This window comes from Abrus precatorius, unplaced genomic scaffold (assembly GCF_003935025.1).
Source record: "Abrus precatorius isolate BTA unplaced genomic scaffold, Abrus_2018 Scaffold0, whole genome shotgun sequence".
Lineage (NCBI taxonomy): Eukaryota > Viridiplantae > Streptophyta > Magnoliopsida > Fabales > Fabaceae > Abrus > Abrus precatorius.
In genome coordinates, this window is record NW_020874290.1 from 4,513,635 (window position 1) to 4,585,723 (window position 72,089).

General features: G+C 35.0%; 5 protein-coding genes across 9 annotated transcripts; 3 read left to right on the plus strand and 2 right to left on the minus strand.

Moving 5' to 3' along the window:
• Positions 1-19,220: 19,220 nt before the first annotated feature.
• LOC113846407 (phytochrome A) lies at positions 19,221-25,386 on the plus strand. Of its 4 annotated transcripts, none has more exons than XM_027475060.1 (5): positions 19,221-19,577; positions 20,096-22,168; positions 22,528-23,344; positions 24,072-24,362; positions 24,635-25,386. In XM_027475060.1, exons 2-5 carry the CDS (start codon positions 20,107-20,109, stop codon positions 24,843-24,845), a joined length of 3,381 nt encoding a protein of 1,126 aa, XP_027330861.1. In that variant the 5' UTR covers positions 19,221-19,577; positions 20,096-20,106; the 3' UTR covers positions 24,846-25,386. The 4 variants fall into 4 exon arrangements, with proteins under 4 accessions (XP_027330861.1, XP_027333314.1, XP_027331703.1 ...); XM_027477513.1 differs by having other exon boundaries at positions 19,248-19,425; XM_027475902.1 differs by having other exon boundaries at positions 19,330-19,577; positions 20,057-22,168.
• Positions 25,387-26,295: 909 nt separating this feature from the next.
• On the plus strand, positions 26,296-30,672 carry LOC113865607 (glutamate--tRNA ligase, cytoplasmic). 2 transcript variants are annotated; one of them, XR_003505006.1, is made up of 6 exons: positions 26,296-26,575; positions 27,077-27,173; positions 27,390-27,543; positions 27,994-29,117; positions 29,265-29,942; positions 30,211-30,621. XR_003505006.1 is itself a non-coding variant. In XM_027500329.1 (6 exons), exons 1-6 carry the CDS (start codon positions 26,436-26,438, stop codon positions 30,427-30,429), a joined length of 2,202 nt encoding a protein of 733 aa, XP_027356130.1. In that variant the 5' UTR covers positions 26,296-26,435; the 3' UTR covers positions 30,430-30,672. The 2 variants fall into 2 exon arrangements, 1 of the variants encoding a protein (XP_027356130.1); XM_027500329.1 differs by having other exon boundaries at positions 29,265-29,732; positions 30,211-30,672.
• Positions 30,673-32,054: 1,382 nt separating this feature from the next.
• On the minus strand, positions 32,055-33,676 carry LOC113870186 (rhicadhesin receptor-like). Its single transcript, XM_027506809.1, has 2 exons — positions 33,319-33,676; positions 32,055-32,776 (listed from the first exon to the last, which is right to left on the minus strand). The coding sequence occupies exons 1-2, from the start codon at positions 33,428-33,430 to the stop codon at positions 32,232-32,234; spliced, it is 657 nt and encodes a 218-aa protein (XP_027362610.1). The 5' UTR covers positions 33,431-33,676; the 3' UTR covers positions 32,055-32,231.
• A 10,036-nt stretch (positions 33,677-43,712) lies between these two features.
• Positions 43,713-44,027, plus strand: LOC113856036. Its single transcript, XM_027488062.1, has one exon. The coding sequence runs from the start codon at positions 43,713-43,715 to the stop codon at positions 44,025-44,027; it is 315 nt and encodes a 104-aa protein (XP_027343863.1).
• Positions 44,028-58,812: 14,785 nt separating this feature from the next.
• On the minus strand, positions 58,813-61,179 carry LOC113857653 (basic proline-rich protein-like). The gene is made up of 2 exons (XM_027490153.1): positions 61,043-61,179; positions 58,813-59,110 (listed from the first exon to the last, which is right to left on the minus strand). Exons 1-2 carry the CDS (start codon positions 61,177-61,179, stop codon positions 58,813-58,815), a joined length of 435 nt encoding a protein of 144 aa, XP_027345954.1.
• Between the last annotated feature and the right edge of the window lie 10,910 nt (positions 61,180-72,089).

Sequence of the window (72,089 nt, forward strand, 5' to 3'; positions counted from 1 at the left end):
AAATTAGCACAGCAGCATAGCATCGAATAAAATAGAACGATGCACAACACAAGCCAATGGCTTAGCAAACATGGATAGGTTCCATGAGCCTCATTAATCACATGGATAGATTCCATGGTATTTCAAACATTCTCGTGGATAGATTCCACAATCACAGTCATTCAAGTGCAGTAAAATACATTCCAATGTGGCAATCCATTCAATTCATTACTTATCATTCGAATCGAGTCTCACTTTTTACTTTGACATTCTCGCTATTCAAGGTTCACCCTAAATGATTCCCCAATCAAATTAACCTCTAGCTCCATCTAAGTTTCCAATAATTTTCACTAAGTTCCACACTCACTTGGTTTCTTCTCTCGGTTGTTCACTCTCCAATTAAGAAATTCCAACCACACTTAAGCTCCCTCTAATCCTTTAATTAATTAGACTAATCCACATAAATTCTAAGTATTTTACCTCTCGGTTTTTCACACTCAATCAAGGAGAATTGGTCAATCTTAGCTCCTTCTAATCCTTTAAACAATTCAAGCAAACTCACAACACTCTTAATCATCTCTCTTGATTCTTCTTTCTTTCCTCACAATTCATACACTCCACCAACCATTCCACATTCTCGGTTTCATTACATAATTCACCTCATCCATTCATCAAGCCACAATTCAATCCCATTTCCAAGCCCTAAGGGCACAAGTTCATTATCATCATAGCACTTTTAATGTCAAGGTTGCACTTTTTCCACATTCATCAAATTTATCAAGATTTCATTCCATTGAGATGCAATGATGCATGATTGAACTATTAGGTGAGTTCATGGCACATTCATGACTCTTAGCACGCAATTCATATAATTTTCAGCCATGTATTAAACCATACAACCACTATTTCACTAACACATTTCAGCACACATGTCACTATTTTTCACGTAAGAAATACCAAGCATAGCTAGTAATATTTTCATATCATGCACACTTTTTCCAGTACCTCACACATAGGTAGAAATCAAAGTTTTCACATATCCTTGCCATGATAACACTTCACATCATACAGCAAAATGCACACCAACAAAACACAATTTCTTACCATGATTTTTCCAAATGTCTCTTTACACACATCAAGTAAACTTTCCTAAATTTCAGCCAAGTAAAAGTCTCTTTCTCCTTTGATCAAAACCTTATTTTAACTAAGGCATATAAGGAAATTTTTTTATAAAAAGTTTTGGAATAATCTAGCCATTCCAAGGATAAAAACCGGGGCAAGCAAGGCCATGTTTTGGTAACACATTTTCGTAAGACACTTGTCTTATGTTCACACATCATTTCCAAAGGTAATCACACCAAATTACAAGAGATAATCCACCTTTTACTTAAAAAAATAGCGTTCTGTCCAGCCCCTAAATACCATTAAATTTCTCTAAAATTTCTACACTTACACACTTTAGAATGAACATGCATTCACTTCCTAACATCATCCAAGTACCAATTTCATTAGATATGGAATTCAAGGAGAAAAACACAAGGAACAAGGTTCAAATAGCCATGCAAGGTCACGACTTTACTATTCCAAAGAAAGGGTACATTTTAAACAAGAATGCGAGCACAAAGAGATCAAAACCGAGGCATCCACTATATGAAATCGACGTGCAAGGCCAACAAATGGAAACTTTTTGAAGATCTAACACATGCAAGAGGAAAAATCAAGACTTTCCAAATGGAAAACAACATGCAAGGGTTGCCATGGACGCACACACTTTCGGATCACCATTTCAAGTATTGGAAGCATTCTAAATAAAATTTCGGCAAGGTACAAGTCAAAGACCGAGACAAGGTTCAAAGAGAAATGGGCATGCAATCATAAAAATCGTAACTTTTAAGGGTAAATTTACATGCAAGGGTAAAGACTAGGACTTTGAGGCAAGAAAATTCCAAAACCATCATGCAAGGATTCATTCACATCACCAAAGATTTCCAAGAGGCAAAGTATAGAGCTTTCATGGTACAATCACGAAAAACACAAAGAAAATGGCAAATAAATAGAAGCAAGGTGAGAACTCCCCCTTGCCTTGTTTTGGACATGAAAAATGGATGAAGAAAAGGCTTGAACTCCAAGATCTTCAAGTTCAAAGCTGAATCCGAGAAAAGGTTGCACCAAAGACTCCAAAATTCTCCATCAAAAATGTCCTTTGAAACCACCAACTCAAGGGAATGAAAAGATGAACTCTTGGACAAAACTCCCAAGGCTTGAACGAAAAAGAAAGGGAAAGGAATCTCGGCTTACCTTGAGAGATTTGCACGAAAATGGAGGAACTTGGAAGGGTTGGTCCTCACGGTTTTTGCCTTGAGAAAAGGAAGGGAAAAGAGTGCTTGAGAGGATGGTGGCTCTCGGCTTAGTCTTTGAGAGAATGGGTGAGATTAAGAGAAAGTTGCGTGTGTTTGGTGGTGTGATGGATGCAAAGTGAGGAAGAAGTGCTCACGGTTGGAGAGTGTGTTGAGTGCAAAGTGTGAGTGTTTTGGGACAAAGTGAGGTAAGTGCAAGGGTTAGGGAATCTCAGTTTTGGGGCAGCCAATTAGGATAGTTAGCTTGCTGAATTTGGTATGTTGTATGGTTTCCATAAGGCAAGGAATAGTGTGAAAGGAGAATGGCACAAAATCTCAAGTGAATAGTTGTTTAGAAATTTGTAAAAATTGGAAGTGTGCACACGGTTTTGGGTGGCCAATTGGGGTATCTTTGCTTGCTGAAATTGGTTTAGTGTGCTTCTAAATTTGCATGTTTCCCATGGTGCAAAAGTGGACGTGAAGGGTGAGGGGTCCAAGGGAATATTGGGTGCAAACATTCAAGGAGAATAGTAATTTAGGGACTTGTGAATATTTGAAACCATCCTCACGGATTCTAGCTCCCAAAAGCAAGGAGAATGTGTTAATTTTGTGTGCAAAGTGACAAGAATCAAGCATGGAATTTTCGGTCAGCCAATGAAAACTAGGGATAGGATTTCATGAAGCTATGCACACGATTTTAACAAAATAAGGTTGAATGAACAAATTCGGCAAGAAACAAGTGTGGAATTTTCGGCTACCAAAAATGGAAATTGGCCTAGGTTAGTACAAGATCACACACGCGGTTCAAGGGTTCAAACTTTTAGGTTGCATGGATTTTCTAAAACTAAGATTGCATGCAATGTGATTGGTCGTCATAAATGCGACGAGACTTGGTACAAATTTCGAAAAAGGTAAAATTTATAATGGCGGCTCCTCGAAAAACATAAAAGGAAGTTTCAAATTTCAAGGCGTCCTCGAATCAGAAAACGAGACACTTGCATGAAATTCTATTAGCCAGAAATAGATTTTGGAAGATTCGGCACTGACTACGATGAAAAAGTGCAATCATTGCGACAGCTAAGTAATGATTACGGCGAAAAGTGCAATCATTACAGGATCCAAGTAATTATGGCAAAATCTAAGTAATCATTACTAACTTTACACGTCTTTTGAGGCAAAAGTAACTTTTTGGAAAAGTAAAGGTAAAAACACTTTTTGGCACAATTTTCAAAGCATTTTCTCGAAATTCACAACGAAACAAGATTAGGGATTATTGGACGATGTCAGGACCGAGTATCATGCATGCAGTCATTCTAAAATGCAGGGCTCTCTACGAATTGAGACGATCGATTCGAGTCTAATATCTAACTATCTATTCCGACAGTGGCAGGTCAGAACTGCGAGAAATTCACGACTCTATCAGAAAACAATTCGGCTACGAAAATCGGGGCGTTACAGTATTCCTTGCTCTTAGTTTATTATTAATTTTATAAATTCTTGTTTTAATTAATCTCATATCTTTGAAGCTTAAACAATTGAATTCGAAAATTCTTAGTAATTGGAAAACAATCCTTGTGGGACGCTATTTCGGGAACTTAATTTAAGAACCCTGTATTACTTCTCGATGGGTACACTTGCCCTCCGAACAGTTAGCTGCATCCATCAGAGAGAATGGGAAGGCCTTTAATTTGACATGCTCCTCAGGCACACCTTGTGGCCTCATGGTTGAACAAACAATGTGGAACTCCTAGAGGTGTTTGTACGAATCCTCACCTGCAAGGCCATGAAATCTTGGCAACAAGTGTATTAGTCTAGTCTTAAGAACAAAAGGGCCATCAATGTTGGGATACTGTATGCATAAAGTTTGATATGTTACATCAGGTGCAGCCAATTCCTTTAATGTTCTCTCATTATCAGCCATTTGGTCCAATTTAGAATTTAAAGAATGTGGTGATGAATAGATAGATGAAAGAGATAAAGGTTCCTCAAAATGTTCAGAATTATGTCTATGTCATCTAATGCTACTATGAAATGTCCTATCAATCTCTGGATCAAGTGGATACAACTCTCCAGGATTTGGTCTAGTCATGCACTAAAAACTAACTATGAACAATGAAGTGAAGTAAACTAAATGAAACAACAAAAATGCAGAAAAATTTAGATGACAAATATGTAGAAAAACCAATATTTAAGTGCAGTAAAATAAAGTATTAACACTAAACAGCAAAAATAGAAAGAAGTTACAATTAATTGCAAGAAAACGCAGCACAAAGCTAACAAATTCTGCAGAATTCTGCAGCAAAAGCAAAACAAATATGCAGAAAAATTAAAAACAGAACACTAAAACAGAGTAACTAACAAGTTCAATGCAAAATTAACACCAAAGTCCCCGGCAATGGCGCCAATTTGATGAACGAATTTTTTGTTTTGCATAAAGATTTGTCGCCAATCCTCATCAAAGTATGCAGAAAAATGTCTACTATCTAGGATGCAAGCCTAGGTTGTCTCTGATGACTTTGGTTGGTAATATGCATTAAACATGTTATAGACATTCAACATTTAAAGCAATAAAAATGGGGGGTTTTGTGTGATTTCAATTTTTAATATAAAAACAAGTGATGAAATTAATGAGTTCAATCAATGAAATATGCAATCCTTAGTTTGTTCATGTGATTCTATCCTTATTCCTCTCAAGATCCAATACTTTTCCTCTTCTCCTGAATTAGATTAACTCAACAAGCGAGAATTAACCTTAAAATCCCATACGAATTTAAGCAAACTCAATGGACTCTAACACTTTTCCCAAAGATTGCGGAACCTTAGAAATTAACTTAGAATTAAGCAAACCAAGTTAAGAATTTCATTAAAATGAATTAGGGTTAATTAAGCAATGTCCCCCTCATCCAACCATTGATTCAATTCAAAGAGTTGGGAAATAGAAATTCATGAAGGAACGAGAATTATATTAACATTCATACCCAGGAATTCAAGAATCCATGAACTCACTAAGGATTACAAGGAAGTTTAGCCCTCCATAAGGATGGGTCTTACAAATTCAAGATGAAAGCAAGGGAAATTCAATGTCATTAATGCAAAAATCAAAGGAAAATGAAGAGAAATTATAAATCAAATCCTAAGATTGGCCTTGGCTGTCACCCAAGGGTCCTAAGCTTTGCAAGTGCTCCCTCAAATGGCAAAGAATCTAAAAATGTGTAAAAAGATTCGTACCCTAATTTCTCAAATTCTATTTATAGTGCAGAAATTTTCGTCTATAGTAACTACTATGGTTTCATAGTGATAACGCGCAGTGCTACATAGTAGCCACACGCAAGTCTTGTGATTTTGGCCTTCTCTGGAGTGTTCGCTTTGGTATTAGAGTGATTACTTTGGTCGGCCTAAAGTGCCTACTATGGTTCCATAGTAAACACGCGTAACACTTCTTCAAACTGGGTCTCTGTAGTGTATAGTATGGTTTCATAGTGATCACTTTGGTCTGCCCTTCTGGATCTAGCTTGTTGTAGTGTATTAAGAGTATTCGTATGAATGATTGGTAATCACAAGGAAATCAAATTTAGAGTTAAACAGAAAAATAACATAAAAGATTGAATGAGAAAATTCATATGCTCTATCTTCCTCTCTGATAAGTTTAACCAAGACGTGTATTGTATTCCTTGCTCTTAGTTTCATAATTGATTTTATAAATTCTTGTTTTAATTAATCTCGTATCTTTGAAACTCAAACAATTGAATTAGAAAATTCTTAGTAATTGGAAAACAATCCTTGTTGGACAATATTTCAGGAACTTAATTTAAGAACCCTTTATTACTTCTCGATGGGTACACTTGCCCTCCGAACAATAGGCTGCTCATTAGGACTTGTTATATTTTGTATTTTGTAAATGTTGTAAAAGAATCCTAATGTATTTTGATGTATATTTTGCTAAGGTCAACCCATGATAACCTCTTTGGAACAATATATCTAATAATGTTATTTCACGTTTTCTTTTTAATTTGTTTGATTTCCATGGATTCGTTCTCTAAATTTTTATAAGTTTGTGTTAAATAAATGAAATGTTTTATAATTCCACATATTATACTCGGCTGACCATGGATTTAAATTAGTTATTCCCTTTTAATTACAAAATTATTTTCTTATCATTTTGAATAAAGTAAGGATGTTACAACGTCACACAATGAGAATGGAAATGTCTTCATTTTCACAAAGTCTTCAGGCACATCCACTAGTCGCATGGTAGAGCAGACTACATGGAACTTGATCAGGTGTTTATGTGGATCTTCTTCTGCCAGTCCATGAAATTTTGGCAGCAAATATATCAAAACAGACTTCAATTCATAGGTGGCTACGCCCTCTTGTAACTGGGGCACTTAGATGCAAAGTGGCTGATGGCCAACATCAGGGGCAGCTAGCTCCTTCAAAGTTCTCTCTTGGTTGTTTGCAGCCATCTGTCATGTCATGTTCTCTCGTTGTAATCTCCACAGCTCTATATGTGTCCTCTCAATTTCAGGATCTAATGGATATAGTGTACCTGACTTAGATTTGGTCATGCAAGGTTAGAATCACCAAGAACATCATGCACTTAATAAGGACTTACTAAGTGAACAGTGTCAGTTTACAAAGCATGTATCATGAAAATGTGAGATATGGATCAAGTGAAGCCTTGATAAATATCTTTTTGGTATAAGAAAACACCACAAAAATTTCAAATTTTTTTGAACTACACAACTATGTGTACTAGATGCCTAAAACCAAGAAAAATAGGTCAATAAATGGCAGAAAATAAAAACATTTCAGAAAACATGCAATTTATTAAAATTGGGGAAACCACAACTAGCATCACTAATTGCGGTGGAAATGAAATTTTTTTCTACCCCAAAAGCTTATGCAATAAAGCCAATTCTGAGTTTTCTAGCCAAAGTTATGCCTATTTTAAGTTCCCACAATTTTTACTTTGCTACTCACTTGTATATTTTTTTCTACAACTATTTTTGAAAATCTGCTGACCCTACTATCTAAAAGACACTAAAAGAAATGTGGACACAAAAATTCAACCTAAAATTCAATCTTTAACTATTTTATTTGATTTTTCTAAAACTGGATGAACAGTAACCTACCGTGACAACCACAATTGAGAATAAATGCTCTGTTTTTCATACCTACTACTCCTCTATTTTGAGTATGCAAATGTTCTATTATGAGTTACAAGACACAAATTATTCTCTAATTTGATCAATAATGCAGGAACCACACGCACAAACAAATTACACAGAATTCAACACAAACTAAACGAAAGCAACACACAAGAATTACACAAAGGAATTAAACAAATTGTTTGTTATGCAGAAGAGATTTAAACAAATTCAGTTTTCATTCAATCTTAGTTTTGGATTTTTGTGCTCTGGATTTTGATTTTAACTTTCGGTTCCAATTCTGTGCAATTTCGTTTGTTGCATTTCAATTCTCTGCAATTTCCTTTGCTGCATTTCAATTCTCTGCGATTTTATTCTCTGTAATTTCGTTTTCTGCATTTCAATTCTCTGCAATTTCATTCTCTGTAATTTTTTTTTCTGCATTTTAATTTTGCATTTCAGTTTCTGCATTTAAACCCCCAAACATACAACCTTTTATGCATAATTGAGATTAGAGCAATGTGCATTTGCATCCTTGTGAGATATGACCTAGGTTGCTCCCTGAACTGCATGTTTTTGTGAGGAATTTAGTAGTTTTTGATACCACTGCGACATGGCTATCAGTTCTCCAAACACAAACATCAATCATGAGCCATACCCCAAGGAAGGCAACGTCACAATCACAATTCAATCCAACAATCAACATTCAGCATCATCAAATATTCAGTAATATAATAAGGTGATAAATAATATTCATAATCATTGCCAATTCCAAAAGTATTCAATCATCCCTAATAGTAATGCGCATGATGCATGAACGCAGATTTCGACCTCACCCACATAGTCACTCATGTGTCAATAACATGCAAATGATGCATGGGGATCCCATTCCTCTATGACTGGCGACTTGCCCAGCTTTTAGCATAGATATAGATAGATAGATTCAAGTCGTATAGCGATCGGAGGACTCCATTCCCTACTCTGCACAGTGATATCATAGATAGAAATAGAATAATAGCACATCAGCCGATGTGTAGTGCCATCCGGCACGTTCAGGAATGGACCTCGATGACCCTAGTGTTATGGAGTTCACGTCAGGTTTGGCTAAGGTCTTGCAAGCGGGTCACGACTTGGCTACAGGGAGCTTAGCTGCCATGTGCCACTTAGGTCAGATGTTCCCCCTTTCGCCACCTCCAAAAGGTCTACTTTGGACCAAACTTCCAATACCCACAACTATGCCTCTGTTATGCCATCAAGTTGTTTCACAAGATAATATAATGCATGAAGTAGCATTTTCAGTTTTCTTATGATAATTTTCTCAACTCATTTCATTTAGCCACTTGGGGCTATTGCACAGTAATAATAGAAGTCATAATGGACTTAGATTCATAGCATATAGCATATAGAAGTCATCACAGACTTAGCAACATGGATAAATAATCTCCATGAGTCACATGCCTTAGCATGGATAGATAGTTACCATGAGTTTCACAATACTTCTTAATGAGTTCATAATAATTTCAGGATAATATATTTCAGGAACTCGGAGCATAATATAGATCTCTCATCATAATTTCATAATCTCATGGTTTTATAAATTCACACTTATGGATAATTTTAGTGCAGCATATGATATATTGGACCATAGCTTAGGCAATTCATTCAAGCCTTCTTGATTCATTTCCTCTTTCTCAATTTACTCTTTTTCTTTCATATTTCAAGTCTAATCTCTCTTTCAATTTAGTACAATCCCATTCCTCAATCCTTGTAATCTCACCATTCAAGTTCATCCTAACCATTACGTTTATTTCCATCAATCTCTAACACTTTCTAAACCATAAATCATTCAACTCAAATTCTTGCTCTCTTGATTTCTTCCTCTCAATTTTTCTCTCCATAAAAGAACAAATCATCCAACTTAGTTCATCTCTAAACCATCAATTAATCAAGTTAATTCACAATAATCTAAAGGTGTTACCTCTCAATTTCTCACTTTTATTAAGGAAGATAAATCAAACTTAGGTTCTTTCTATACCACCAACTTAATCAACTTAATTCACAAATGTTCAAAGTCCTATCCTCTCGGTTTATCACACTTTTTCTCATAGTCACATGCTGATTTTTCATTCCTTATACTCAATAACTCACAACACAACTAGATCATAGCATTTCCAATAAGTTCAATCATATTCATGGTCCATTTCCATCAAACAACCCTCAAAGGCACTAGATTACCAACATCATAGTATCGTGAAGATCAATTTCGCTGCACATTATTATAATTCATTAATTCTTTCATAAAGGTATGCAAATGATGCATGTGATGCTCTCAAATAGTGATTCCATAGCATAATTCATAATGAATAGTAAGCAACTCAAGTTTTCAGCCAAGCATCACTTCAAACATACCTCAAGGTTTTCCAAACACAAATATCAAGGATGAATAGTACTTAATCTCACATCTTTCACATTTTTCCAGCAATTCACCCAAGTAATTTTCATAATTTTCAGACACCATAACATGGTAAAATCAAGACATGCACTCACTTTCATCCAAGGTCAATCATACAAGTTTGCAAGCAACAATCAAGCTTTCACACAAGCAAGGTCTATCACGATTCAATCAAATCCAGCCAAGGTAATGCACTTTTCAATTTCATTTTTGCTTCCTTACACAAAACAAGGCATACAAGATGTATTTCAAACTTTTAGAGTGTTTTATATATTCAAAATGAGGCTGTCCACTAGAATTAGCCTTTCCTTTTGTGTAATTTGTCATTAAAGCTCACACTAACCTTTTCCAAATAGTTTCAAGACCTCAAAATACAAAATTTTAAGCCTTTCTCTTAAAACTCAAAACTATCCAGCATCATAGTTTATTGATTCACCAAGGTTAAAAACATGCAAGATATATTCCAATTTTTTACAACATTTTAAATACCAAAACTGAGACCATCCAAGCAATTTGTCCTTTTCTTTTTATAAGATTAATTCCAATGATTCATACCAATCCTTTCCAAATGTTCCAAGGTTTCAAAATAGGTACGTTTTAGCCTTTTTCTTCATAGCAATCAAAATTGTCTAGCCTTACAACTCATTTTTTGTCAAGTCCAAAATAAGCAAAATAGAGAAAAATCAACATGCAAATATATGGTTTCCTCATCCAAGTGCAAGACTTATATTTTTAGCAAGGGATTATGCTCAAAAGGACCAAACCGAGGCAATACAAGGTAGTTTTAGCACTCAACCATTTGATTTTCCAAAGATCTTGAAAGTAACTTGTTTCAAGAATGATTAAGCTTTTAGAACAATGAATCTGACACATGCAAGGGTAGGGATTTAACATGCAACACCTTGTCTCACCATCTAAATACAAGATTTTTTTTGGTTAGAAATAAAGTTCAAGCTAAACAAAGGGAAAACTGAAACACACAAGGGCTGAAATCTACATGCAAGTGAAGGAATTTGTCATACAAACTTATGGTTCCATGGTTCCAAAGAGTGGATCATCATTTGAACAAGAAATCCAGCAAACTAAGTGCAAAAATCGAGACATGCACAAGGAGGAATCAACATGCAATTGTAAAAAATACAAGCTTTCAAAGAAACCAACTCATCCAAGCATAAACCGAGAACTTGGAGACCATAAAAGTGAAGCATAAGGTAAAAACTTGACATGCAAAGGATACTTTCTATTTATTCAGGGTTATTGAAGACAAAGATGAGATCTTTACAAAGTTTTACATAAATTCAACCAAGGAAAAGAAAATAAAAGGTAGAAAGGTGAGAACTCCCCCTTGCCTTTGAGTTTTGGACGTGAAATGGTAGAGAAAAGGGTTGGAAATGGTGGATCTCCAAAGGAAGCTTACTGGACCGAGAAAACAACAACAAATATCTTCAAATTCCTCCTCCAAAGTAAGCTCCTTTAACATGAAAATTGGAGGAATGGTGGAGGAAGATGTTGGTGATGAAGAGGTGGTGTGTTTAGGTGGTTTGGATGAGAGTGTGGCGGGATTTTTGGGGTTGGAACCTCTCAGTTCCTTTGATAGAGCTTGAGAGAGTGTGAGAGGTTTTGAGAGAATGAAGAATGAGAAACGAGAAAGCAAGTGGAGCGAATGAGAGAGAGTTTTCGGATTTTGGGTAGCAAAATGAGTAAATGGGTTGGTTTGCCAATTTATATGGAGGTTCCAAGGTTTGAGTGACCAATTGCCACTATACACCTCACAGTTGGCTTATTTGGCAAGGTTTCTAAGTCCAAAACTGCACACGGCTCAAATGGTGTAAAATTGAAGTGAATTTGGTGAAAAATTAGATAAGGAGGGGTGTCACGGTTTTTAAGTAGGAATAGTAAATTTTAGAGAAACTTGCAAGCAAAGTTTACACATTTTGGCAAGCAAAATACATGGAATAGTTTAGGGCTGCATGCACACGGTTTTTGGTGAAGCAATTCCCAAAAATCGGCACAAAATTCCAAAGACAAGATTTTGAGCAACAAATGCATGAATTTTGATTGGCCAGAAAGGAATGTGACATGACTAGGTTAACATGTGGACGAGACATTTTACATGGTGCTAAATTCAAGAAAAGGTAATTGATTAATGCAATCATGGTGTCGACATTTTGGAAGACAAGAAAGAATGTTCCAAAATGATTATGCTTGTAAATCGGGAGTCAAAATCTTCTTGCATGAAATTCTAGTGGTCGATACTAGATTTTGGAAGATTCGGGTAATTATGATGTTTCCAAATTAGGGGACAAGGTCTCGTTGCATGAAAATCTAGTGGCCAATACTAGATTTGGAAATCTTCGAAGTAATGATTACTAGATTTTGTGAGATTCCGTGCAATAATTTTGGTAGCTAAGAAATGATTATAATCTAATGCAATGATTACTAAATCTCACGTTTTTTGAAGCGGATAATTATGATTTGACAATAATTTAAATAAAACAAAAATTGACTTTTCGGATAAGACTCTCAGGGGTATTTTAGACAGTACAACTGAACAAAATTAGAGAAATTTTTGGGTGATATTGAAACCGAATATATTGCATGTAATTACCCTAAAATGCCGAACTCATAAATTAATCAATATTCTATCAAAAATAAAAATCAGCATTTACCTAATTATTCCGATACTTGTAAGCCAAAATTAGCATGTAATTATGATTTAAGAGTCGCTAGCTATTTTATGAAAATCGGGATGTTACACCATGTGGCGCATTTGCTCTCAGACAGAACGTGTACACATACATGAATGTCGCTCACCACCCTACGTTTCTCCTAGATTTTCCTATCTTCTTTAAACTCTATACCTCCGGTGTATCTCTGTAACTATTTACACCAAATCCATTCAGCTCTCATATTTAGTTCACAATCTAATCACAAGATTGTGCTTAATAGCACTCCTAGACCAATTTCATATTACTCATACCATTATCTCATAATCTCAATAATCACATCATTCAATAAATCATTGATGAGTTATTCATCATATTCAGATATTTCTCAACAACGAAGTCATATTTCATCCAATACATTCATTAACTATCATCAATACTTACTCAACCATAATATTATGCTTTCTCATCATATATTTCATATGAACATAGTATACTTAGTTAACCAACAATCAAACATATACATATCAATAATCTTTCTTCATTAATACTTATGACTCAAGCATATCTCATCAAAAATTGCTATATAAACATACTCTCTTGAGCTCAACATATAATGTAACATCCTCGTTTTTGTTAAACGATTAATTTATTAATATAGTTCTAAGTTAATATATAGTACTTGATTTTTTAGAAAAAATTGGGATAGAATTTGCATGAGATGCTTTATACAAAATTGTTAGGTATATTTTTAAGAAATTTTTGGTAATTTTTAATTTTTAAATTTTTAAGTTTCAAAAAGTGTCAATTTGTATTAGTTAAAATTGCTGTATAATGCTAAAAATAACATTTTATTTTAAAAATAATAATAATAATAATAAAAATTATAAAAAATTTATACTTTATTTATAAATATTATTTGGAATATAAAAATAATTTTTTTGTAATTAATGAGCATTTGTGCATTTTCTGGTTAATTTTACGTAAATTAGTTATATGCTCAAGCAGAAATTGCGTGTAAAAATTTTGGACACCAACTAAAGGATCAATAGTGTCAAAAATTATTTTATAATTATGTTTAATATATTTCATGATTATTTTTAAATTTTGGGATTTTTATCTAATTATTTCAATTAATTACAAAAGAATTAGTGAAAATTCTAATATTATATTATTATTTTTACTATTTAAGATAAGATCAATTCATCCAATTCATTTTCTTCTCTCTTGGCTGCCGTAAGTGCTCTTCTTCTTCTTCCAAAAGCTTTGAAACTTCTTTGCCTCTAATCTTTTGATTTTCCAAGTAAGTTTATTAAATTTTTTTAATATTCCATCTATTTTCATCATTTTGAACACTTTTAACCGATTAATTTTTTTATTTTCTCCCTCTTTTTGGGTGCTGAAACAGTGGCATGAGAGTGAGATTTTGTCCAAAAATTTTGTTTCTAAATTATGTTTTAATTAGCTTAATCTTTCTATATTTTATAATAAATAATTTTGGTGCTTTTGTTTTGTTAAAAATACATTTGGGGGTTTAAAACCCTTGGTCTAGAGGTGCTGTCCCAAGAGTGTTATGAAGGGAAAATAATTATTTTTAATCACCTTTAGGCTTATAGTATTTCATTTACATCATAGAAAACAATTGTAAGACCCGTAAGCCATTTTTGCGAAGATTAGAAAATGATAGTTTCAACTCACTAGTAGTGGGTTGGGTGATTAATGCCTCTTAACATTGATCATGATTATGTGTGATTATTTGGCTAGGATCGTGGTTTGAGAAGTGGTGGAAAGAAGTCGTTGGTGAGAAAAAAAATCGGTATACACTTCAAGGTAAGGGGGGACATATCAATTTTCACGGGTATAGTAGAAAAACGTTGGGAGATGGGTGTTTTATTCCTTGCTATGTATATATGAATTATTTGAAGGAATTTATAATTATTTCCATACTTAGTGTACAATTGTTTGATATTCCTTTTTGAAATTGATTTTATGTGTGATGATGTTTCTATGATAATTGTTTGTTGAATTCAGTATAAATAATTGATTACCTAAAATACTTGAGGAATGAACTATCATTCATGTGGAGTGAGCATATAGAAGGTCTGTTGAAAGTTGAAAAGAATTGGAGAATTGCGAAATAAAGATATTTAAAAAAAATCTTCTTTAATTTTAAGTGGTTTGATCAAAATTTATTTAATAGTTTTTATATATTTAAAATATACCTATATACATATTTAAATAATTTAAAGGATTTTAATTCATTTTAAAGTATTATTTTAAATGGATATTTTGAAATGTGGTGATAATTGAAAAAAGGTATTTGAGAGCCATTGAAATGAAAGAAAAGTTGTGAAATGTGGTGGTGGTGAGACTTTGTTTAAAATTTGAAATGTATTGGAATTTTCTGGCTATTTTGCAGAGAGAAGAAAATTTAGAAATATCTGAATTATAGAGGAAACTCTGCCGGATTGTCGGTGAAATTTTGAAATATATGTTGTTGATTAAAAAGAAATGTTTAATACCTAATTAAAAGACTGAAATTAGGTTCATGCATCATAAGCATGTAATGATGATGGTGTTGGATGGGAAGTATATGAAATCTAGGGGAGACTCCAGGTTAGTCTTGGGGATAGTTGGGTGTGATTAAGCCGGGCAAAGGCCAGGGCTCGCAACCCTGTGCTGTCGGTTCTCACTGCAAAACTGGACTATCCTGACAGAACCCGATGGATTATCAGAATCAGTTGAGCTATATCTTTGAAACTATCTAATGAGATGGTTATAACCAAGAATGGTTAGTGATAGTGAACTCCTGATCCTTCCCAGAAAGAAAGATAGAGAAAAAGAAAAAGAAAATGGTTTGGGCCCACATGTATATGTCAGTATAGCAATTAACTAGGTGATGCACAGAATCATACATGGCATGTACATTGTGTATTGAGTTGTTGCTAATTGCTATAATGATTGTAAATATCTTGACGTGTTTTCTACTGTACTTTGGTTGAAATGGGTTTGTCTCACCCTTTTAGTTGCTATGTGTGTTGTATGTGAATATGTTTAGTAGGTGAGGACACAAATGGCCTGACCACCATACCAGTTCAGCGTCACAGTCAGATATGATCCTGAAGGAAGATGGGCGCACGATTGGGAATGACAACAGTCCACCCATACTGGCACTATTACCTTTTTGTTAGATAGAAATGGACCAGGCCCACGGGCATACCCCATCTCCATCAGGGTACCCATGAGACTCACTTTTCCATTTACTCCTAGAGTACTGTTAACTTTTGGAAGAAATGGTATTTTTGATAATCATGGGTCTATGGGGAAAGCTTGTGAGGTCATTTTTGTTGTTGTTGTCTCTGATATCGTGACCCCACTTTATTTTGTATGTAAATCAGCTGTGTATATGTTTATATGACTGGATGACTGTATATTTTGACAGATGATTGCTATATACGTATTTGGATAACTGATGCAGATGGTGTATTTAGTTTCTATTAATGTGAACAAATGTAAACTCATACATGTGGCTTTCTTACTGCTTGGATTATTTTAATATTATATTTATATTGATGGCATAATAAGTAGTAAGCGTGTCACATATAACCTATAACATATTGGTAAAACAGAGCTCCCTTTACCTTATAATGAAGATCTAAACAGATATTAATGATGTTTTAAAATGGCACTTCTACCTAAAAAACATAAATTTATTCCTTAAGAACAAGATTAAAAAAAATGAACAATAAAAACATGATTAAACTTAGGAAAACTTACTTAGGATCGTGTAGAATAATCGTGTAATCCTAGATTCAAAGGATAATCAGCATTTGGAGGGGTTTAATATGAGTAAAAGAAGAGGAGTTTTGAGAGAGAGAACGTGAAATGGGTTGAGAATGTATAGTTTCCATGCAGAAAAACTCTTAAATATCCCTCAGATTTACGATATTCTCGCTACAGCGAGAGATTACTTGTAATATTATCGCTACAACAATTCATTTCTTGCTATAATGAGAGACTGTCGCTATAGCAAGATGTCTCTCACTACAGCAAAGATATGAGACAAAATTTGCATTCTATTTTCTACACTTTTCACCCTTCTCACTATAGGTGAGACAATCGTATCAACTTCTTTTGCTACAGCGAGAAAGCTTCATAGAGCTAAGGTTTTGTTGCCTTACGGTTGTATCTTCAAAATTCTTCTAACATCCCCCTCACATGCATATTTATCATAATAATGCAATTATAAATATAAAAACAGGAATGTCACAATTTTCACTTGCTAAGTTCAAGTTTCAATTTGTTTGGACTCTTGCTTCACATCACTCACTTTGCTTAAGTTGAATTTAAATTCAATTGAATTGTTTCCTCTCTCTCCATGTTAACAAACTAATAGATTTGTCCTTAACTTGCTAGATATCTTATTCAATAAGTTTTCTAACTTTAACTACTTTGTGCTTTCTTAATTAAATATTAATTAATTACTAACTAATTTGATTCACTTCTTCCAATTAAGCATGTTCCTTTAATACATGGTTACTTTCTATTTTAGGTGATTATTTCTTTCTTAATAACCATTCAAATCAAATTATTTATCTTATAAAAAAATATTACCTACAAAGAGAGAATATAATTAAAAGTTAAAGAAAAAAGAGAAAGCAAAAAGAAAAGAAATATTTTTTTTAATTTTTTCTTTACTAACTTTTTCAAAAAAACTTATAGTAATTATTAGTATTCAACTACAATTATACGTAAACTGTAAGTAGTATTAATCTTTTTTATTATAGTTAACTAAATTGATGACATTTTTAGTCTTCTCTACAATTATATAAATTGTAGTTAATAAAACGCGGTTGAAAATTATTTTTTTTAGTGCTAAGTAAAATAATATATAAATAATTTTTATATTTTTAAAATGTTTGAAATATTATAAAAGAATTAAAAATAATCAATATTTCCAATTTTATGAAATAATGTTATTTGATTTCCAATTTTATATCCATTAAAAATAAATTATTATTATTAATTAATTTTACAAAACAATAACAATAAATAAATAAATAAAGATATTAACATGCAGAAAAAAAGAAAACATAATCTATATCGAAACCAAATTAATAACCATGAATAGAAATCAATAAAATAAGAAACCTTAAAGGGTGGGAAATTGACTTTTTTTTATGGTATGAGGAAATTGACTAAATATAAAAGAATTGAGTGCAGGAGCGACCCTACAGAGGGATTTGGTCCAGTGACATTACAGATTCCAGTGCGACCCGGCATGGGCTAATTTGGTGGTTTGTGTCAGTTATGAGTTGGGATGCCATAAATTAAAAGCAAGATATGAGGATGATGATATGGCAAGCATTGCATTGTTACTTTTTAGTCTTACACTCCCAGTTTTCATGCCGCAGCAAAGACACTCGTTCCAGGGCTGCACGTGACACCCATAACTCACTTTCTTGTTCCTATTATTCCCCTTCTCCAAATCCAATGCATGGGCGGCTACCCAATCAAAATCAACCCAACAATTATAATTCAAAATATATTAATTTTCATTTTTAAGATTAATTTAAGTACAAATTTTATTATACTTTTTTATTATTAAATTTAATTTTAAGGCTATCAAAGTTAATAAAGTCTTTAAAAATATATTATTATATGAGAAAAATCAGCATGTGTTTAAGATACAATAAAAATGACACTTAGCACAAAAAATGAACATGCACTAACATTTAAATTAGTTATGTTATCATTTAATATTAATTAAAACCAAAATTAATTTTTAAAATTACAACAACTAAAATAAAATTTAATATATTTTGATAAACTAAAATCAACTTAAAAGAAAATATTTTCTGGTTCTTTCTACTTCCACTCTTTTCTAGTTAATGGTGTATTTGTTTATTATTATCGTCAATCAATAATTGAAGGGAGCTAGGACACAGCAATCAATAAGAAAACCTAATTAAAATAATTTAAAATTGGAAAGGGACCAAGAGAGAAATAAAATAATGATTAGAGTTTGGTTAACGAGAATGGGTTTGGATAATTTGGTTAAACGGGGAGCCGTCATCAAAACCAAAATGGAAAGTGAGCGTTGGAGATGATGATGAACGGAAGGAAGGAGGCAATAAGCGTAGTAAACTAAAACCCAACCCATCTACCATCAACAAGTGTCCATTTTAGAACCCGACAAACCCAAACCCACTTCCCCAATTTAGCTTTCTTTTAAATACTACATCGATTGGTGCCCGAATCAGACAGAATCTCGTCTTTGAATTTCACCACCATGTTTTCACGAATTTAAATACAATAATGCTATATTTTATTTCTTTTTTAATAAATTATTTAGACAAATGTTTAGACCATTTAAAACAAATCATTTTTATTTAAAAATATTATTAGTATACTTCTTTTTATAATTTGTAATGTAATTTATAGCATGTGCTAAGATACTAATTAAAAGATTGAAAGTTAAATTTTTTTTTAAAATATAATTAATAAATCTATTTTTCTCATTTCTAATTTATAATTTTTTATTATATTTAAGTTATAGTCTGATTCAAGTGGTTGGCTTGTGTAAAGAAAACATGGTATTTAAGAAAATATTGAAGCAATAAAAGAATGAAATTTATTTATGGGATTTGAGGGTGTGATAAATATCGGGGGAGCGTTTAACTGTTGGAGGTTGATTTGTTTGATTGCATAAAATGATATTATATAGTTATTTCATTCCATGGCAGTCTATTCTCACATGGTGCTTGAAGTGGGTGGGAACTATAAAAATGATATCCTAATGGCATGGCGGTCCCGTCCCTTGTAACAGTTGTGTGTGCAGAGTGGTGAGTTGGGAAGGGAAGGGAGGGTTCTGTGATCCAGAGATGGGTGTAGTCGCAGCACCCCACACCCACGCCTACACCTCTTCCTCTTCTTTATTTTAACCCTTTCCTTCTGTTCTCTTCTTTCTCTTCCTCATTGCCTTTTGCCTTTCCAGGTTCCTTTCTTTTCTACTCTCTCTTTTCCTTCTCTTCTTGTTAGGTAGGTAGTTAGTTATTTCTTTGCTGTGCTGTTCTCTTCGTGTTGGATTTCCTGCTTTTAATGTTTCTGATGTGTGTTTGTTTCTTCGTGGGGAAATATGCTCTTCTTTAGTCATGTTGCTACTTTAATTGCTTCTCTCGTGTCTCGCCTCATCATTGTTCCTTGTATTCGATTATTTTTTAAATTAGGAATAATTATCGCCAATTTTCTAGTTGCGTGATTGTGTGCGGGTATTGTTGTGTCCTCGTTGTGCTGAATTTGCATAAGGGCAGAACAGTTATGGTATTAATTATTCACTGGAGGTGTGTGGACTGTTGGTTTTCTATGATTGGGCGATAATAAATTAAATTATTACTGATTGATGTCTTCGTCTCTTTTTGAATTTTACAAGTAGATTAACAATTAGACTTACTTATGAGTTGTAATGTGTTCCAGATTAGCTTATTCATCTTAATTTTATCATTCTACGTGCAGTTTGGGTGAAAATGTCTTCCTCAAGGCCTAGCCAATCGTCCAGCAATTCAGGGAGATCAAGGCATAGTGCTAGGATTATTGCTCAGACAACTGTAGATGCAAAACTTCATGCAACTTTTGAGGAGTCTGGTAGTTCATTTGACTATTCCAGTTCAGTGCGTATCTCTGGTCCTGCTACTGCTGATGGCAACCATCAACCAAGGTCTGATAAAGTAACAACGGCATACCTCCATCATATACAAAGGGGCAAGCTGATCCAGCCTTTTGGGTGCTTGCTGGCTTTAGATGAGAAAACGTGCAAGGTTATTGCATACAGTGAGAATGCACCTGAAATGCTGACCATGGTGAGTCATGCTGTCCCCAGTGTTGGTGACCACCCTGCCCTTGGCATTGGCACTGACATTAGAGCTCTCTTCACTGCGCCAAGTGCTTCTGCATTGCAGAAGGCACTGGGATTTGCTGAGGTTTCACTTCTTAATCCCATCCTCGTTCATTGCAAGACCTCTGGGAAGCCCTTTTATGCAATTATCCATCGCGTTACTGGTAGTTTGATCATTGATTTTGAGCCGGTCAAGCCTTATGAAGTTCCCATGACGGCAGCAGGTGCCCTGCAATCTTACAAGCTTGCTGCCAAAGCAATTACCCGATTGCAGTCCTTGCCTAGTGGGAGCATGGAAAGGCTCTGTGATACAATGGTTCAAGAAGTTTTTGAGCTCACAGGCTATGACAGGGTGATGGCTTATAAATTTCATGAGGATGATCACGGGGAGGTGATTGCTGAGATAACAAAGCCAGGCCTTGAGCCATATCTGGGTTTGCACTATCCAGCCACTGATATTCCCCAGGCTGCACGCTTCTTGTTTATGAAGAACAAGGTCCGTATGATAGTTGATTGTCATGCAAAACACGTGAAGGTTCTTCAAGAAGAAAAACTTCCATTTGATTTGACTTTGTGTGGTTCAACCTTAAGGGCTCCTCATAGTTGCCATTTGCAATACATGGCGAACATGGATTCAATTGCTTCACTTGTTATGGCAGTTGTAGTCAATGACAATGAAGAAGATGGGGATAGCTCTGATGCTGTTCAGCCACAAAAGAGAAAGAGACTCTGGGGTTTGGTAGTTTGCCATAACACTACTCCCAGGTTTGTTCCCTTTCCTCTAAGGTATGCTTGTGAATTTCTGGCTCAAGTTTTTGCCATCCATGTGAACAAAGAAATAGAGTTAGAATATCAGATTATTGAGAAGAATATCCTGCGCACGCAGACCCTCTTGTGTGATATGCTGATGCGAGATGCACCCCTAGGAATTGTATCACAGAGCCCAAATATAATGGATCTAGTGAAATGTGATGGGGCTTCCCTCTTGTATAAAAACAAGGTATGGAGATTAGGAGTGACACCAAGTGAATCCCAGATAAGAGAGATAGCTTTATGGTTGTCCGAGTACCATATGGATTCTACAGGCTTGAGTACAGATAGCTTGTCTGATGCAGGGTTCCCAGGGGCTCTTTCTCTGGGTGATATTGTATGTGGAATGGCAGCTGTAAGAATAACTTCCAAAGACATAGTGTTTTGGTTTCGGTCGCACACTGCAGCAGAAATCCGATGGGGTGGTGCCAAGCATGAACCTGGTGAAAGGGATGATGGTAGGAAGATGCATCCACGATCATCATTCAAGGCTTTCCTTGAAGTTGTGAAAGCAAGGAGCCTACCGTGGAAGGACTATGAAATGGATGCTATTCATTCATTGCAGTTAATACTGAGAAATGCGTTCAAGGATACAGAGGGTACGGATTTAAACACCAATGCAATCAATACAAGACTAAGTGATTTGAAGATTGAAGGGATGCAGGAACTGGAAGCAGTAACAAGTGAGATGGTTAGGTTGATTGAAACAGCAACAGTCCCTATTTTGGCAGTTGATGTTGATGGTCTGGTCAATGGGTGGAATATAAAAATTGCTGAGTTGACAGGTCTTCCAGTCGGTGAAGCTATTGGAAAGCATTTACTTACACTTGTTGAGGATTCTTCAGCTGATAGAGTCAAGAAGATGCTTGACTTGGCACTGCAGGGTATGCTACATCTTATACCCCTCTATATAAGCTTTTCTGCTCTTTGTTTTTCAAGCTGTATCATTCATAATAGTGTATGTCTATGCCTATTTATCTGTAAGAAACCAAGCATATTATACTCTCGAAAGCCACCCATGAATATTGCATTGATGAAGAATTGAGAACAAAAGTATATCTTGTTAACAGTTTCATTCAATTTTGTGCCCCTAAAATACTTGAGAAGGAATGGAATACCCTAGGAGTTGTGTGGTCACTTTTTTTGGGGGGTCTTGGTGAGAGGAGTAGGTGCACTTTACGATGGGATTATATTCTTCCAATCTGCTTTCCATATTTCTAACTTGTTTTGTTCTCTTAATTAGGTGAAGAAGAGAAGAACGTCCAATTTGAGATCAAAACTCATGGGTCTAAGATGGATTCTGGTCCCATTAGTTTAGTAGTTAATGCTTGTGCGAGCAGGGATCTTCGGGATAATGTTGTGGGGGTTTGTTTTGTGGCCCACGATATAACTGCTCAGAAGACAGTCATGGACAAATTCACGCGAATTGAAGGTGATTACAAGGCAATCGTACAAAACCCCAATCCATTAATCCCCCCTATATTTGGTACAGATGAATTTGGCTGGTGTTGTGAGTGGAATCCTGCTATGACAAAGCTAACTGGATGGAAGCGAGAGGAGGTGATGGATAAAATGCTTCTAGGAGAGGTTTTTGGCACCCAGATAGCTTGTTGTCGTCTAAAACATCAAGAAGCTTTTGTTAATTTTGGCATTGTACTCAATAAAGCCATGACTGGTTTAGAAACAGAGAAGGTTGCCTTTGGTTTCTTTGCTCGGAATGGCAAGTATGTAGAATGCCTGCTTTCTGTGAGTAAGAAATTGGACATAGAGGGCGTAGTTACTGGGGTCTTCTGCTTCTTACAGCTCGCTAGCCCAGAGCTGCAACAAGCATTACATATTCAGCGCCTGTCTGAACAAACTGCCTTGAAGAGACTGAAAGCATTAACTTACATGAAAAGGCAGATCAGAAATCCTTTATGTGGAATAGTGTTTTCCCGGAAAATGTTGGAGGCTACTGACCTGGGAACAGAACAAAAACAACTTCTACGCACTAGTGCTCAGTGCCAGCGCCAACTTAGCAAAATTCTTGACGACTCAGATCTTGACAGCATCATAGATGGGTAGGATATCTGTGAATTTTGTTTATTCTTCTCTTTCTTTTATTCTTTACATTCATCTGGTGTGAAGCATTTATCAATTGGAACTCTTATTAAAACATTGAAGTTTCTTTTTGAAACCTAATTGAAACTCAAGACTAGAATGTTAAACTTATGCTCGGTCTCAACCTCCCAAAAAATTGACAAGTATAACACACTTGATATTGAGTGTCCTTTAGAAGTTGTAGTCTATAGTTTTAGGTAAAAAAAATCTACGTGATTTTTGTCTGCATACTCTTATCAAGCAAGAAAAGCTGGATAACTTAAGACTTTGACTCTCCTATTTGTTTAGCAAATACTTTGCTGAGTTTATCTCCAGAATTTTGAGAATCTGATTCTTATAACAAATAATTAATTCCTGTAAAAGCACAGTTTTGTTTTTCTGACACAAGCAATTGTTCTCCCCCGAATCTGAAGCACTGGGAACTTTTTTGAGAGGGGAGGGGAATGTTAGGTGGAGTTGACCAATTTGATGTGCTTTTAAGTGAAATAGGAATGAGAATGCCAATATGCCATACGATGTGGATGCTTACTTTTCATTCACATGGTGCTTTTAAAGCCAATCTGTAGTACTAGATTTGAGTGTGAGTGCAATTATGAATACACGGCCAAAAATACACAGTTCTGCCATTATTTGTCTTTTTGTCTTTCGTAACAGTCTATATTCCTTTATTTCCTGTATGTTTAACAGCTACTTGGATCTTGAGATGGCTGAATTTACTCTGCATGATATACTGGTTGCCTCCCTTAGTCAAGTCATGACAAAAGGTAACGGAAAGGGTATCCGAGTAGTCAATGATGTTGCAGAGCAGATCTTGATGGAAACTTTATATGGTGATAGTCTTAGGCTTCAGCAGGTCTTGGCCGACTTTTTGTTGATTTCCATCAATTTTACGCCAAATGGAGGTCAGGTTGTTGTAGCAGCCTCTCTAACCAAAGAACAGTTAGGGAAATCGGTCCATCTTGTTAATTTGGAGCTCAGGTAACTGTTCTATTCTCAGAATTTGAAATTCATTCAATCAACTTAATCTGAATTTGCTTTTTGTATTTCTGCTGTATATGTGATTTAAATGTTGAGAGGAAAAAATGTGACATGAACTGATGCATGATGTTGCATTAACACGTACTCTTGTGCTAGGTAAAAAGCTTGTATGATTTTTCTCCAAAACAGAAAGACGGCACTGCATTATATAACCTTGATTCACAGCTAAGTTTAGCTTAAACTAATAACTGCTTATTTTGTTATTTATGTAGCATAACACATGGTGGCAGTGGGGTGCCAGAAGCATTGCTGAACCAGATGTTTGGAAATAACGGGCTAGAATCCGAGGATGGTATTAGCCTGCTCATCAGCAGAAAGCTGCTGAAGCTCATGAATGGAGATGTTCGTTACCTAAGGGAAGCAGGCAAATCATCTTTTATCCTCACTGCTGAACTTGCTGCAGCCCATAAGATGAAACCTTAAAAGTTTTGGAAAAAGAATAAGATGATAAAACTGTTTTGTACATCAGAAAGAGAATGGAGCGACAAAATAATTGCATCCAATGTAACTCTAATTTGTTTCACGTTTCTGTAACATCTTGTAACGTACGTTGTAGATATGTATTAATCTTCTTCCCATTTCCTTGATATATTCTCCCTCGAGCCTTTCCTTAGTTGTCCTTCCAGCAATTATGAATCATCTGTTACAAAATAAACCGTAGAAACACATTAAATTGCGTTGAGTTCTGCACTGTACTTGTCTTTGTTCTTATCTCCACTTGTTAGCCATAGTTTTCTACCAAACTATTTTGGCTTGTATCAGTTGCGTTTCAATTTGTTGAGTTGCACATTTATTACAGGTTGTTTGTTTCATAATACCATTGTATCATTACCATTGATTCTCTTGCTGGTACAGCTTTATTCTCTGTGCTAGCAATGTTTCGTAAGTAATGAAGATATGTATACTACTAACGATTCCAATTCTCAAAAATGACCAAAATGAAATATCAAAACTCAGCCTTTTCTCATTCTTCATATTGATAACTGTCGTAATTAGGATATGTTACAAATATAATAATGTTTAGAAAAGTGTCAAATTTTACAAGCTTGCAAAATTAATGATATAAGAATATTTATGTAATTGCGATTTCTCTCTATAACCGCGTTTGATCAATCGGTTTCAGAGTGTGGTTTCCTGTAGAAAACAAACGTGTAAAATAGCTACTCCTCGTTAAGTATCAAGAAACTAACTTATCCCAGTTATAGCTAACAGTTTGTTCTTTCCTCAGGATTCATATTTTCCTCCAGTTTTTTATTATTAAATATTCTGCACTAACATTTGGAAAGAGTTAAGAGATCCTTTGCAGTTATTCTTCAAATTGCATGAAATCCTAGCTTTTAAAAATTAAAATATTAAGTTTGTTTTATAAAAAATTATAAATTACCATGTCTCGTTAATAAAAACCGTTGGATCCAAACTGGGTGCAGTTCATCTTTCAACTCCTGAGGATCGACATCGCTAAAATTTAGCCCCAAAGAAGAAGGAAAGAAAGCTTGTAAAGAACCTGTATTGCAGCAATATTTGACTAGCAACATAAAATTTAGGTGATGAAAATGTTGCCTTAAAAAGAAAAGTATAGTCACCTAAGTGTTTTTGATGCCTTTTTCAATCAAAATTTAACCTTCATATAAAAATTAATATTAAAAATTAGTAAACAATAATTAAAATAAAACTCTAATTTTAATTAAAAAATACATTAAATTACATTTGATGTTGCATTTAAATTCTGTGAAATAAAAATTTTCTTCGCCCCCCCCCCCCTTCCCCCTACTTTTTTTTATTTTTATTTTTATTTTTTGGGTAAATCCCTCTTCTCTTCAAATAACTAGTTATAAATCCCAAAACAAAAAGATAATAAAACGGAACAAAATAAAGTCAAAATTGGAATGAAGAGAGAAGATAAAAACCAACTTTGCCTAGACAACTTTAACCTAGACGAACCCGTGTTTCTGCTAAGCAGCAAGCATCAAAGCTGTCCGTCGGGTCGGGTCTTCGGTGTTGAATTAACAAAGCATGGACATCAGAAACTTTTCTTTCGCCGCATCTACTCCACCGTTACCGGTAATCGCCGCTGCCAAGCTCGCCGGAATCTCTCTCCCGATCGATACCTCTCTCTCTCCTGACTCCGCTCCCACATTTCTCTTCTCGGATGGGTACACTTCCGATCTCATTTTTTATCCTTACTTCTCCAAAGTCTTCAGTGTTTTCTTCCCCAAAGTTCATTTCTCAGTCTAACAGAGCTCGCAACGCATGGTTAAATACTTCAAAATTAACCGACACTTAGTTACATTGTAGTGCCATATCGGCGTTTGATGTCGCCAATTCTTTTATAAAAAAAGGTTGAATTTTTAAGCCCCCGTTTTGTGTTGGATTGAGAATTTTGGAACCATGCAAAGCATATAGTATTTTTATGATGTAATGCGATGTGGGTTTCGAGTTTTATATGTGTATGTTTTTCATTTCCGTATTGATACCCATTCTGGTAGATTAAAGGAACTGTTTCTATTGTAATAAAGGCTCTAATGAAAAGCAGGAAAAAAGAAGTTAGGAACTTGGCCGTGTTTGCAATATGATTGTTAGACCCCTATTCTCTTACAAGAAGAGCAACTATAGATACTATCTATTATTTGTTGATGAATGCCTTTAATTTGCAGGCTAAAATTGCATGGAGTGTTTGTTCTTCTACGTCATATTGGGCGAGTTGCCAGCCTTCCCAATTTCTATGGGCAAAATGCACTTGAATCTGGCCAGGTGATTTTCCTAATGTAACAAGATATGATAATGTATATAGAGTTTTCAAAGATGTTTTAGTGAAATGAAAGGTTGAAATGATTTCATGACAAATAAATAATGTTTCTTGAGAATAAAATTTTAAATTGCCTTCCAAATAGTTCATTCATTTGTCACCGTTTGCTTCTGGTTGTTACTTTATCATCTTTTTTCCTCATTTCCCTTTTTCCTTTTCAGATTGATGAATGGCTGGAGTATGCTCCTATCCTCTCATCAGGCCCTGCTTTTGAGAATGGATGCAAATATATAGATGAGTACTTGGGGAAGCGTACATTTGTGGTTGGTTATTCATTATCAATTGCAGATGTAGCAATCTGGGCAGGTCTTACAGGTGAAAAAATTTTATGATAACTATTCAGCGTGTCTCTTGATACGGCTAGGTCACTTTTATATATCCTATGCTGCCTATAGAAAAGAAAATACCTGTGTTTATGTATTTTTATGATCGCAACTTGAGATTATTTCTTTGTCGTATCCATAATGACAAACTAGGTTTATTGTGCCTTACTGCCTTATCTAAAGTATGTATCTAACAATCTAGGTGGGATCCAACGGGTAGGATGTGCAGCTTTGTTATGTTGTTTTGACGAAGAACTCTATATTGGTTAATAATTTTATATAATGATGTGGTAGTATATCCAACAAAAATACTCTATTATCCTTTTTTTCTATTCTTATAATGTTTACTTTCCAGCCAATAGGTTAATCAACCTTTATTCCGTGTAATGAGGTCCATTGTTATTACCCAGTCTGTAGATTCTAATATGCTTTTGTTTTGCAGGAACTGGAAAGAGATGGGAAAGTTTAAGGAAGTCAAAGAAATATTCGAATCTTGTACGATGGTTCAATTCAATAGTGACAGAACATGGTACTGCTCTAAATGAAGTCACATCAATCTATGTTGGAAAAAAAGGATTGGGAGAGCCATCAGCAACCAAGTCAAGAGACCAGTCAGTAGTCACTGATAAAGTGAAGAGTGTGAATGGGGATGTATCTGAAAACATCAAAGGAGGAAGCAAACCTTCGGCAGAAATAGATCTTCCAGATGCTGAAGTTGGAAAAGTTCGCTTGCGATTTGCACCTGAACCAAGTGGCTATCTTCACATTGGACACTCAAAAGCCGCTCTGTTGAACAAATATTTCGCTGAGCGATATCTAGGCCAGGTTATTGTGCGTTTTGATGATACCAATCCTGCTAAAGAAAGCAACGAATTTGTGGACAACCTTGTGAAAGACATTGATACATTGGGTATTAAATATGAAAAAATTACGTACACATCTGACTACTTCCCTGAATTGATGGAAATGGCTGAAAATTTAATTCTCCAGGGTAAAGCATATGTTGATGACACTCCACGTGAACAAATGCAAAAGGAGAGAATGGATGGCATAGAATCTAGATGCAGAAATAATAGTATAGAGGAGAATATAAAATTATGGAAGGAAATGATTGCAGGATCAGAGAGGGGCTTACAGTGTTGTGTCCGTGGCAAGTTGGATATGCAAGACCCAAACAAATCCCTTCGAGATCCTGTTTATTATCGTTGCAATCCAATTCCTCATCACAGAATTGGATCCAAGTATAAAGTGTATCCAACTTATGATTTTGCTTGTCCATATGTTGATGCCAAGGAAGGCATCACGCATGCCCTTCGATCTAGTGAATACCATGATCGCAATGCCCAGTATTACAGAATTCAAGAGGACATGGGTCTTAGAAAAGTTCTCATCTATGAATTCAGCCGGTTGAATATGGTCTACACTCTTCTCAGCAAACGGAAGCTTCTATGGTTTGTCCAAAATGGGAAAGTTGATGGCTGGGATGATCCACGATTTCCTACAGTGCAAGGAATTGTGCGTAGAGGTCTGAAAATTGAGGCACTGATACAGTTTATTGTTGAACAAGTACGTAAAAGATTTTGCTTTCTCTAAAAAGTTAGACATTATAAGTAGATTGTAATTATCATTTATTGTGCTTCAGCCTTTTTGCGCATTCTTCTTGTTTACTCATTGCTTAACAATGTTGATGTCTCTACTCTGATACTTGTACAGGGGGCATCCAAAAATCTCAATCTCATGGAATGGGACAAGCTCTGGACCATAAATAAGAAAATTATTGACCCTGTCTGTCCCAGACACACAGCTGTCATTGCCGAAAGACGTGTGTTGTTGACAGTCACTGATGGTCCCGAGAAACCATTTGTCCGCATCATACCACGGCACAAGAAATATGAAGCCGCCGGAGATAAAGCTACAACATATTCTAAAAGGATATGGATTGACTATGCTGATGCAGAGTCAATATCAGCAGGTGAGGAAGTAACATTGATGGATTGGGGAAATGCCATAGTGAAGGAAATAGAGAAGGACCAAGATGGAAAAGTCACAGGGTTGAGTGGTGTTTTGCATATTGAAGGATCTGTGAAGACCACAAAATTGAAACTCACTTGGCTACCTGACATAGATGAACTGGTTAGCCTGACATTGATGGAATATGATTATCTAATTACAAAGAAAAAGGTACGGGTTCATCCACTTTTATTGAGCCTGTTGTTTTTTAACAAACTGAATTTAGGAACTACTTTTAACAAAAATATAGTAATTCTATCTACTCTTTTGTTTATATGACCACACGCACACAATCGGATCATCCCCCACCTATCAGCCTTGGCTTTAAATTGAGGATAAAATGGCACTTGCATCTAAGCAACTATTTGTCTATAACATCAGGTGTTCAATATGCACTTTTGAAGCTTAGAGTAGAGACATTACAAGAATTTGAGTTTTATATTCTATCTTCTATCCTGATACCATTCTATTATATCCCTGCTTACATAACAAATCCTTTGTTCAATGGCCTTTTCATTTGTTCCTTTTACTCTGAAAACATGAAACATGTCTGCTTCCCTGTGAAACACAAGCCAATTTTATCTTCAATCACGGTCACACCCCATAGAATTTTGTATTATTAATAGTTTATGTTCTTCTTTGGTTGCAGCTAGAAGAAGGGGAGGATTTCATTGATGTACTTAACCCATGCACCAAAAAGGAAACTCTAGCTTATGGAGACTCTAACATGCGAAATATTCAGCGTGGAGATGTATTGCAGCTGGAGAGAAAGGGATATTTCAGGTGTGATGTGCCCTTTGTTCGTCCCTCAAAACCAATAGTGTTATTTGCAATCCCCGATGGAAGGCAGCAGACATGTTTGAAGTAACATTTTTGTTCTCAAACTGCTTAGAGCATAACCCACATTCACACTTGGCACAGTTGGTAATGGGGATATCAAGTTAACTAGTGCAACTACTTTTTATGTTTACCATCATTACCATTTTATGTTCATAAGCAAACTGTTATAATTGGATTCTTGTCTCGGCAATTGGAAAAGTCTTCTCTCTCTGTTTTTCTTTGGGACAAATTGCAATAGTTTTGACGGAAATTTTATTGATTTTGTGTTTGCTTAAGCGGAAATGCTTCAAGTTTAAGCGATAAGGAATCATTGACTTTGAACTGAATTATTAGCATGGTATTTTAGAACCCGGCACGGCTGTGTCTTCCATCAGTCTACGCTACTTAATTTGCTGCCATTTCATAAAATATATTGGTTTTAAAATAATTACTTTTTTGTCTTTACCAAGGATTTAAAAAGTTACTATGATATCCTTAATTTTAAAGAAGAGAAATGTTAGCAAAATATTCTTTTTAACTTATTTAGTTATTGGTTAAAATTTATTGAAAATTATAATAATTATGAGTTTTACTTTTTTTACTTTTAATTTAATATTTTTTGTTTTTGTAATTTAAAAAAAAATTTAAACAATAACTAGCAACGTATTAAAAGTGTGTTCAAGAAGTCCTTGGCAGCAAAACTTTTTAAAGAGAAATATAGTTATATTTAATTTATTAATATTCTTTATTTAATTTTATTAATATTCTTTATTTAATAAAATATTAAGAGATGATAATAAGAGTGAAAAGTAAATTTAGAGTGGTACATAATTTAACATATTAAAGCAATAATTATTTAAAAATGAATGTGGTAAATACACAATTCAAGGAATAATGTTAGATGTGATAAAGGATATAAAAAAAAAGGATTGAGCCGAATACAATAAAAAGATACTTTTTGTATCTATTAAAAATACTTACGCGAACCACACTATATTGAGATAATGACAGACGCAGAATAATTAGAGGATTACCGGTTTGTTGGTGTTACAATCATGGGGCTTTGGACACTGTCAACAACGTATAATGTTTGAATTTACGTTAAATAATTTATGAATATAAATCTAACGTAAAATTTATAACGTTATTGTTAAACTAAACGTAGATTTATAATTATTTAAACGAATTCAAATATGCACATATTAATTAACTAAGTAATTTGACAGCGTACCATCATTTACTGTCACAAGTCTGTCTCCTATGTGATGCAAAGTTAAACGAGGTTAATGTTTGGTGCATCATGTTTGGATAACGTAAGCAATTGAGGTTATTTGACCGAACATTGCCAGCATGTCTTGGAGGGATCCATTTGCCTAGCTTAGCTCACTGAAGCTGTGGAGTTGTCATTATATATAATATGTTTTTTTGTCTTAAAAAGCCATGCATCATCCTAATTCTTACTCTTTTGGGACATTCAATTTAGTGGCTCTTGAAAGAGGAAGGTTCAGTAATTTAAAATTTGCCTACAGGTAAGAAAGTAAAATGGAAAGAAGAAAAGAAAAAGAAGAAAAAAGAAAAAGGAGAAAGTGAGAGTTTGGAGGGGAGTAACTTATACTATTCCTTCACAGGAGAATAGATACAAGGCATGAACAACCAATCAACAGAACTGTTGAACGCTGATTTAGTTACCAAACATGCAATCATCTTTCAAATTTAAATTATTAAACAATGAATGTACACCATTCTCCTTTATGAGTTATTCCAAACATGAATTGTAAAGTGGGAAGAGAGAGGGTAAAAGAACAATTGACGAGAGACAAGACAGCCCAACAACCACCTTGGTTGGTGTTTTTACTTCTTGGATGCAAGCCTAGACTTGATTTTCTCAACCTCCCTGGTACCCACTTGGAAAGTCTTAGTCAACACATGATCTGGAACAGGTGGAGTGGCAGCAAACAAGGTGGTAGCAATGGATTGTGTTCCAGGAAGTTGGCTATTGAAGGCTGAAATCACAGCAGCAGGTACCTTTGCATTGTTCTTTTGGAAGTGAATCAAGCCTTTTGGGAACACAAATATGTCACCTTTGACAATGGTCTTTGATATGAGCACATTGGCTGTGGTTATGAACCCCACATCTAGTTGCCCTTCAAGCACAAACACTATCTCTGTGGCACGTGGGTGAGTGTGAGGTGGGTTGATGCCACCTGGGGCATAGTCAATCCTTGAGAGAGACACACCAAGGGTGTTGAGACCTGGGATTTTCTGAACATTGGCTCCAGTCACCAAGGAGCCAAAGGTGTTGTTGGTGGCTCCTGGTTTGGCTAGTATATTGGAGGAGAAATCTGAGGCATTTACCTTTGATGTGTCTTTGCAGGTGAATCCATTTACTTTCACCCCTGTTTTCCATCACAATCACACCACTTATTATCATTAGTCTTAGAATGAGAAGTGTCTAGCCTACAGAATTTCTCTTGCCAATCATGCTGGGGCAAAGATGCAAAGAGTTATGGCTAGAAATAGAAAATAAAAATAATAAAAGTAATTGCTCATCTGTGGTGTTGATAAATATGGGAAACGGACAAATAATAGTTAATCATATTAGTGGGAAAACTTCACTAGGTTTAACATGATTAAATAGTGGAGTCATGAAAAAGCAAAATTAAAGTGGTTGGTGGGAGTGGCAACTGTGGCATGGAGAGTAATGTTGAGTTAACGTGGTTGAAAGAAAACCAAACACCGAAGGGGGGAAGAAGAGCAAAGAAAAAGAATCGAATCTAATTATTCAGAGATAGAAAAATATATTGTACAGTTAAAAAGAGGGGATTCATTTCCAGATTACTCTTGTTGAATGCATTGTGCATGAAAGTTTGCATAGTCCTCTACTTTGTAACCTATAGAATTTCAAAGGGATAAAAAGAGAGTAATGTAAAAGGAGTACCTGATGCAAGGTCAGCGACACAGAGGTCTTGGAGAGGGTCAGGATCTGATGAGACAGCAATGGCTAAGAGCAGAGCCAGAGTTACCAGAAGAAACAAGCCTGTGAGCTTCATGGTATAGTTATTGGTTAGCTATGATACGATGGATGGTTGTTTATAAAATGGTAAAAAAAGAATGCTAGGAGAAGGCAGCTAGAAAAGAATTTGGAAGCCAATAAGTTAACTAAATGGAGATGAAAAGAAATCAAGTAGTTGGGAATCTTAGGATAATGGAATTGTGGGGTTCTGTGTATTTATAGCAAGACGTTTATATCTGAAGTTTGGTTGAAAGAAAAAAAAGAATTGGTGTGTGAATTTAAAGCATGAAACCAGCCAGATCATATTTTTTTTCTTTTACTCACCCGTGTCATTTCTTGAACTTAAAGAGTCATCCAGATGCTGGGCTCGATCCTCGGGCCTCAGTTTTGGTTTGGGCCCTTTTCTAGTTTTGACCCTTTGCTTCCCATGATGTAGGAAATTCCACCTATTAAAGAAAAAGATACAGGTAAAAAAATGAATTGGAAATTCTATTTTTGGACTCGAACCAGTTTTAGAATTAACTTTATTATCAAATTAGTTTAATTGCAAAGATTTTCTTTTGGTGCATCACAGAACAGATTTAATTTAAGGATAATGCTTGTATGTTAGGTGAACACACATCTGCTCATACTTGAGACGTGGTACAAATAGTGTTGACAACGAATTTAGGAGAGGAGTGGTCTTGGTCCTCCTAGCTTTTCAATATAAACTACATGTGGTCTTATTTACACGTAAAAATAATGATTCCCTGCTTCAACTACCTTTTTCTTTTTTTGTCCCGTGTTCGTGACTTGTGACTAAAACAAATTTGAATGAGTAACTGGGTAAATAAATTCATTAGAATGGTCCAAAAATTGAAAAATTATGTGACCAAATTATAGTGTGCTGGCCACTGCTGGGTTGTTGACTTCTGTTAAGGATTAGTTGATCTTTTTCGGCTACCCCCACCCCCACTATAAAAAAAAACAGGTAGGCTGTGCAATAACACCACAATAGTAGTAAAATCTAAGCTTATAATTTTGGTCTCAATAGATGATTCATGAATCCGTCCCTCGCAAGTGTATAAAAAAACTAGTGCATCCTATTAATTAAGTGTGAATTGAGTTACACATAGAATGGGATATGGGATATGAAATGAGTTTATAAAGAGATAAATCTATATATCTATTATCTTTAAGAGTTTTGGAGTTATATCGTGGTATTCTATTTGTTATGGAGGTTCTCTACTTAAAAACTTCTCTACCCAACACACACAACTGATGTAAGCGTGAAATCAAATTTTCATTTTTAATGTTTTGTAATAACATGTTATTCTAAGAGTGCATTAGAATCTATTAGTGACTATTTCCTGTCTTTTAGTTTGTGTATTTTACATGATTGGTTCGCATTTTGTTCTGAATTCTAGAGTATATAGATGCCTTCTTGTAAATGTTGTTGCCATTTCTTGAAATTTAATACAGGGTTGAGGAGTAAAGGGACGCAATGTATGTGACTTTATTTTTAATAGACGATTGGCAATTCATCCGTAGAAGTTACCAAAAGTGGGCTTGTCCAAAATGCAGAGTCTAAGACGTCTTAGGAGTAATGTCACACGAAGTTGAGGTGGAGGTGACTTGTGGCCTCAGCAGGTTAAATAAGAGGCATGGCTTCCTAATAATCTCCTCCAAGCATTGCATTGCATTGCATGAGAAAAGTCTTAAAACGTAAAGGCACAGATAACCCTCCAAATTCAAACCTACTAATCTAATATACGACTGTGTTCTCTTCATAATAACAAATTGCCATTTCCATCGTTGGTTTGCTCGCTTAAATATGATATGAGTTTATCAATTAAGGCTTTGCTAAACACCAGTTAAGAAGTCAACAAACAAAAAAATTATTCAAAATTATAAGAAGTATATTCATAACAACTTTAAAAAAAAGGCTTTTCACTTTTCACTTACTGGTTAGGAATTGCTAATCGGTTACATATGCTGACTTCTTACTTCATAGTTTTTAGGTAGGAAGAAATGTATATTCAAAATAGGCTTACATTAGGAGGACTTTAATAATGATCAGTAGTGATTTGGTTGGTAACTATACCTACCATGTAAGCGGACTTTACCTCTAATGTAAAGATGAGAGAGATGACAAAGCTCTAAGAAAACTTCAACATCAAAGAGCGCTGGCGCACACACACACACTCGACTCTCGATTATTGATGAATATTGGAAAAGTAGTGACTTATCATTTACGTTATTACATTCTCACTAACTCTAACTGCCAATAGCCATAAAAAACGAAATGACAAAAATAAATATCAACTTCAGACTACACTTTTATTTTGAGATCATTATACTTTTCTCTCACTGGCATCATCATTCCCCCGACTCCTTTTCCTACTTTATTCTTTAGGATATTTCACCCTTAAAAGACGTTTAATTTTCAACCATATTTTCATAGCATTGTGTTTAAATTTGTTGTAAAATAAATTACTTCAATAATTAATTATACTAAATTTTTATATTTAAATAAATAAGGTGAGGAATATTTTTAAAATAATTGTTTCATTTTAATTGCTTAAAAGAATAATTTGCAAAAATAGATATGAAAATAACTAAACTAAATTGATAACATTTAGTCTTAAACAACAAATTTGTATTTAAATAATTTATTTTTAAATAAAAATCAAAGTCTACATATTAACTTTTAAGAAATAGTCAATAGATTGAGTAGTGTCATTAACAGCTTATTTTCATAATAATAATAGTAATAAAGTATGATTAGCAATTTCTCAAGTCCAATATCCTTTAGAATTTTCTAAATTTTTCTGAAGCTTTTGTAATCTTTCGTTCAATATTTTGTATCAATCTCATCAATATTAATACAAGATCTATGTCTATAAGTTATCTCTCAATATTTTATTTCTCACTGTATTATTATTCTATTTTTAATACTTTGTTTATCAATATTATTTTTATTAAATCAGAATGTTGTGTGATCTGATCCCAATTGGTATTAGAGCCTAAACGAGTTTTGATTTAAAGGAGGAAGAGAGGAGAGATTAGTTTGTTTTATGTTTCTTTTTACAAAAATTGGTTCCAATTACACTATTTTTATATATTAAATACAGGTGTAGCAGTGAAAACTATTTAGGAGTTGAGAAGCCCAGGTAGTCGTCCCAGTAATAAGTCTAGTATATAACTATGAAACCGTTGGTCAACTAGGGTATTCCTGTCACATGAAGGGTTAGATATTTAAAAATGGCTAATCTACTGAGAACTATAAATAAACTAAACTTAGAATGAAATAATTAGATTGTTAAGAAAGAAATGGATGAAGATGGAGCCTCGATATCAAAAAAAGTGCCACAACAAATTACAATAAATGATATTGAAAAGTCCTTACATAATTGGTCAATCCCAGTTACTAAAGAAAAAGATGTATATCAATAACAAAAAATTTGTTCCTTTAATAATAGTGAACAAATACACAAAATAGAATACTCTTACCCAGATACTCAAAGTAAGAAAGATATTCAATTATTAAAAGATCCATTATTACATAAACATAAAAAAAGATAGATTTAATTTTATTCATTTAGGATTAATCCAATTAGCAGTATAACCAAACCAATGGATTAATCCTAAAAAAATAATATAGAAATTGGAGATATTATAGAAGAATCTAATGGAAAAATAAAGCTTAGAATGAATAGATCTTCTTCTATAAGAATACAAAATCCTCAAATAATAAGAAAACCGTCAAGACACTCAATAGATAATTCTACTATAAATGTAGATTTAAGATAAATAGATAATACTACTAAATCAGGAACATCAATACCAACATACGAATTTGTTTTACAAGAAAATAATTATAACATCCTACTTTTTAAATTCTGAAAAATAAATAATAATTTATAACAAATCAATTAAACAAGCCAGTTTCTTAATTACAAATAGTAATTTAAATATTTTCAAATTTCAAATCAAATTCATAAATTGGTTTTTGACCAAAACTAGTAATTTCAATATGTAAGAAATCTAAATCTTGCTCTTTCAAATATGTTTATAATTAATTTGAACAGTAAAAGAATCTAAATCTAATTGTAATTTTATAATATTACCAAATTGGAATAACATAAAGTGCATAGGCACTAAAATTAAGTTGTATATAAAGGCATACAAACTATTAACCAAAATATATATATATATATATATATATATATATATATATGTAATGTAAAATATTTAATTACAAGATTATCATGAACAAATTTTTTCTAAGAGCAGTTCTGATCCATGCCTAAACATTAAGAGTTTGTTCCTAACCGTCATTCCTGTTACTTGAAATATTATGTAAAGACGAGATCCTTTATTATCATTATAACATAACAATAAGTATAATTTGTGTATTAGAAAATATATTCTTTAATCCATATGCAAAATAAATACATTAATCCCTATAAACTTTCATATCATATTCATATAAGATTTAATAAAATACCCGGTCATCAGTTATAGTTCAAGTGCATCAAATTCCATACTAATGCTTATATCAACTTGAATAAAATTTCACATCATTAATTATGATCCAATTATCTCATCACTCTTATACATATCAATAACATATTCAATTCCTTTCAGTTTCAACTTACTAATTTCTTATACAATGTGATCACATTCTATAGTTGCCTCTAGCATTTCATGAGGCCTTACACAATAGGTGAATAGCTGTCGGTTAACCCATGTATACAGATACAACATATACACTTATAGGGCCTCTTAGCAAAAGTATAGGCAGGAGTGTTAGTCAGGAAATGCGTGTGTGGCCATATGATACATTTGCAACTTTATAAATCGTGCACATTTAGCGAATGTCATCCATCACCTACGTTTGCCCCAGACTTCCATAGTCGGCTCCCTATTCCATACTCTTAGTGTATCATTGTGGCTATTCACACTAATTCCTTTCTCATCAATTCATATATCATTTACAGATCATCATATTATAATACACGTATTACGGCCATATAATTCAATGTATTACGATACATATATTATGAATATACCTGTTAATGTGTTACAATACCTGTATCATAATCACATCAATTTACTAGCTATAATTCTTGCATTGTAAACACACATCTCATAATTCCACAATCTCATCAAAATTCTATATTTCTCAGATTTAGTTCCATTTAAATATTTTCACAATAGTACATATACTTTTCGTGCGGATTATTCATCATTTAACTCATTTTCACATATACTTAACTTCTAATCAAATTCAACAACCACACCATCATACAATTTGCACATATAATTGAACTACCAACTAAACAATTTTGCCAGAGATCGGATACCTTTGGACTCAACCCAAATCGAATAATACAATCAATTATGTTTCATAATATCTCAAATTAATCAGGTATCATCAATTGAACCTCCTAAGGTTAGAAAAATATACTTCATCAACCTATCATAATATTTAAAATTTTTATCTTAATACATATATGTTCACAATAGAACCAAACACTACTAGGGTTTCAAAGTATAAATATTTCTATGTTCTAATTATAGAACTGAACTCTCCTTACCTCGATATGAAGATCTAGAAGGAGTTTGATGAAGAGGATTGCTTAGAACGAAGGTTCTTCCTATACAACAAGAGATAACCTTTTAAAAATAGAACTTAAATAGAAATGATCAGTAAATCTAGATATAAACTCAAGAAAACTTACTTGAGATTACTTAAATTAGGCGTCCAAACTTGGATCTGGCTAATAATCGCAGTTTGGAGAGAATTTTTAGAAGAAAATAGAGTAAGAACCAAGAGAGAACGAAAGAAACTGAGATGGAGATTGAGAGAAATGTAAATTTTATGTTCGAAATTCCTTAAATAACCTTGACCTTGCGCGTTCTCGCTTAAGTGAGAGATCCTTGCTTGAGCGACGAGTACCTCACCTGGGCGAGATATGTAGATAGTGGTTCCTTACTCATTTTCTGGTATTCTTGCTTGAGCGAGGCTCTTCTCGCTTGAGCGAGTTGGGTGTTTAGAGAGTTCCATATTTTCTTGCAATTCCTTGCTTGGGCGAATTCCATCTCGCCCGAGTGAGGTTGCAGTTGGGGCGACCTAATTTAGTCTCGCTTGGGCGAGAATGCTCCAGAAAGGAATAATTCTAGGCATGCAATCTCGTCTGAGCGAGGCATATTTCACTTGAGCGAGATTCCCCTGCACCAACACTCTACTAAATACTTTAAAATCCTCCTTAAAACTTTCCAACATCACCCAACATCAATTAATAATCCATCATTAATACCATTTTGAAATGAGGATGTTACAATAATAGTGATGGCAATTATAGCCTTACTACATCTCAAATATTAAACACTTTAACAAAAGAAGAACCTTTTATAATAGATAAAAGATGGATAAAAGAAGAAATAGATGCAAAATATAATTGAGAGATTAAAAATTGGTTCTTATCAAGATTTACTAAAAATGAAAAAAATAAAAATAAGAACAACCTTCTATAAATATTTAGAAGAAATAGAAATAAATGTACATTTCTTTCCTTGGTTAGAATAATATTGTTTAAAAGAAAATATAATATCATTGCTTAAAACAGGTAAATTCCTTACATAAAATATCAACTTCCTGGAAAACAACAACAGAAAAAATAATAGAATTAGAATATCCTCCACAAGAACAAATTCAAATTAAAATAGAAAATAAAGAAGTAGAAGCTAGTCAATATAAAAAGGTTAATCCATTAGTTAAAATAGTAGAAAAGGTTTATATAAATAAAATACATCAATATAACTTAATTATCCTAACAGAGTATTAGAAGTATGACAAAATATCTAACTAAAATAGAAAATAAAGAAGAAGGAAGTAGTAATTTAAATAATATTAACTTTAAAAAATTAGGTTATTTAGAAAAATCTATATATAAATTAACAATATTATCTCCAGAAACTAAGAATTTAAAAAGAAAAATGGAATAGAATTAGATATAGAAGAATTAAAAGAAAAAGTCCCAAGATTAAGCATAGAAAGGCCCTTTGTAAACATTATAGAATCTATTCTAGAAATAAACAAAATAAAATCGAACAACAATTATCTGAAGATAAAGCATCTGTTAGAAATTTCTTAATCCATTATGTGATTTTCATTATGTAATGACTATTATGAAATTACCATTTCCCATTAGATCTTGAATTACGTTGTTCTCACAACACAATACATGGTTCTCATACAATTAAGGGTTTAGAGAGCACTAACCTGAATCCATTGTTTCTAGATGTTACCTCTCTCTTTGATGTCGTTGATCCCTTGGTATTTTTCTCAACCCTTCCTTCCTCTTTCAGCTCCTCTCGGATGGTTGAGAGAAAGTTCCTTTCTTGTGTTTACCGTGAGCTCACTCAGAGACCGTGAAGTGAGAATAGAGAATGTCATAACCTATTTGGTAACCGCTTTTTAATTTATATGAAGGGAGAGGGGAGGGTTTCCTTATAATTGTATTTACAATTATACCCTCAATGACTCTATATTTTATATTTAACCACCATCACATTAAATCATTAATTAGAGTCATGCTATAAGTTACATAGGCGACTATAATAAGATTATTAAAATAATCTAACAATCTCCCACTTGGCCTATGTGACAACTTGAAGATTCAATGAACTGTAAGTGCGCATATCATTGATAATATCAAGTCATCATCTTTTAATGATTTAAGTTGATCGGATCATGGCGGTCACAAGTCATTTGACGACATGATTCCTTCCAAATATCACAGAACCAACCCAAATCATAATAGCTTTAATCAGTCATACTACAGACTGTAACTCTGATGTGTTTTTAACACTTAACCTGTTATCAAACTCAAACCATACATGTACATTAACACAATTCAGATAACAAGTAAACAAGCAGAAATAATACTTTTATTGAATTCCCAAAATGTCTACAATAATATGAGCAAAACAATCTATACACATATATGTGAATCACACAATCATGCTAACAAGGACTTGTCTATAATGCCCATTCTACCAACATGGCTAGAAAATGTTTTAGGGCGCAATCCCTTAGTTAGCAGATCTGCTATCATTAAATCAGTACCAATATGCTCAATAGACACTTTCTGTTTCCACGCTTCTTCTTTCACTGATAAGTATTTTAAGTCCATATGCTTTACTCCCTTTGAATACTTATCACTCTTAGAGAAGAAGACGGCTGCGAAATTATCACAATACATTCTCAGCGGCTTTTCTATATTATCAACAATACCAATGAATTGATCTAACAAGTTTTTGGCGCCGTTGCCGGGGAGCAATATGCAAATTGTATTAGTTTTTAAGTATAATTTGTTGAGTATTGTAAGTAGTTTTAATTTATTTTTATTTATCTAATTACTCTTTGTTACTAATCTTGTTTCAAGTTCCTTGTTTATGATATTGCGAGGAAAAGTTTCTGCAGAGTAGTTGCTATTTGATCCAGAGATTGGAAGGACATCCAAATGAAATAATAGTACAGGGAAGAAAAAGAAGCAAGCACAACAAGGGGCATCTTCAACTTCACAATCACTGGAAAATCACTCAAATTTAGAAAAGGAAGAAATGGCAGATATGGGAGGAAATAACCAAGGTGGCAATGGGAATGGTGGAAATCATGAAGGAAATGAAGGACGAAGAGCAAATCCACCACCACTAAGGAGAACTCTTGGTGATTATGCCATGCATCAAGGTCCAAGGAATTACTCGAGTATAGTGGTTCCACCCAATGCAAGGGCTGTAGAAATCAAGCCTGCTTTCTTGAATTTGATAAGTTCACGTCAATTCTCAAGAAAAGACCATGAAGACCCATATGCCCATCTTGATACTTTTTATGAGTTGGTATCAACTATGGGATTTGATGATGAGGAGGAGGAGGCAGCATATTTGAAGTTATTTTCATTTTCTCTAATTGGGGAAGCAAAAGAATGGTTGAAATCACATTCAAATCAGAGTCTGACAAGCTGGAGTGATTTGGAAAGGAAATTTCTTACCAGGTTTTTTCCACCCTACAAGTATGTTAGTGCAAAATCTGATATCTCCACTTTTAGACAAGGTCAAAATGAAGCATTTTATGAAGCCTGGGAACATTTTCAGTCCTTGCTTAGGAAATGTCCTAATCATGGGTTTGAAGATGTGGATCAGTTGAACATATTCTACACTGGTCTTCGGCCTGACACTAAGATGATTTTGGATGCTGCTGGTGGTGGAACAATGATGGCAGTAGATGCAGAGCAGGCCACAAGAATAATAAATGCCCTCTCATCCACTGACAGGCAAGCTCAACATAATAGAAGGGCAGTGTAGAGGAAAAAAGTCTTAGATTTGAGCACATCAGACGCCATCCTTGCTCAAAACAAAATTTTGACTCAACAGATTGAAGCCCTCACAAAGCAGATGACCAAGTTGCCACAACAGCTTCATTCAGTTCATTCCACAACTAGCCAAGCACTCAAATGTGATTTTTGTGGAGGGGACCATCAAAATGGTAACTATGCTTACCTAAACCACAATGCAGAAAATGAGGAAGTCCATTATATGAGCAACCAACCTCGGGGAGGTAATTTTTCTAACCCTAATTCTAATTTTTACTCTAACAATTTTTCACAGGGTTGGAGGCAGAACCAAAACCAAGGATATGGGTGGAGACAAGAAGTTGGACCATCCAACAGACCACCCTTTCATCAGCAATCATCATACAACCAACAACATCAGCAACCACATTTCCCTCCAATTCATAAGAGGCAATCCAAACTGGAGGACACCTTGGAGAAATTTATGCAAATGTCAATGACCAATCAGAAGAACACTGAGGCGTCCATCAGAAATCTGGAGACACAAGTGGGGGCAGTTGGCAAAGCAAATGTCAGAGCAATTCTCGGCCAACACACAAACCAACCCAAAGGAGCATTGCAAGTCAATTACTACTAGAAGTGGTAAGGAGATTGGAAGAGGGATTGGTGATCATTTAGCAAATAAAGAGGATATGGAGGAAAGAGAAGAGAAGGAGAAAAAAGAGAGTGAAAAAGAAAAGAGTGGAAGTGAGGGAGAAGTTGAAAAGAATAATGAGGAGAGTGTACATATTGAGAAAAAGAAAGAAAAAGAGAAAAAAGAAAGAGAAGAAGAAGGATAAGGGCGAACTTCCACAACTGAAAGATTTACCATACCGTAAGATTCCTTCTAAGAAAGACAAGGAGAGACAATTTGCCAGATTCATGGATATTTTCGAAAGATTGCAAATTAATATTCCTTTCATGGAGGCTATGGAGTAGATGCCAACTTATGCTAAATTTATGAAAGAAGTGCTCACAAAGAAAAGGAGATTCTCAGAGGAAACTGTGGAGTTAGAGGTAGGTTGCAGTGCAATAATTCAAAAATCTCTACCTCAGAAAACAAGGGATCCAGGTAGCTTTATAATTCCAGTAACCATAGGTGCAGTATCTGTGGGAAAAGCCTTGCTAGATTTGGGAGCAAGTATTAACCTGATGCCACTATCCATGTTGAAAAGGATTGGGGAGCTAGAAACCAAACCTAACAGAATGACTTTGCAACTAGCAGATAGATCTATGAAATTTCCCATAGGGTAGCAGAGGATGTCTTGGTGAAGGTGGACAAATTTGTATTCCCAGTTGATTTTGTCATCATGGATATGGAAGAAGATGCAGAAGTTCCTTTGATCTTGGGAAGTGTAACATCCTATATTTTGATTTAAATAAAATGAGGTTTGTTAAAGTATAATTGCAATAGATTTGGATAGAATTTATTTAAAAAAAAAAAAAAAAGTGAACAGTAAAACCGCCTATGAACAGTGTCGATGAACAGTAAACCGCCTATGAACAATAAACCGCGTATGAACAGTGAAACCGCCTTTGTACAGTGACGATGACGTCATCAATGACATCAGCATGATGTCACATCCGCGTACAATACGCATACAATCCGTGTACAGTACGTGTACAGTACGTGTACACAGTGTTTCCGGCGTGAACAGTTACCGCGAACAGTGTTTCTGGCATGAACAGTAATGCGTGAACAGTGTTCCGGTGATGAACAGTAAATTCCTGCGGTGAACAGTAACTTCAAAAATTTTCTATAAAAAGGGGGTTGCAGACGAAATTTTCATTTCTTCACTCCTATCCAAGGTTCTCAAAGGTTCTAAAGTCATATCTCGCCATTTTCTCCCATACTAAACCTCCTAAACTTAGATTTTTCTTCAGATCTGTGATTCTACGTTCGATCTAAAGGATTACAAGTAAGTTTTTCTAAGTTTGAAGTTAGATTTACCGTTCGTTTCTCTTCTTCTTCTTCTTATAGATGTTCATGATGTTCTTAGGAAAACCTCCGTTCTAGAGTTAAACCTTCGGTTAAATTCTTGTAAAAGCTCTGTTTTGAGGTAAGGGGGGGCTCTACTTTATCATTTTGTTATGTTTATTACTTGTATTCTCATAGATCTTGTCATGTATGTGATTATATGTGGAATAATCCTTGCTTTATGAAAAATAATCGGTGAATAGTGAGAATAATTGGCTGTTTATGTGATTTATGATGAATACATGGTGAAAATGTGATATTATGTCCAAATAAGGCATGATAAGGTATATTGAAGATGGTTGATATGATTATATGATTTTGTGATATGAAATATACAAAGAGATGGAAGTTTTATGTTTGAATATATTGTGTTTCATGTAAAAATGATGTGTATTGTTAATATGCCATGGTTTGATGTATATGATGAAAAGTATGTGGAAATATGATGAAAAATATGTGTGAACATGAGAAATGGCATATGTGAACATATGAATATACTCGAAAGAGTATGAGATGGAAAAAGATATGATGTAAATAGTTACAGAGATACACTGGGGAAGTGGAAGATGGAGACGATATGGGATATCTTGGGGAAATGCAGGGTGGTGAGTGACATTCGGGATTGTGCACGGAATATTGTGTTCGAATGCACCACATGGCCACACACTCATTTCTCGACTTGACTCCTGACCATTACCTTTGCTAAGGGGCCATCTATTGCATGCGTTGTATCTGTATTGCATTGGGCCATCCGGCGACTATTTACATGAATTTGTAAGACCTCGAGATAGAGGCATCGGATAACTGTGGCCACAGGGCGCGGTAAGCGCGGATAAAAGTAAAAGAAATTGTGAATCTGTGTGATGTAATGCGCGTTGAGATGAGAATATGCTTTATATAACCTTGTGATATGTAATGCCATGATGTTTTCGTTAATCGTGATAAGATGTGTTTTGTGAAGAATGTATATGTTATGTATGAGTGGTAGGGTAGAGACTCACCCTTACACAACATTTTTCAGGAAACCAGGTTGAATAGTACCAGGCTCACAGTGCATGGATGGATGAGAACTGCTATAGGACATAGTTATTTTGAGTTATGTAATGAATATTTTCAGTTCCATAGCATTCTTTTGAAACAGTTGTAAAACTACTATTCCTCTTTATTGCTGATGAAAACTTTAGAATCTTTGTTTTCCTAAAGTACTTATGAATTAATGAAATTTTACTCTATGAACCTTATATCATTTCAATGTCTTTTCCTTATTAGAAAGTTTTGAAGGAAAATTTACTTTACCATATTAATTTTTGTGAAAATTTATCATATATTGAGGAAAGAAATATAAGGTGTTACAGGAAGGCCCTTCATGAAGACTGCTAAGGTGATCATTGATGTAGATGATGGTAAACTAAATGTGAGAGTCCATGATAAAGAAGTTAATTTTAATGTCTTGGAAGCTATGCACCATCCTAAAGATAAACAACAATGCTTCAGGATAGATGTAATTGATGAACTGTACATGGTGGTAAAGAAACAATTGCACAAGTCTAGTCCATTGGAGAAAGCTTTAGTTGAAGCTTATCAAGATTGGAATGAAGAAGAGGAAAAGGAGATTGAAGATTGCTTGAAGAATCTTGAATCCTCTAAAGCATTACCTCCACATGAAGCTCGCCATGAGAATTTGCCTTAGGAAGAGAAGAAAGAGAAGCAGAAGTTAGAGCTGAAAATGCTACCGTCACATCTTAAGTATGTGTTTCTTGAAAAATGAAGAAAGAAACCAGTAGTAATCAGCAGTGCATTATCAAAAGGAGATGAGGAGAAGTTGATTTCAGTATTACAGGCAAACAAAGGAGCTATAGGATGGACTTTATCAGATCTTAAAGGTATTAGCCTTTCATATTGCATGCATAAAATTCATATGGAAGCATATTTCAAACCAGTGGCTCAACCTCAGCGACGTCTGAATCCTACCATGACAGAGATTGTAAAGAAGGAAGTGATGAAACTGTTGGATGCTGGAATGATTTATCCTATTTCATACAGTACCTGGGTTAGTCCAGTCCAGGTAGTTCCAAAGAAAGGAGGAATGATTGTAATAAAGAATGACAAGGATGGATTGATTCCAACAAGAACAGTTACCGACTAGAGAATGTGCATTGATTATAGAAAGCTTAATCAGGTCACTAGAAAAGATCACTTTCCTTTGCCATTTATGGATCAGATGTTAGAGAGATTAGCTGGACAAGCCTTCTACTGCTTTCTGGATGGATATTTAGGATATAATCAGATCACTGTAGATCCAAAAGATTAGGAAAAAACTGCTTTCACATGTCCATTCGGTATTTTTGCTTATAGAAAGATGCCATTTGGATAGTGTAATGCACTAGCTACTTTCCAAAGATGCATGTTGGCTATTGATCGCGAGTGTCGCTCTCGGACAAATTAATAAAAATTGAATTGCATAAAAATTATGTAGTAAGAGGTGCAATCCGATTCATCTCCCAACGATGATAATGTTATACGATTATAAAATTTTTAGAAGGGGTTTGATTTATAGAATAACTAATTAGAATCAAAAGTTAAAAAAAACTCTAATCCAAGAATTTAGAAGAACTACGACCACTCTATCACCGGATTCCAAAAAGATGCATCAACCAACAAATTAGTTATTAACATTAAATTTGAATGAAACCTCAATTCAAATTAAGCATTCACACGAGAACCCTCATGCATTCGATTAACACACAATTCGCTCAAAGTTCAAAAACCTCTAGAACCTAATCGATTTGTGTTAATTTAATTCACCAATGCTATTAATCTTAGATCTCAAACCTGAAAATCTAATTCACACTCCTTCAAGAATTAATTACATACATCAATCGAATAATATGTAATCAAACAATTGCACAATTATCAATCCAAACGAAGAACTTCAATTTGAAATCATAATTAGCAAAAGAAGAAAGAAGGAAGAGATGAAACCAAATTTGTTGTTGAATAAATTGCGAAACTGATCCTCAAGAGTGTCTCAGCCCTTTTTCAATCCTTGGACTAGATGAAAGTCTAAGCCTCCATTAATGGAGGAAAACGAAAGGTAAAAAATGGAAGAGAAAAAAAATGAGAGAGAGAAGAGAAGAGAAGAGAAGAGCCAAAAATTGAATTCAAAATTCAAAATTCCGTTCATCCCTTTGTTCCATCTTTTTGGCTATGAAAACAACCTCTTTTTGATTCATGGCCTGAAGTACAATTGTAGCCTTGGATGTCAGCTTCAAAATGCCACTAGAATGGGCTTAATCGAATGTCTGTGGACTGAGATATGGCCCAAATACTGCACCTTACTCAGGATCCACAACTGCAGCATTTTGACTTTTTCCAGGCCCAGTTTCAGCTTCTTATAATCAGAATTGGTTTTTGACGTTCACAGAAATTGTGCACCTTTCTCTTAGCTTTCCTACAAATCAAGAATCACAATGAAAGGAGTTCTACAACTCAAGATATGGTCCAGAAACTAAAATAGTATCAGAATTTACCAAATACTGGAAAAATTAAATAAAGCCCAAATAAAATTCAAACATCATAAAATGATCCAATTCAACCAATTAGGCACAAAAGAGGATTAATGAGCTAGGAATGAGAGGAAATAATGTTATAAAAATCCAATTGATCAGCTTTCTTCTTAGATCTGGTTGAAAAATGTATACAAGTATTCATGGATGACTTCTCAGTCTTTGGATCATCATTTGAAGATTGCCTAGCAAATTTAGACACTGTACTAAAGCGGTGTGTTGAAACAAACTTGGTGCTCAGCTGGGAAAAATTCCATTTTATGGTAACTGAAGGTGTGGTGTTGAGCCACAAGATCTCCTCTAAGGGCATTGAAGTTGATAAAGCAAAAGTGGAGGTGATTGAGAAGCTACCACCACCAACAAATGTGAAAGGAGTCAGAAGTTTCCTTGGACATGCTGGGTTTTACAGGTGGTTCATTAAAGATTTTTCAAAGATTGCGAAGCCACTCAGCAACTTACTCAATAAGGATACTTCTTTCAATTTTGATGTTGAATGTTTACATGCTTTTGAATTATTGAAGCAAAAGTTAATTTTAGCTCGTGCCATAGTCGCCCCTGATTGGAACTTAGATTTTGAATTAATGTGTGATGCCAGTGATTATACTGTAGGGGCTGTACTAGGACAGAGAAAGTCTAAAGTTTTTCATGCCATCCACTATGCTAGTAACGTTTTAAATGAAGCACAAGTGAATTATGCTACCACTGAAAAAGAATTACTGGCAATAGTGTATGCATTGGAAAAATTTAGATCTTACTTGATTGGTTCCAAAGTTATAATTTATACTGATCATGCTGCAATTAAATATTTGTTAACTAAATCTGATTCAAGACCAAGACTAATTCGATAGATTTTGTTATTGAAGAAATTTGATTTAGTTATTAAAGACAAAAAGGGCAGTGAAAATTTTGTAGCTGATCATTTATCAAGATTAGTGAACCAGGAGGTAACCAGCAAGGAAATAGAGGTGATAGAGGAGTTTCCAGATGAAAAACTTCTCTTGGTGCAGGAAAGGCCATGGTTTGCAGATATGGCTAATTACAAAGCAGCAGGTGTTGTACCTGAAGATTTTAAGTGGCACCAGAAGAAGAAGTTTTTCAAGGATGCACGATACTATGTCTGGGATGATCTGTATCTTTTCAAGCTGGGAGCTGATGGATTGTTATGCAGATGTGTAGCATCAGATGAGATTCAAAGCATACTATGGCATTGCCACAGTTCTCCTTGTGGTGGATATTTTAATGGAGAGAGGATTGTTCCAAAAGTCCTTTAGTCTGGCTTTTATTAGCCCACCCTATTTAAAGATGCCTACAATTATGTCTAGCAATGCAATAACTATTAGAGATCAGGCGGGATTTCAAGAAGACACGAAATGCCTCTTTCAAGCATTCTGGAAGTAGAATTCTTTGATTGTTGGGGAATAGACTTTGTAGGACCACTTCCAAACTCATATTCCAATAATTTTTTTTGTAATTAATGAGCATTTTTGGATTTTCTAGTTAATTTTAAGTAAATTAGTTATATGCTCAAGCAGAAATTGCGTGTAAAAATTTTAGACACCAATTAAAGGATCAACAGTGTCAAAAATTATTTTATAATTATGTTTAATATATTTCATGATTATTTTTAAATTTTGGGATTTTTATCTAATTATTTCAATTAATTACTAAAGAATTAGTGAAAATTCTAATATTATATTATTATTTTTACTATTTAAGATAAGATCAATTCATCCAATTTATTTTCTTCTCTCTTGGCTGCCGTAGAGTGCTCTTCTTCTCCTTCCAAAAGCTTTGAAACTTCTTTGGCTCTAATCTTTTGATTTTTCAAGTAAGTTCATTAAATTTTTTTTAATATTCCATCTATTTTCATCATTTTGAACACTTTGAACCGATTATTTTTTTGTATTTTCTCTCTCTTTTTGGGTGCTAGAACAGTGGCATGAGGGTGAGATTTTTTCCAAAATTTTTGTTTCTAAGTTATGTTTTAATTAGCTTAATCCTTCTACGTTTTATAATAAATAATTTTGGTGCTTTTTGTTTTGTTAAAAATGCATTTGAGGGTTCAAAACCCTTGGTCTAGAGGTGCTGTCCCAAGAGTGTTATGAGGAGAAAATAATTGTTTTTAATCACCTTTAGGCTTATAGTATTCCATTTACATCATAGAAAATAATTGTAAGACCCGTAAGCCATTTTTGCAAAGATTAGAAAATGATAGTTTCAACTCACTAGTAGAGGGTTGGGTGATTAATGCCTCTTAACATTGATCATGATTATGTGTGATTATTTGGTTAGAATCTTGATTTGAGAAGTGGTGGAAAGAAGTCGTTGGTGAGAAAAAAATCGGTATACACTTTAAGGTAAGGAGGGACATATCTATTTTCACGGGTATAGTAGAAAAACGTTGGGAGATGGGTGTTTTATTCTTTGCTATGTATATATATGAATTATTTGAAGGAATTTATAATTATTTCCATACTTAGTGTACAATTGTTTGATATTCCTTTTTGAAATTGATTTTATGTGTGATGATGTTTCTATGATAATTGTTTGTTAAATTCAGTATAAATAATTGATTACCTAAAATACTTGAGGAATGAACTATCATTCATATGGAGTGAGCATATAGAAGGCCTGTTGAAAGTTGAAAAGAATTGGAGAATTGCGAAATAAAGATATTAAAAAAAAAACTCTTCTTTAATTTCAAGTGGTTTGATCAAAATTTATTTAATAGTTTTTATATATTTAAAATATACCTATATACATATTTAAATAATTTAAAGTATTTTAATTCATTTTAAAGTATTATTTTAAATGAGTATTTTGAAATGTGGTGATAATTGAAAAAAGGTATTTGAGAGCCATTGAAATAGTTGGAAAGTTCTGAAATGTGGTGGTGGTGAGTCTCTGTTTAAAATTAGAAGTGTATTGAAATTTTTTGGCTGTTTTGCAGAGAGAAGAAAATTTGAAAATATCTGAATTATAGAGGAAACTCTACCGGATTATCGGTGAAATTTTGAAACATATGTTGTTGATTAAAAATAAATGTTTAATACCTAATTAAAAGACTGAAATTAGGTTCATGCATTATAAGCATGTAATGATGATGGTGTTGGATGGGAAGTATACGAAATCTAGGGGAGACTCCAGGTTAGTGTTGGGGATAGTCAGGTGTGATTGAGCCGGGCAAAGGCCAGGGCTCGTAACCCTGTGTTGTCGGTTCTCACTGCAAAACTGGACTATCTTGACAGAACCCGATGGATTCTCAGAATCAGTTGAGCTATATCTTTGAAACTATCTAATGAGATGGTTATGACCAAGAATGGTTGGTGACAGTGAACTCCTAATCCTTCCCAGAAAGAAATAAAGAGAAAAAGAAAAAAAAATGGTTTGGGCCCACATGCATGTGCTAGTATAGCAATTAACTAGGTGATGCACAGAATCATACATGGCATGTACATTGTGTGTTGAGTTGTTGCTATTTGCTATAATAATTGTAAATATCTTGACGTGTTTTCTACTGTACTTTGGTTGAAATGGGTTTGTCTCACCCTTTTAGTTGCTATGTGTGTTGTATGTGAATATGTTTAGTAGGTGAGGACACAAATGGCCCGACCACCATACCAGTTCATCATCACGGTCAGATATGATCCTGAAGGAAGATGGGCGCACGATTGGGAGCGACAACAGTTCACCCATACTGGCACTATTACCTTTCTGTTAGATAGAAATGGGCCAGGCCCACGGGCATACCCCATCCCCATCAGGGTATCCATGAGACTCACTTTTCCATTTCCTCTTGGAGTACAGTTTAGGAGACCCTATGTCCCACCTCTTGTCCCTGTATTATCACCCCCAATATTATCCCCAAATTTCCTTAGATCTTTAGGGCCTTATGTACCACCTGTTGTACAACCCAATATAGCGAACATACCTTTACCCAGACACATCTCCATCTCATCCACTTCGAATTCGACTTCATCTAGTGCTTCTGACTCTCTGGATTCCTCTCACTATTCAAACACCCTTACTACTACTGGAAAGAAGAAGACTTCTTCTTAGTCCGGACTTCCTCCTGATTTTGATTCCTCTGAGCAGGAACCTAGTGGAAAAGGAGAGTAGGCTAGGGCCGAGTAAAGTATAACTTGTACATATATGTAGGTATAATTACTAGTGATTGAGGGAATGTATAAATAGAAATCCTTAACCGTTGTTAGCTTTTGGAGGAAATGGTATTTTTGATAATCATGGGTCTAGGGGGAAAGCTTGTGAGGTCATTTTTGTTGTTGTTGTCTCTGATATCATGACCCCACTTTATTTTGTATGTAAATTAGCTATGTGTATATGTTTATATGACTGGATGACTGTATATTTTGACAGATCATATGTATATATGTATTTGGATAACTGATGTAGATGGTGTATTTAGTTTCTATTAATGTGAACAGATGTAAACTCATACATGTAGCTTTCTTACTGCTTAGATTATTTTAATATTATATTTATATTGATGGCATAATAAGTAGTAAGGGTGTCACATTTAGTGGTATCAGAGCAGTTTGTTCCTATAGGCCTGGGGAAAGGCTTGTCATGTTTGTCTATGTGCTCTTGTGTTACTATTTTCGAAAGAAAGTGGTGATATGAGATTTAGGGCGTGGAGTAATTCCTAGTTTGTTCAGTTTTACTTCACGTATAAGATATTAATTGACTATATGTGTGTACAGAAATCTATGGCTGGACGAGAAAGAGGTAATGCTATCTTGAACCAATTATTAGAACGAATGGTAGGAGTTCTAGAAATGAAAACTGAACTAGTTGGGTATCATGGATTGGAGACCTTTCGTAAGAATAACCCCTCGCAGTTTAAAGGAGGTTTTGATCCAGATGGTGCTCAGCTGTGGATTGAGGAGCTTGAAAATAATTTTGCTGTTATGGAATGCCCTAAGGCAAGCAAGGTTACTTTTGCAACATATATGTTGGTTGGTGAGGCAGAACACTGGTGGAGATATGCTCGTCAGCAAATAGAAGTTGAAGGCAGGGAGATTAATTGGGAATCGTTTAAGCATTGTTTCCTAGAGAAATACTTTCCAGAAGATTTAAGAAGGAGGAAATGGTATTTTTGATAATCATGGGTCTAGGGGGAAAGCTTGTGAGGTCATTTTTGTTGTTGTTGTCTCTGATATTGTGACCCCACTTTATTTTGTATGTAAATCAGCTATGTGTATATGTTTATATGACCGGATGACTGTATATTTTGACAGATCATATGTATATATGTATTTGGATAACTGATGTAGATGGTGTATTTAGTTTCTATTAATGTGAACAGATGTAAACTCATACATGTAGCTTTCTTACTGCTTAGATTATTTTAATATTATATTTATATTGATGGCATAGTAAGTAGTAAGGGTGTCACAGAGGATCTCATTTTTGTAACTCTTAAATGCAGAAAGTCTTAGAGCATTATGGGGTAAGACACAAGGTAGCATCACCCTATCATCCACAGACCAATGGACAAGCAGAGGTGTCAAACAGGGAAATTAAACGCATTCTGGAGAAAACTGTAACATCCTCAAGGAAGGATTGGTCATTGAAATTGGATGATGCACTTTGGGCTTATAGGACTGCATTCAAATCTCTTACAGGTCTCTCCCCATTTCAGCTTGTTTATGGAAGAGCATGTCATCTACCAGTGAAACTTGAACACAAAGCATTTTGGGCTTTGAAGTTCCTCAATTTTGATCGAAAAGCTTCAGCTGAAAAGAGAAAACTTCAATTGCAAGAACTTGAAGAAATGAGACTCACAGCATATGAGTCCTCAAAACTTTACAAGGAAAAAAATGAAGGATTATCATGACAAAAAGATCATCAAGAGAGAATTCAAGCCTGGCCAATCAGTACTACTGTTTAATTCCAGGTTAAAGTTGTTCCCTGGAAAATTGAAATCAAAATGGTCAGGGCCATTTCTTATGAAGGAGGTAAAGTCTTATGGAGCTGTGGAATTGCAAGATCCAGCTACTCAGAGAAGTTGGATTGTCAATGGACAAAGACTCAAGCCATATTTAGGTGGTGAAGTGGAGAGACTCACCACCATTATTTCACTGCATGATCCTTAAAGTAACAGGCGTCAAGCTATGAGACGTTAAACAAGCGCTTCCTGGGAGGCAACCCAGTGTTTGTTTGTGAAATTCTATCTTTTATGTGTTCGTTTGTTTGTTGTTTTTAAGTTTCCATTAGTTGTTTATGGTGTTAATTTGACATTTTGTGTATGATTCAAGGTATTTAGTTTAATTTTGTTTTGGTGAACTTGAATGCTACATGTAAAGTGAAATGATTGTGAATGACTGAGTGGTAAAAGAGTAGAAAAAGAAGGGATTATGATAGGGCTAAAAAGTGCTAAAATAAGTTTGGGGAAGCAAAATGTAACCTTCTCGCTATAGCGAGAGTGGAACGAAAAAAAAGATGTTTCTGATATTTTCGCTACAGCGAGGACTTTCGTTGTAGAGAGAGAAAACAAAAACAAAACATTGAAATTGTTGCATTGTCGCTACAGCGAGAGTTGTCTCGCTGAAGCGAGAGCTGCCTATAACTGAGGAGTGGAACTGTTGCCTTCTCGCTGTAGCGAGAATTGTGTCGTTGTAGCGAGAGGCTCGCGACCCTGTTTTTAAAATGCAGAACAGAGGGTCGTTTCAGCATGTGAAACGAGCCCTCTTCCCCCCAAATCTCTCCAAACTACTTCCCCATCATAAATCGTTCAAATCCTACCTTTTTCATTTAAGGTTTTGCACAATGAGTCAAGGGTAAGTGTTCTTCTCCTCTTTTGCTGTCATTTTGCCCTTTTTCTCTGTTATTTTTCCCCAAACTCATGAAGCCTAGTTCTCTAGTGTAAAATTGTCAGAAATTATTGTGTGAAATGCAAATATCGGGTTGTAAATTTGATAATTTAGTTGTTGTGCTGTTGAATGTGTATTTCTCAAACCCTAAGATCTAAAAATGTGAATCATTGATGGTTAGGGTTACAATGTGCTTCTGAAACTGAGAGGGAATTGATGTTCTGGTGTTTTGAGGCATAGAGGGGTATATTCTCAAGGAACCCTAGGTTTTTAGGGAGGTTATTTTGAAATTTTAAGTTTTGAAATACAGAGTCAAGGTTTTTAAAAGGGTAATGTTGGCAGCATTTGTTCATAAAATCACTTTCCAACTCCAATGCTTGTAGGTAGCAAAAAAATTTTATGGAGGTGGACTTATGGTGATGAGAGTGGTCCAGATTTTGTGATTGTCTTTACAAGTTTATAGAAGTCCTTTGTGCTTAATTGTAATGACGAAAATTGTAAAATTTGGTTGAAGTTTAAATGCTTTCACAAATGATACTTTTTTTTAAAAATTTCATAACCTTGGATGTGATTTAATTTAAGCTAAATTAGCCTATTGATTATAGGATTATCTTTTAAGTGAATTTGAACAGTGTTTGAATTAATACGTTGAGTTGAATTTACATTGCCTTTGTTAATTCACTGAAGTGTGGCTGCTATCTTGATTTTGCAGGAGAATTGAAGTTAGAGCTCACAAAGACCCAGCTCCTTGATCCAAGAAACAAAAAGGAGCTTCTTCTTCACAGCCACCACCATCTGATCCAAGGAAATTTAGAGATAAGGACAAAGAAGATAGGTTTAAAGACATTCAAGATTGGTTGGTTATTGAAGAATGAAGAGTTGATTTGAAGGAAGAAGAGTTTGCTAAATTCAACAATGAGATAGAAAGGCGAAGATGGAGAGCTTTGGCTAAACCGAGAGGGTATTATGACCCAGAAATTGTTAAAGAGTTTTACGCCAATGCTAAACCAGATTTCAATTCCAGAAGGCTTGATACAAGGTCTAGGGTAAGAGGAGTTTGGGTTGATTACTCCAGAGATGCCATCAACAACTTTCTGGGGAATCCTTTGCAGCTTGAAGAGGGCGAAATATATTTCTTTCACACCAAGCTCGCATCATGCTTCCAGCCCTTCAGTGATACTGCTACCGCTCAAGCCTTATGCATTGCAAACAGGAGTTACACCTCAAATCCTGAAGGGAAGGCTCTACGGATCTACAGGAAGAATATGACCACCCTAGCTTAAGTGTGGACCACCTTCATATGCCACAACATCGTCCCCAGAGCCCACACTTCATCCATGACCATGAGGTACTGTTACCTTTTGTACAACATATTGAGAGGAGGAACTGTCGATGTGGCCCGCATCATCACCGATGAAATTTACAGATTTGTAGTCAAGAGAGGAGAGAGTGGTTCACTTGGGTACCCAGCGTTGATCAATGCATTATGTCAAGCTCAGGGAGTGAGGGGTATTCAATTTTCAGAACCAATCAAGCTTGCCATCACCCTGGCCTATGTCCATAACCATTGCATAGAAGATCAGCCTGGAGCTCCACCACCTCCTCCTCCATCACAACCACAACCTCAACCTCAACCTCAACCTGAAAAGCCACTAGTCCAGGAATCACCCAGCAGATTAGAGGACCCAGCATTTGCAGACTGCCTCCACCGTCTTGAGCTCAAATTAGATCATTTAGCTCTTCAGAATTCTGCTATCCAAAGGGGCCAAATGCATCAGCAACAACTTACCATCATCAAGCTCAGCTGCAGTTTCTGGGTCAGCACATATGGATGAGCTTGGAAGAGTTTGCAGCTTATCAGCAGTGGCCTGGGGACATGCCACAATTCCAGGGAGGAGCAGGCTCATCTGGAGCAGCTGATGGAGATGACGGTGAAGACAATGAAGACAGTGGTGCTGAGATGGAAGAAGAGGAATAAAGAGAAATTTTTGTCAGAGGAAGAAAATAATTCAAGGGACACTTTTATGATACTGTTTAGATTTTTGTTTTGTTTATATGTGTTTTTGTGGTATTTGACTATGTGTTTAATTTTTTTTGGTGTTTTAAATTTGAGTATTGCAAGTAGATATGGTCCTTGGTAGATTAAACATGTTTTGTTGAGTAATGGATGCATTGGTGGTTACATGGGATAGAATTATATGATGAGTACAACTTGGTGGAGTTATTAAAAATTTTTATTGTTAGAAAATAATTTGAAAAACTACTTTTTTTGTTTGTGGAAGTAATACCATTCAAATTTTGGAGATACTCAAATGGGCCATGTTTTGAATCTAGGAATTATTTTGAAAAAAAAATAAAGAAAAAGAAATTTTATGAATGGGATTTTTTTTTTATGAATGTGAAAAGTTGAGGTTTGAAGCGAAAGAGAGTGAGGATGTGTGGTGCATAGAAATAATCAAGCAGAAAATATGAGCAATTCATTTATCTTAATCAAAGAAAAATGATTTCAGACAAAGGAGTGAAAGTGTGAGTGCTGTAAATAAGTGAATAAACTTCACTGAATTTTGACGGTTAGCTTTGCTCGAGTTTCTAATTGCTATACAGCACAATTGGTCATGGAGATGATTGAGGCATAGTTTGTAAATACATTGTTATAGCTAAAGCCAAAAAGCCAACCTATAGTCAAGATTTATCCAATCTTTGGCAGCCTTTGTGCCTAAAAGCAAATTTTTGAAAAATGTATGTACCTCAAGCCTTTACATGAGAATTTTCCATACCTTTGAGAAAGAGCATTAGGGCATGATAGGTCTTACATGTTTTCCTCTAGTTAAAGAAAAGAAATAATGACAAAAGAAAAGAAAAATGTTGAAATTAGAGGGAGACATCCAAGGGATAACAAAAATGTGGTGCTAATTAGAGTGAGAAGTAATAGAGATGGAAATCTAAGAATAGATAATGATCTTGATTGCATTAATGCTCTAACTCATTTTGAATTCCAGAAAAAAAATGAATTATTTGTAAGCCTAGCCACATTATGTAACACCTAATTTCTACCAAAACTCCATATACTTATAATATGACTTAAGACTCTACAATATGGCGCACCTAAATTTAGACGAGTGAGAGAACTCAAGCAAACAGTATTCACATTCCAACTCAAATATTTAATTTACCAGAATAACTCGAACTAACTAAATAAAAATAACGATTATAACAATGTATTTGCATCGAGTTCGCTCATCATAAATTATATAATTTAATTAATCTCGCATCTCAACAACATACAAGTCATTTATGTTAATTAGTCCAATTATTCTCAGGATGACTCTAAAATGACGGCACTGTTGAAGATAAAAATTATGGAAATATAATAAAGAGTATGTTGGTAAAAGAAAAGTATATATATAAACCATCCAACCAAAGTGTCCAAGGTAAAACAAAAATCAAAGCCAAATAACCCCAAAGTTCAGTATTTCAAAATAATAAAGACAACCCAAGTTCTATGAGCAGTATTAATCCATCACAAAATAAAACAACTACAAATAAAACTCTAACGGAAAGGAATTCTCGCTGGGGTCAGACTCTATTCTGTCAGAGTCGTGAGAGTCGTCCAGTGGCTGGGGCCGAGGGGAGGGTGGCAGGTCGTTCAGGTGACTATCAATTCAGATGATAGTGGGTGAGAGCGATCGAGAAGCAGGTGGTGGTGGTGAAGGGCGTCGGATAGAGGGTCCAGCTTCGTCGGGAGGAGGTGCTCGAATCTGTGGGAGGTGGCGAGGTGTTGGCCTAATGGAAGACTCGATAACCTCAACATCTTTTAACTCGGGAGCGGGAGAAGGGCTGGGAGGAGGGGTAGGCTCTGGGTCAAGATTGATAACGGTCTTACCTTTGTCAATGAAAATTTTAAGACGTTTGGCTGGGGATTCTTGTGGTGGAGAAGGAGGGGGTGAGTGGATGATAATACTCCGTTCCGAAGGTAGAGGTACGAAGACGTCTCCAAAAGGTGATCACTCCAGCTAGGCTTCCAGCCGCCTTCAGTGAGAGGCCCCATGGTCATGGAGACCATCCCCTGGTACACGAGACGGTGTGTTGCCTAGTCATATCTCCATGCCGCTTTCTTGTCGGAGTCTTCTCCTCATATCATTGCTCGTTGAAGGTCCATCTATCATATAGTCATGCAATACATACAAACACACAACAATAGAACACGAACAGAGAAGGTGAGCTCCAATACAATCAGTCATCAGATATTTAGTAAGTAAAGAAATCAGAGTAGTATCAAGCACTTACGAAGTCACATTTCAATAAACACACAGTCATAACAAAATGCCAAATAAACAGTTACAAAATGCAGGCAAATTCACAGAGATTTGTCGCAACATAATTTAAACACTAACGTTTAAAACGTCACTACTTCCTCAGTTTGTTCCCACCATTCCTCCAGTCAAGGTGATCGGAGGACCTCGTTCCCTACAAGCACACATCGTATGTAATCCATCAGGAATATTCTCCCATTTAACCATTTTGGTCCCTCAGCAACGAGTCCTTCCACGATCCTCGGTAATGCTTGCTCGCGTTAGGATTAGTGGAGGTTTCGATGGTGACTTGTCCTGGCCACGGTGAGCTATTCCGCACCATTGGGGCAAACCCCCTCCACTACCCCCAAGGTCCTTCCCTCGAACCTGAACACTCACATCCCTCAGCTGTGCTAAACTGTGACCTTGACTCTCTATCCTCCATATTATGCACATAAAAAGTTTTGTAACCGTATCCTCCTTACACCATTTTTAGAGCACGCATTTTATTCTCAAAGGTCACAAACTACATAACTAATTCACGATCATAACAGCTAGCACGTTCAAGGAAAAGAAGAACCATTCGTCCATGGTCCAAGAATAAAAGAAAAAGGAGGGAAGATGGAGATAATTATAAAAAAATTTCGTTGAAATATCATAGTCGAAATGTACCTTCACAAACAAAATAATCGTTAAAGAATCATGGAAATAACCGCAAGTTTAATCACACATGCAACTCATTTTTACCACAAAATTTTTGTAAAATAGTGATTAGGTGATAGGAGAATTCTTTCATGGTTAAGAAAAAAGGTTCCTTGGTCATACAAAATCAAACCAAGAGATAAAGATGAGTTATTTCTCAGCTAAAACAAAAAGGAAGGAGGGTAGTCGATGAAAACCGAAAAGAACACAAGGTTTCATAGAGTTATTTTAACATGCAATCGGATATTCATCAAAGTTACCAACTTTATTCAATAATATAGGTAAACAACCGAGACTCATACAAGGATTTCAATATTATCAACATGCAAAACTATTTCAACCTCAATCAAGTTCATGCAAGTTACAAAACATGGATTTTTAAAACACCATCCAGATAGAATCACCACAAGATGAAGGAAAATGGTTTGCATGAAATTTTCATTGATGAAGATCGGAGACGAAAAAAAAAAAAAGAGTGCATGCAGAGTTTACAAGTTAACGAACAACCACATGCATTGAAGCGCAAACAAGAGCTCCCTTAACCTTGTCTGTTTTGAGAAAGAGAGATAGGGTGGAAGGCTTAGCCTTGGTACTAGCAGGATCTTGGTCACGACTTGAGTCCTTGGTGTTTTGTCGCCTCCTGGAGTGGTTGGTGATGAAGTGTGTTGTCCATGAGAGAAAAGGGCGTAGAGGGTTTTGTGTGAGGGTGAGAAGGTGTCGAGAGAGAAAAGCAGTGGTGAGGTTGAGAGTGTTTTTGAAAATAAGGGAAAAAGGGCGCGTGAGGATTAAAAGGTGTCCTTATATAGTGTGGCTTAAAGCTTTGCCCATTTGTCTCCCAAAGGCTGGCGGTGAGTTGCACAAGAAGGGTTTTAGGGCTAGGTTAGGTGAAGTGACATACCTTTTCGCCTTCTCACTTGAATAGTCATATCTCATGGTGTCCAAGTGTAGGTGATGCGCCTTGTCGAGAGCATCCAATGCACAGAGTGCAAAAGTAACAAGCTGTTGGTGATCCACACGTCTCCACACGCCATTCATCACGATGGAGTAACCGAATGGGGGTTTGACCTAGGCAAGAGTGAGTAATTAATGCGTGTTGGATGCTAGGGTTTTCTTGTGGAGGGAAATGGGTTCAAACCCTTCGTGTCCCACGAATTTGAAAGGGTGATGTCCTTTTGAGTGGCTAATGAAAAGGCGGTGCCTCTTGTACTCTTTGAGGCAAGGTGGCGCCTTTCTCTTTGCCTTGGGCGTGTGGCCAGTGCCATTAAACAGGAAATAATTGCATGCAATTAATGAGGCATAGTTTCCAAAATAAATGTTGCTGTTTAAATTTCTCGTGAGGTTAAATGCGGTTAATAGGTAATTTAGGTAACTTGAATGACGGTTTAAATGAGGGAGGTGAGGCCCCCTCGGTTTAAACGCAATTAGGACGCGATGATTAGGAAAAACAACGTGAATGGTTAGTTGGTTCATGCAATTAATGCAAGGTAATTAAGGAAGGTAAATATAATCAATGTCGGGCACGGATTTGGGGAAGTAATGGCTCCATTTGAAACGTTCTAGGTTGATTGACACGCCTAAATAAATGTAAGTGGGTAATTAAATAAATCTAGTGGCAGTTAAATGGGGAAATGGAAGGTTATTTGAGTAAGTGGGAATGGAAAGGGCGTCCTTAATGATTGTCTGCAAGAATCCTGCTAATTTATGACAATCCGGTCAGCACCAATTAAACACGCATGAGAATCTAAAAAGTTTGCAATTAAGGGGGTGAATATGCAATTAATGTCATGCACGGTTTTGGGTTTTAAGTGCCTTAGGTGGCGGCTTCTCAAGCTAACATCATTTCTCCCTAAATGCGGCTGGCGGTTCCAATTATATGGGAAAGGGAATTTGAGCGTGTGTCCATTCATATTCTCGAGAGGTTGAAGGTATGTGGGAGGTAATTAAGGCAATTATGGTGCATGTAACGGCTAGGTGAAAAGGCTTCTCGTGAGAGTGATTAAGTATGGGAAATTTCTCAATAAATGTTCATTGGAATAATGTCAAATGGAATTAAATTGGTCAGTTATAATAAAGGGCATGAGAATAGGAAGAGTTTACGTTTTGGGAAGGGATTTTGGGCTCTAATCTTCCTTTAATTCCCGGTTGCACCTTTTATGAGGGAATCTCAATTGATTGCAATTTAACATGTAACGGTTTAGGAAAGGACAAATGGCTACATTTTAATTAGGGTAACTAGGGAATTGATAATTGTGTTAAATACAATTATTTAGGCTGAGAATCTAGGTCATTATGGCCGATTTCTCTCTCTCCTATCTCATATGCATTAACGAAAATTGGTTGCCCTAATTAAGAGGGATATATTTGAATAAAATCATAAGGTGTCTATTCGAATTTCTCCCTCCCCCTAGGCATTGAATGGCTTTTCGGCTATAAGACTTAAATGAGGAAAGATTGAAAAGTGTCTCTTAAAATTTTATGTTGCACGTGGAATCTAGGCCAAAAGGGTGGCTTTCCTTAAGTGGCCAATTAAAGTTAGAGAGGAAAAGCCACACGTGTTGTTCTACTAGTTTAAGAAAATATCTAGCAAAAAAATTAAGTAACATGAATTAAAAAGGATAATATAAGCATTAATCTCAATTGTCATGAAGTAAAATGGGGTCCTCCTATTTGACCAAAAGACATTTTTGCCCTAAGGTTAATCTCACTAACCTAGGGTTATTTAAGATAACCTCATCATATAATTATTATAACACATGCACATAAAAATAACAGGCTCTATCGTGTAGCAGGGACCCTAGCAATTCAGACCATCATCATTAAAAAAGAACATTCATAAAATCATCCAACCACAAGATTATAAAAAATGTACGAAAATCAATCAATATAATAATAGTAGTACTAATAAAGGCTAACTAAACTCGGATAACCATAAGTACACAAATTAAAATTGGGGATGTTACACATTACAACTTTTTGAAAGACCCTATGATCTATGTCTTTTGTGTATGCTTAGTTTGATGGGAAGCAAAGAGCAAAGTCAAACATGAGGGATTCATTGAAGAGAGTGAGAGAAACACTAAATTTGTGAGAATGAGAGAATTTTTCTTTTGATTAATGAATGATGTTACTCTCATTTTCTTGAAATGAAGTACACTAGTATCCTAATTCTTTTAAATGGATAACCCAAATCTTTGATCATGAACAGTTCCCTTTAGTTGAAAGGTTTTGAAAAATCTTAGATGATGAACATGGAAGCAACTATGAGTGATTTTATCTCAAATCAATTTTAAAAATTCTTTTTTTTTTTGTAAAAATTTTTGTGCATTCAATTACTTTGCTTGAGGACAAGCAAGATTCTAGGTTGGGGGGAGTTGATAAGTGTATAAAATAAGTGATTTGAGATGGACACTTAAATACTTTTTATGTTAAAAGTTGGATTATTTTGCTAAATTCCCTTCAAACTTGGAACTTTTACAAATACATATATATTTTTGAAATGAATGCAATTTTATGGTTTTAAGCTCTTCTTGATCTATTTTGTAGCTGGAATCACAAAAGAAACATCACTTAAGGTTGAATAAGATTAGAAAAAGTTAGAGAAAGGAGTAATTGAAGCATGAAGTTGCAGAAAAGTAAGTTTCTGGAGGTTTCTCGCTGTAGCGAGAAACTGTTGTTTGCAATCTAACACTAGCAAGTTGATGAATCCATATTTTGACTGATATTTTAGCATAATTCTAACACATTTGATAAGAAAAATATATAAAGAAAGCAGAAAAACTCAGAAAAAGAGAAGGAAATGAAGTTTTGTTTAAATTTGTAGTTATTTTTGCAATTGTGAAATTTTTGCTTAGGAATTAAGTTGTTAATCTTGTTTTTGAAGGAATAAATTGAGCAAGGATCATATCCATGGAGGTTTGATGACAAGGAAGAGGAAAGAAGCAAGTCTGGACTCCAAAAATACAAGAATAAGAAATTGCAGACTGGGCGTGATCACTATTGTCAGTGAAAGTGATCACTTCAGAGCTCAAAGAAGAAGGAAAGCTATGCATAACCACTTTTATCATTAAAAGTGATAGTTCCAGAGAGGCAAAATATCAAGAAAGCTCTGCGTGACCACTATTGTCATCAAAAGTGATCGTTTCAGAGAGTCTTCAACTTGGTGAGTTGCGCGTAATCACTTTTATCAGCAATAGTGATAACGCGCAACTACCTTGGCTCTGCGTTGTCACTTTTATCAACAAGAGTGGTAGTTCCAGAGAGCTCTCAATATCAGGAAAATGCGCGTGGCCACTATTTCTGGGAAAAGTGTTAACGCGCAACCAAAAACTCTCTACGTAACTACTATTTCTAATAAAAGTGATGACGTGAAAATCTGGGAAATTCTATAAATACCAGAAACGATCCGGAAAGAAAGGATTCTGTTCATTTTCAGTTTTTTTAGTTAGCTTCTTGTTAGAGGAAGTGAGAGAGAGGAGTGGGGATTCGAATCTTGGAGCTTCACGAAGAGGAATTGGAGTGGAGCAAGCTTCCATGGCATTTCTGAGTTTCTTTTTCTCTTCTTCTCTTTCTTTTCTTTTCTCTGCTGCCATGGCTGTGTAATTCGTTCATAGTTAGGGATTGTAGATCTGAAACGAACATGTTCAATTGATTTGGATCTGAATTTCAAGCTTTGGAATAGATTGAGTGATTGATTCTGAACTTCACGTGGAAATTGAATGGAAATTTGATTAACCAAATTCAGAGGAACTCTTGTCAATGGAAATTGAATTTGTTCTTCAGATTTGAACCAATCACCGAGATTATAGTTTTCTTAGGGATAAGAGGCTTTGATTTTGCAATCTTCTGGTTTCTTACAATTAAAGCAATATTGAATTGAATCAGATCTAAGGAATTAGAATGGTTTAATTGAATGTTAGGTTCACTGAGTTAAGGAATTAACCTCTGAATAATATAATGTGAAACTGATTGTCATTCTTTCTAATTTCTTGTTAATTCAGAACTTTATTGATTAAACATTGGAGTTTTGGTGAAGCAATTCCCTAGCTATGGTTTCTTTCTCTGTTATCACATAACTGTGTGTTCATTGTTCTGTTTTCTGCAAGTTCATTTTACTTTTAATTGTTCTAGTTTGCTGTTATTACATGTTACTACTCTCCTTCCAATTTCAAAAAAGCTTAAATGGTTATAATTCTATGAAGTGGTATTTGAAACCTAAATTCCCTGTGGAGACGATATTTGGATCTTAAATTTACTCATTACTTGCTGCAATCCTAGTGCACTTGCTAGTGTAGATTGCGAACAACACAAGTGCACTAGGATTGCAGTAAGTAATGAGTAATTTTTAAGAACAAAATATCATCTCCATAGGGAATTTAGATTTCAAGTATCAATTCACAGAATTACAACCATTTGAGCCATACAAATTTTGAATGAGATTTGTAATCTATAATATCAATAAACCAGAACAATACAAAGAATTAACTTGCAGTAAAAACAGAGTATAAAAGTTGTAATGGATTGAGATAGGAATGAAGAATAGTTAGGAATTTACTTCACACGAGTATAAAAACAAAGCATAAGTCTCTGGAACTCTCACTTTTCCTGGCAAAAGTGGTAACGCCCAGGCTTTACTTTTTCTTTGAGCTCTAGAGTGATTGATGAATCCACTTTTTATTATATTTTTACTTGCCTTTTTGGTGCTCTTTGATAGAAAAAATGGACTTAGATAGTGAAAATAATATAGAAATCACATTTTGAGTAAATATCATAGGTTTATTAATTTTTGGTTAATTTGCATTTAATTACATAGATATAGGTTGCAATTTTAATTATCGTGATGATTTTGCAGAGTGCCCGAGTTAAATTTGAGAAATCTTGGTCTTTGGATGAAAGTTGCCCCCAAAGTAGCCACTTTTAGGAGCAAAAGTGGAAACTACAGCAAGTTTGGGCATTAAAAGTTCCAAAGTAGCCACTTTCAAGACCAAAAGTGGCAACTCCAGAAGCTCCAGGGACACTAAATTGGAAGTATGATGCGCGTGGCCACTATTGCCTTTCAAAGTGGCTACGCGTATCCAAAGTAGCCACTTTCAAGACCAAAAGTGGCAACTTCAGAAGCTCCAGGACGCTGATTTTGAAACCTTCCTGCGCGTGGCTACTATTGGCTCTCAAAGTAACCACGCGCACCAAAGTAGCTACTTTCAGCACAAATAGTGGCAACTCCAGAGAAGCGGCAATCCTTCCATCCTGCGCGTGGACACTTTCAAGGCCCAAAGTGGACACTTTGGTGACATGTCATCCACTATAAATAGATTTTAGGAATTAGGGTACGGGACTTTTGACACTTTACACAATTTTCTTTGCCAAATTGGGATAACTTCTTACGACATTGGAGTCTTGGGTGACAGCCAAGGGTCCTCTATAGGTTTTAATTTCCAATTTCTCTTTTGATTCTTGTTGAATTTACATTAATGATGTTTACGTTCTTGCATTTCTTTCTCTCATTTGTGAAGCCCATCCCTATGGAGGGCTAAACCTTCTTGTAATTCCTAGTCAATGCACATGAATCTTGAATTCTTGGGATTAATTGCAATACAAATCTTTCTTTCCTTGAATTTATTAACCCCAATCTCTGAATGAAATGGAATTTGCATGAAGGGAACATTGCTTAATGAACCCTAATTTACCTAACGAAATTCTAATTCAAAATTGCTTAATTTTGATTAATCTTTGAGGTTGCTTAATCTTAGGGATAGAGATTGGAGCCCATTAAGATGCTTAATTTTAATTGGGATGTTAAAGTTAGTCTTCGCTTGTTAGATTAACTTAATTCAAGGGAAAGAAAGGGAATTATTGAATCATTTGAAAGAATAATGATAGAACTCATTGCTTGACTAGGGATTACTCATTTTAATTGATTGAATTTCATTAAATTTACATTTTGTTCTTGATTAAAACCCGAAAATTGACAAACCTCCCCCCAATTTACTTGCTTTAACATACATGTTTACACTTGTTCGATGTATGTTCCCAACCAAAAATTCCTTGGAGACGACCTAGGATAACACCCTAGTACTGCATTCATTTCTTTGCATATTTGATGAGGATTAGCGACAATCTTTTGCATGACGAGTAGCTAAAATTCGTTTCATCAGTGATCACTTTCACTGACAATAGTAATCACGCCCAGCCTGCATTTCTTTGTTCTTGTGTTTTGGAGTCCAGACTTGCTACTTTCCTCTTCCTTCTCATCAAGCCTTTATTCCATGGACCTTGCTCGAATTATTCCTTCAAAAACAAGATCAAAAACTTAATTTCTAAGCTAAAATTTCACAATTTCTAAAATAACTATAAATTGAAAGAAAACTTCAAATCATTCTCTTTTTTCTGAGTTTTTCTGCTTTCTTCATATATTTTCTTTATCAAATGAATTAAAATTATGCTAAAATATCAGTAAAAATATGGGTTCATCACTACCCCAAACTTGAATTTTTGCTTGTCCTCAAGCAAATCAAACTAAACCAAGGATAGTTCCTCCATTTTTCAAAATTAATTCACAAACTGCTTATCTCAGATTTTTCAATTTCCAATTTTTGTGTTTTCTGCAAAATTTTCAATCAATTTTTTCATGCAACTACTCATCATGACAATCACAGTGCGTTCATCAAATTTTAAGCAAGAATTGCTATCTAAGTTCATATACATAAGCCAAGTTCATGTGAGTACAATTTATAAACATGATCACAGCTCACTTGGAAGTGTTTCTCTCATCACTCAACAGTGTTTAGGTGTTGTGTTCTCTCTGAATCATCAATTCAACTACACTCTACCATATGCTTGCCCATATTCTCAATATCCTCTGCTTAATACAGTTATTCACACATCCAGAGGACTTTTTCAGGTTATAACAAGGCTGAGGTCAAGGTAGGTATTGAAGAAAATGGAGAACAATACAAGCAATTTCAAAAGATCAGAGGTATTTTGAGTGATTTGTTTTAAAACTAGCTTGAACTGCACTGTTCCTCGTTGATTCTCTCACTTATGCAGCAAACAACATTTTCGTGCAGTAGAATTTCCATCTCTTTTCTTCTGTTCTTACTTTCATTTTTTTCCTTTTTCTTCAGCATTTTGCTATAATTCTTTCTCTTGAACTCATATTTTTCTCTTTTTACAATTTTGCTACATTTTTTTTTCATTTTTTTGCAGCACAACTTTGCTGCATATTTTCTTCATTTTTCTGTAGCACTTTTATTCTTTCTTTCTGACTTTTTGAACTCAAAACTTAGATAGCTCGTTATTTCCATACCCGCAAACTTAGAAATTTGCTTGTCCTCAAGCAGTTAAAATGTGGATGCCACCCCAAACTTAGTTCTAAAACTCATTCTTGATTAAACTCACTATGCCTCTTTTCATTTGAATGGTAAAACTGGTTTTTCAGCAAGGCTTATAATGAGGTAATTTCAAGAAAAAGAAGATTAAGCTCAAAGAGGTGAACTAAGATAATTAAACATAAGGGAAGGCATTTAGGCTAACTAGGTATATCAAACATGGCCACCATCATATATGTGAAAACTATAAAATGCATATTCAATTAAGAAACAAGGCAAGTTCTAGAGAATGCAGCAAAATGTGATTAACCACACATGAAAAAGAAGTAGGCAGCTCAAGTCTCACTAGGGATTTGTAAGTGACATGTTAATCAATGAACTCACAATTCACTTTTCAGAATTATATGCACCTAGTGGCAAGACTACCTCATTTTTGAAAATACAAGTGTGATCTCATGTTGAGAATGGGAAAAACAACTTAAAAAGAACAAAATCAAGTAGAATTCACAGAATTATCAATTGAAAAGCAATTGTTTCACAGAAGACAGTTTAATATGTATTCTACTATCAGTAAAATTTCAATGTATTGTGTAGCTAACACAAGAATCAAGAGGTAAAGAATAACCCTCTTTCATGGCAGTGTTGTTAGCAATCTATACTAACAAGTGCACTAGGATTGCAGCAAGTGATAAGTAAATTTAAGATCCAAATATCGTCTCCACATGGAATTTAGGTTTCAAGTACCACTTCACAGAATTATAACCATTTGAGCCATACGAATTTTGGAATGAGATTTGTAACATATAACAGCAGCAAACTGGAACAATTAAAAGTAAAATGAACTTGCAGAAAACAAGACAATGAACACACAGTTATGTGATAACAGAGGGAGAAACCATAGCTAGGGAATTGCTTCACCACAACTCCAATGTTTAATCAATAAAGTTCTGAATTAACAAGCAATTGGAAAGAATGACAATCAGTTTCACTTTATACTATTCAGAGGTTAATTCCTTAACTCAGTGAACCTAACATTCAATTAAACCATTCTAATTCCTTAGATCTAATTCAATTCAATGTTGCTTTAAGTATAAGAAACCAAAAGATTGCAAGATCAAAGTTCCTTATTCCTAAGAAAACTAAAATCTCGGTGATTGGTTCAGATCTGAAGAACAAATTCAATTTCCATTGACAAAGGTTCCTCTGGATTTAGTTAATCAAATTTCCATTCAATTCACACGTGAAGTTCAGAATCAATCACCCAATCTATTCCAAAGCTTGAAATCCAGATCCAAATCAATTCAACATGTTCATTTCAGATCTACAATCCCTAACTATAAACAAATTACACAGCCTTGGCAGCAGAAGAAGAAAAAGAAAGAGAAGAAGAAAAGAAGAAACTCAGAAACGCCATGGAAGCTTGCTCCACTCCAATTCCTCTTCGTGAAGCTCCAAGATCTGAATCCCCACTCCTCTCTCTCTCTTCCTCTAACCAAAAACTAACTAACAAAACTGAAAAAATGAACAGAATCCCCTTTTTCGCGCTTCAATCATGTATATATAAAAAACACAGTTCTGCGCGTTGTCACTTTTCTTCACAAGAGTAACCACGCAGAAGCTTTATGTAGTGCGCGTGTTCACTTTCAAGAGCAAGAGTAACCACGCACAACTTGCAGAGTTGAAGGCTTCTCTGGAACATTCACTTTTATTCAGAATAGTGGCAACGCAGGAGGTCAAGGGCTGCGCGTGATCACTTTCGTGAGTAATAGTAACCACGCGCAAGCTGTCCTGATACAAGTGCCTCTGGAACGCTCACTTTCGTTGGCGAAAGTGACAACGCGCAGCTCCTCAGGAATGGAGTCTTCTCTGGAACGCTCACTTTCATTGACGAAAGTGATAACGCACACTGGCAACGCTCACTCTTGTAAATAAAAGTGATTACGCACAGGCTCTTCTTCTCCTTTAGGCTCTGGAATGATCACTTTCACTAACAATAGTGATCACGCCCAGGCTGCAACCCATAATTCTTGTATTTTGGAGTCCAACATTGCCATTCTTCCTCTTCCTTCCCATTGATTCTCCATTTCCATGACTTTTGCTCAGCTTATTCCTTCAAAACAAGATAAATTCCTTAAGAACTAAGCATAAATTCTACAAATGCGAAAATAACTACAAATTGAATTAAAACTTTCAATCATTCTCTTTTTCTGAGTTTTTCTGCTTTCTTCATATATTTTCCTTATTAAATGAGCTAGAATTATGCTAAAATATCAGTAAAAATATGGATTCATCACCACCCCAAACTTGAATTTTTGCTTGTCCTCAAGCAAATCAAACTAAACCAAGGGTAAGTTCCTCCATTTTCAAATTCAATTAGCAAACTGCTTTTCTCAGATTTTCCAATTTCCAATTCTGTGTTTTCTGCAAAATTTTCAATCAAGTTGTTTATCCAAATACTCATCATGATATTCCTACTGCATAATCATCATTGAGTAAGAATTGCTACCTAAGTTCATATATTTCATCAAAATTCATGTGAGTACAATTAATCAACATGATCACAGCTTACTTGGAAGTGTTTCTCTCATCACTCAACAGTGTTTAGGTGTTGTTTTCACTCTAAATCATCAATTTCACTGCACTCTACCATATGCTTGCCCAATTTCTCCATCTCCTCTGCTTAGTACAATTAATCACACATCTAGAGGACTTTTTCAGGTTATAACAAGGCTAAGGTTAAGGTAGGTATCAAAGAAAATGGAAAACAATACATGCAATTTCAAAAGATCAGAGGCATTATGAGTGATTTGTTTTAAAACTAGCCTGGATCTACATTATTCCTCCTTACTTCTCTCACTTATGCAGCAAACAAAATTTTTTTTCTTGCAGCAGAATTTTCACTGATACTTTTCTTCCTTTCTTGCTTTCAGTCACTATTTTCTTTTCTGCAGCACTTTGCTGCACTTCTTTTCTTTTGAACTCACATTTTTGTTCTTTTCACAGCTTTGCTTCATAAATTTTTCATTTTACTGTAGCACTTTTGTTCTTTCTTTCTGGCTTGTTGAACTCAAACTTAGATAGCATGCTATTTCCCACCCCAAACTTAGAACATTGCTTGTCCTCAAGCAATTAAAATCTGGATGCCACCCCAAACTTAGTTTTAAAACTCATTCTTGATTAAACTCATTATGCCTTTGATCTTTTTAATGGTAAAAATTGGTTTTTCAGTCAAGGCTTTATAATGAGGTAATTTCAAGAAAGGGGATATTAAGCTCAAAAGGGTGAACTAAGACATTCAATCATAAAGGAAGGCCTTTAGGCTGACTTGACTAGGTATAATCAAACATGGCCTCTATCATGTGGGTGAAAACTGTAGCATGCATATTCAATTAAGAACAAGGGAAAGTTCTAGAGAATACAGCCAAATATGATTAATCACACAAGAAAAGAATTAGACAGCTCAAATCTCACTAGGTATTATAAGTGATCATGTGGATTAATGAAAACACAATGCACTTTTCAGAAATTTATGCACCTAGTGGCAACTGCCTTATTTTTTAAAATACAAGTGTGATCTCATTTTGAGAATGGGAAAAACAACTTAAAAAGAAATTCACACAG

Bases quoted from the DNA above. Each gene is read 5' to 3' on its own strand.
- LOC113870186 (XM_027506809.1), bottom strand. From the start codon at position 33,430: ATGAAGCTCACAGGCTTGTTTCTTCTGGTAACTCTGGCTCTGCTCTTA. The intron at 32,777-33,318 runs GTACTCCTTTTA...GATGGAAAACAG, and splicing joins TGTCGCTGACCTTGCATCAG to GGGTGAAAGTAAATGGATTC.
- LOC113865607 (XM_027500329.1), top strand. From the start codon at position 26,436: ATGGACATCAGAAACTTTTCTTTCGCCGCATCTACTCCACCGTTACCG. The intron at 26,576-27,076 runs GTACACTTCCGA...TTTAATTTGCAG, and splicing joins ACATTTCTCTTCTCGGATGG to GCTAAAATTGCATGGAGTGT. The intron at 29,118-29,264 runs GTACGTAAAAGA...ATACTTGTACAG, and splicing joins TACAGTTTATTGTTGAACAA to GGGGCATCCAAAAATCTCAA.
- LOC113857653 (XM_027490153.1), bottom strand. From the start codon at position 61,179: ATGAATGGCGTGTGGAGACGTGTGGATCACCAACAGCTTGTTACTTTT. The intron at 59,111-61,042 runs GTATGTCACTTC...TTCGGAACGGAG, and splicing joins TCAAGTGAGAAGGCGAAAAG to TATTATCATCCACTCACCCC.
- LOC113846407 (XM_027475060.1), top strand. From the start codon at position 20,107: ATGTCTTCCTCAAGGCCTAGCCAATCGTCCAGCAATTCAGGGAGATCA. The intron at 22,169-22,527 runs GTATGCTACATC...TCTCTTAATTAG, and splicing joins GCTTGACTTGGCACTGCAGG to GTGAAGAAGAGAAGAACGTC. The intron at 23,345-24,071 runs GTAGGATATCTG...TATGTTTAACAG, and splicing joins CTTGACAGCATCATAGATGG to CTACTTGGATCTTGAGATGG.
- LOC113856036 (XM_027488062.1), top strand. From the start codon at position 43,713: ATGCCAACTTATGCTAAATTTATGAAAGAAGTGCTCACAAAGAAAAGG.